We start from the raw sequence: 72,089 nt of genomic DNA, 5'->3' as shown, positions 1-72,089 counted from the left end.
GACAACAAATTTCTTCTGAAATACTTTTTATTACGAAAAGATTGTTAGCCTCTTTGTGTCTGCTGGAATGACTAAGACTGAGCCTTTTTGTGATGTCATACTAATAGCGGGGCGAAGTATACCATAACATCCTCAACATAATTAAAGTAAGAGTGCACCATCATACTACATAAAATTATGTAAGGGGTGGGATTTAGCCCAGTGGTAAAGTGTTTGCTTGATGTGCAGTCAGTCTAGGATCGATCCCTGGTGGTGGGTCCCATTGGGCTATTTCTCGTCCCAGCCAGTGCTCCACAAATAGTGTAACAAAGGCTGTGGTATGTACTATCCTGTCTGTGGGATGGTACATATAAAATATCCCTTGCTGCTAATCGAAAAGAGGAGTACATGAAGTGGCGACAGTGGGTTTCCTCTCTCTGTGTGGTCCTTAAACACATGTCTGACGCCATATAACCGTAAATAAAATGTGATGAGTTTGTCGTTAAATAAAAACAACAACAAAAAACAAACAAAAAACAGAGAGAAAGAGTGACAGAGACACAGAGACAGAGACAGAGACAGAGACAGAGACAGAGAGAGAGAGAGAGAGAGAGAGAGAGAGAGAGAGAGAGAGAGAGAGAGATATATGTATCTACGTTTATCGTGATTCTGTTATATTTCAGTTCACTATAAAATACATGTGGGAGGTCCTAACTTTCCACACACTGTCCCTTCACCCTGTGATGTCTTATTTCCAGCAAGAGATATTTTTGCCCTCAACAGGACATATTTCTTTGAACCTGCATTTGAAAAAAAAAATAACAGGCCACATTTTACTTCTTATTTCAAGCCATATCATGCTTATATCCCATTGAAATAATTTTCAATCGTAATGTTTTAGCTACGAAATGGTAGTGAGTTTAATATCCTATTTATTACCTATAATCGATTTTAATTTATATCACTGAACTCATTGACCAGCGTTCCAGTACGGTCGTGGTGCGCTAATCGTATGGTGTCGGAAGTATTATGTCCCACGTTCTCATGGGAAGTAACACTTTGATAAGGACCAAGATATTTTTAACCACATGGGTAATAAAACCTGTTCTGTGTTTATTGCAGAGCCTCCTACTGATGCTCCATCACCAGACGGATCACCTGAGATTCAGGACACGGCATCGGAAAACAGAGACAAAATATCATTCAGTATTGGAGCCAAAGGTAATTTAGTTACTTTCTCTTAAATATACCAGGGGGCGGGACATAGTCCAGTGGTAAAGCGCTCGCTCGATGCGTGGTTGGTTTGGGATTGATCCCCGTCGGTGGGCCCGTTAGGCTATTTCTCGCTCCAGCCAGTGCACCACAACTGGTACATCAAAGGCCGTGGTATGTGCTATCCTGTCTATGGGATGGTGCATATAAAAGATCCCTTGCTGCTAATCGAAAAGAGTAGCCAATTAAGTGGCGACAGCGGGTTTCCTCTCTCAATATCTGTGTGGTCCGTAACCATATGTCTGACGCCATATAACCGTAAATAAAATGTGTTGAGTGCGTCGTTAAATAAAACATTTCTTTCTTTCTTAAATATACCATCATCGACCTCATTAAGATATAGTGGTTAAGCAGTCATGTTAAAGGCTGGGCTCCATGATAAGCGATCTTGGTTGGATCCTCTGTTGGTGGGCCCATTGGGATATTTATCATGCCAGTCAAAAAATAATTTGAGGGTACGTAATAAAAACAAGACGAATCATAAATGCCCCTACTAGGTGGTTATAGGTTTGAAACTTTTTGAATTGGACATTGTATTCCATGTACTTTGACTATTTCTAAACACCAGTTCTCTTACTATAATATTTCTAAAAAAATAAATAAAATCTATACATTAATTTCCAATATTTTAAGGTACGTAATTTTACCCTTTGTATCCTCTGGCAGAAACCCTGAGTACCCCACAGCTGGTTTAACAAAGGCTAATCAGCAGGTTTACTCTCGCCCACTCATGGGTTCAACTTCCCTGTACTGGCTACGGTTGAGATAATGTTTTTTTAATTGTTCAGTGTGGAAGCGTAAGACACTTCACTAACATTTCTGACTGCCCACTAACAGCTAACCTTTGACCACTGTGTTGCACAGACTGTTGTGCTGTGTCCCGTTCATTGTCTCTGACTCATAATGGGATTCAACCAAAGAAAAAAAAACTAAGCACAAAATTACCTCCAGTATTTTATTAGCTTCTTGCTAATTTTATGCTTTTTAGATATTTGTGTGCTACAATTGATATCAATAATGCACCAAGATTAGCAGGAAAGTTAAAAATTTAGGGTCGGAATTTAAAACTCCTTTTTTTTCTTTTTTCTTGCATGTGTGTAACTACATATATTAAAAAATAAATTCTTAAACATGTGCGTTTAATAAAAACAGGCTTTGTAAATTTGCCCAGAAGGTTTGTTTGTTTTGGTGTTGTGTTGAAAAAAACAGTGACCTTAATAGGAATGAGGGATGAGGGAAATAAATCTGTATTTTATGTTGGTTGTAAGAATGCTCTGTTATTAACAGTAGTGGATACATGGTTAATGCGTTTTGTGTGTTTTGTGTGTTTCAGTTTAATGTTTCATGTGTGTCAGTTTTAATTTTTGTTGTGTTTCAGTTTAATGTTTGTGTCATGTGTTTTAGTTTAATGGGGTTTTTTGTTTTTCAGTTTAAATGTTTGTTTCATGTGTTTCAGTTTAATGTTTGTTTCAATTTAATGTTTGTTTCAATTTAATGTTTGTTTTGTGTGTTTCAGTTTAATGTTTCTTTCAATTTAATGTTTGTGTTATATGTTTAGTTTAATGTTTGTTGCATATGTTTCAGTTTAATGTTTGTTTCAAGTGTTTCAGTTTTATGTTGTTGTTTTTTTATTTCAGTTTAATGTTTCATGCATTTCAGTTTTATGTTTTGTGTGTTTTGGTTTAATGTTTTATGCATTTTAGTTTAATGTTTTCTGCATTTCAGTTTAATGTTTGTTTTGTGTGTTTCAGTTTTGTCTCACAGCCGGAAGGGTAACCAGGAGAGTCTGGAGAGCCGAATCGCCAGCCTGGTCCCGACCTCTGAGCAGCAGGACAACCTGTCGGCGTCGTTCCTCCAGCAGAAACAGAAGGAGGTTCCCGTCTACAACCCGTCGAAGGTCCTTGGTCCCGGCTTCGCTTCCCTGGCCGTCGACGAGGGTAACTCCACCCCCCTGGCTGACGAGAAGGGGGGCAGCACGCCCGTACTTGATGAGGTCCCGGACCTCCTGGGGGACGAGTCGCAGCATAATCAGAGCGATGAAATGCATGACGCTGAATCCTCGGAACCCGTCAAGAAACAGAATCCCATAGACTTTCTCACCACACTCATCTCAAACACCAAGAAGAATGCCCCTGTCTCGTCAGATTTTCTACAGAATCTGACCCTGCTGACGTCGACGGTGAAAACCCACATTGAACAGGAGCACCAGATACAAGATGGTGATTCGTCGGATTCCGCCACGCCCAAGTCGTGGGCAGCCTGGAAGGCAAAAGTCATCCAGACGTCCGATTCGGAGACGTCTGACAATTCTCCTCAACAGATAATGACTCTAAATTCGAAGCCCGTGACGTCGGGGATGGGCGAATCGCCTCCACCTTCCCCCATACAGACTCTGACTTCCCATACCGCAGCAGTCGGAGGATCACCTCCGGCTGAAATGCAGACGTCTGTTTCTGGGCAACCACCAGTGTCCATGCATTCGCTACAGCTGCCACCAACGTCTACCCCCCAGTCAGCAGGGGTGGGGACACCAGTCTTTTCGACTGCTCCCCCACTGCAGGGACAGCCACCCCAGGGACAGTTTACCGTGCCGGGAAACGCACCCCCATTCCCTAACCTGACCATACCACCACCACATACACCAATGCCAAATCAGTTCCTGCAGAGCACTCCTCCAACTCGCCCCCCCATGCAGGGTCCCCCACCACCAACACATTTAGCAAACATGCTTCCTCCACAGGCACCAGGGCAGGGGCCACCCCTTGGTTCTCCATTTCAAGGACCCCAAAATCCACCCCCTTTGCCCCCTCCAGGCAATGCTGTGCCAGGATCAATGCCGAGATTTGGTCTGGATATCCGACCACCCCCGTTTGCCCCTCCACCACACACCTCCTCTGGGTTTAATCCCATGGCATGTCCACCTCCTTCATTCTTCAGCCAGCAGTCTCCCGGACAGAAGGAGAACTGGACTGGTCAGACTAGTCCTCGCATGCTGGGACAAATGGTCAGTCCTCCCGACCAAATGTTTAGCCAAAGACCAAACTTTCCCCAGTTTCCCTCCTCCCAGTCACACATGCCCCACCATCCTCCCAAAGGTATCTTGCGCAACAAACAGCCCATTTTAGGAGAAATGCATCATGTTCCCCCCGATCAGATGATGGATCACGCAATCCTAGGAGGCCCCAAACCTCCTTCAGTGCCTCCTTCCCCCATGATGCATTTATCTGAATCAAATGATGACTTGCAGGAATTCAGGGAAAAGCTCAAACGCAAGACGACAGAATCGCAGCCAGACGGGCCTCCCAAGATGCAGAATAAGGGTGTTTCGAGACAGAATCTGACGACCATTACTTTACAGGATATTTCAGTGATAAACGACACCACTAAGAACGTTGCAGCATTGGCCGATAAAGAAACGCACGACGAAGCTGATGGCGCTAACCCTAAAACAAATCCAGCAGTAGATCGGGAAGCGCCACCTAGTGAATCTTCCAAAGAACACTCCGAGGATGGGACAATGAAAAACAATTCAGAGAAGCTCGAACAGTCCGAGGGACTGCCCATTCAGTTGATCAGTACAGTTGGCTCTTCTATTCAGAGGATCGAAACGATCAACCGGCATAACGAAAGCATCAGTCGGATCGAGTCCGTCGGGTCTAGTCACACTGGATCTCGCCCCGTCAGCCAGATACATTCGGTGAGCAACCAGTACGACCGGAATTCCGACTACCGAGACGACCAGTACAGTCGGAATGGTCGCGACAGAGACAGAGAGCGAGACCACCATCAGTCGTTTAACAGAGACAGATACAGGGATGAGTATTCCCGGGATCCATACAATCGCGATGTTTACGGAGCCCCTCCGGCCAAAAGACGTTACCCCGAAACCCATGACTCGTGGAGTCATTATAACAGATACTAAGTTGAAAAAGCGAAAGAGAGTGCTTATGAATGTTTTCATAATGAAAGGTTTCCATATGTGGGTACCTATCAAGAGTGTTTGGTAGATCATAATCGTGGGCATTTGTAATTGGGCAGATCGTAATTGAAAATCACTTTTAAAATACGTATCAAGTGCTCATACCCTTTTCCTGGACACAGCAAGGCAGCTTGTGATAAAAAAAAAATTCAGTGACTTTTCAATCTTCATACAGATGACGTTTTTTGTGATTTTAAATTCTGAAGAATGGCGGCTTTGTAAAGCTAGGCATTGTAAATATCATGTTTAAAAAAAAAAAGTCGCTGTAGTTATGAGCAGAAATATCTTTTAAAGTGAATGGTTAATATTTCTTGGTTACTAATGTGATGTGCAGGTGTTGTTTCTGAAGTAATGTTGAGCATGTCAGTTTTAAAGACAAATGCTTTCTAGTATTGTTCTTCATTATATTTATGGAGACATAAAATTCAAAGTTTTCTGTGTTCACTTTGTGTGTTTTTATGCTAACTAAAATGAAAATATTTGTAAAGACACTGTTAATAATACCTATTTGAAGTTTGCATTAATGGGACATTTGTACTTCATGGTAGTCATCCTAATGTGTTTCCAGCTGATAGAAACTTGGAAATGATTAAAATTGCTTATTGATTATATATATATATTTTTAGAATATTGGTGTCTAAAATTGTTTTTGCTTCAGCCAGTTTTCAGATATGTAGTATATTTTGTTGAAAATTATACTAAATTTGCAATTGGCTAATTTGGCAAAGCACATTTTGAGCCCTGGTTTGTATATTCATTGTGTTTCTTTGTGTCCTAATGTTTATAGTAGCTCATATGTTTAAGTTGCTGCATAAACTTTCCAGTGGTATGCTTGGTTATTTCACACTTCTGATGTTTTAATTGACAGCCGGTAGTCCAGTGTGACAGCATGAGGATCTATCTGCTGTTAGTCAAAAGCAAGAAAGTGTTCAATAACCATGCATACCGCAAGTAAGTTTATGCAGTCATTGACTTGTACCACATAAAGTGATGCTGCATGATGCAATAAGAAGACTTGGCTTAGTGAGAGAGAGAGAGTGAAAAGTTTGAAGTTGTGCAGATTTATTGCACAGTTTCATCGATATGAAAACAATCTATGTACAAGGGATTTTACTTTTCAATAATTTGATACATGGGTCTGTCTTTCTTTTAAAATGGTACCGGAAAGTGTGACGTAGGTGGTGCATCAACCATGTAACAAAATAAAGTCCTTCCTTCTTGTGCTAAAAGTGGTTACCACTGGTTACATACAGAACCCAGACCTTGATTGCAGATTCAGTCGAACCAACCCAAATGCATCAGGCAAATCAACATAAACATCAATTTTAATATTCATTCTTTATTTATGATATGTTTTGGCAAATTTTATTGTTATATTTAATGATAAATAACATTAAAACAATAGTAATTTTTAATGTCCCAATTTTCGTCATATTTTTTTAATAACTATTTTGAAAATATTGAGAAATTTCTTTTGTTGTCTGTCCAATGATTTTTATTTGATTATTATTTTTGTCCGTTTCACGTGCATCCAGTAAATATTTTAGGAGGGATTGAGACAAAATTACTATCTAATTAATTGTGTATTCATCTGTGAATATGGGTGGGGTGGGGGGGTGGGGGGTCAAAGAGGTACCATTTTCAAAGAAGGATTCACACACATTTTTGAAAATACAGGGTTTCTAAAATAGCTATAAAAATCCACTAAGCATGGGATCAGTGATTTAAAATTTTTACTAGCCATGATTAAAAATTCACTAGCCCTGCTTTAAGTAAATAAATTTTTAATACTAGGAATAACTGGATATGTCACCTAGAGAAGGAGATAGAGCTTAAAAAACCTTGGATTTGAGGGGAGGAAGGGACAAGATATTCACATTTACAAAATAGACTTAAATGCAGCATATGACACTTTTTGTTTTCACTAGCCATTGGACATGGCGATAGTAGTTATTTACTAGCCCAACATTGAATATCACTAGCCATGGGAGTGGGGCTACCATAATCTAGAAGCCCTGGAATAGGAGTTGAAATCCAGTTGGAGCTGCTACAGACATTAGTATGACGCAAGATACATAGAAAATACAAACATTGATATTCCATGTACTGTAAATCAGGAAATGTCAGCAAGGATAAAATTTTAACGAATTTAGCAAGGCCATACAAGATGCTAATATTTCATGACGCTAAATTTAAAGAGCGCAAGAGCAGACTGTTTTGAAAAACCATTTGTGCATTTATTTTGTTGGTGATTAACAGAACACAATAATAGCTGCATGCTATTGATTAAAGCAAAATGATGACAAACAACAATAGTTGTTAGGTAGCATGCATATTATTGCAAACTTCTACTAAATTTAAGTTGTCTTTAAGTCGATAACCAAATTATTTAAATATATTATTTCAGCTGATCCTACAACTTCAGCTTATTCTTTTAGTTTCTGATATGACGAACTCGCTAAATTTTTATGTTGCTAATATGTCACTTATTTGGATTTCGCTAAATTTTAAGATTGCTAATATTTTACAGTGTTTGAGATTAAAATTTTGGGGCAGTATCCCAGTTGGATACTAACATTTCAAAATCTGGTATCCCACCTGAGAATTTAGTATTATATGGTATCCTGGTGGGATACTGGGTTCTTGAAGTCTGGTATCCAAAATTAAATTCTGGTATCCCCGGGATATCGGGATACTGTTAATCTCGAACACTGTTTTATGATTTACAGTAATTAATTTGTAATTGTTATAGAAGCTCTGTTAGCTGGAAACATGTCAGAATCAAACGAGTGGCTACAAAGTTAAAGGGTTAAATACTTGTTGGCTATATTGAACAGGTAATTCCGACAGCTGATGTTAGTAGTAACCTAGATTTTTCCATTAGTAGCAAGGGATCTTTTATATACACTTTCCCAAAGACAGGACAGCATATGCCATGGCCTTTGATATACGTAGCGAGACGTAGCCCAGTGGTACAGCGTTAGCTTGATGCACGGTCAGTGTGGGATCAATCCCCATCGGTGGGCCCATTGGGCTATTTCTCATTCCAACCAGTGCACCACGACTGGCATATCAAAGGACGTGGTATGTACTATCCTGTCTGTGGGATGGTGCATATAAAAGATCCCTTGCTGCTAATTGGAAAGAGTAACCCATGAAGTGGTGACAGCGGGTTTCCTCTCTCAATATCTGTGTGGTCCTTAACCATATGTCTGACGCCATATAACCGTAAATAAAATGTGTTGAGTATGTCGTTAAATAAAACATGTCTTTACCAAAAACATATGCAGCTTTCAACTAGCTCTATCTAATGATATTTTATTGCATAAACAACAAAAAGATTGGGCACAAGTTTGCTGAATTTGTACTGGTTATACAACTAATCACCAAGAATGTTGCCGATAGTCCTCAGTTCCAGTGATAGACATTGCAAACACTGAGCTCAGTGGTGTCTGTTAAGCCATTACATTTTAGGCTTGTAGGTACTGGCTTCAAATCTTGGTAGCGTCTCCCACCCAGATTTAACAGCTCATTGGAGAAATTTAAGGCCACTGCACCTACTTCTCTGTCACTAACCACCATACAGATAAGCAATAATCCATTTCTGGACAGACGGCCCAGATAGCTGATATGTCTGTGTGCCCAGAACAGCACACTGGAACCTTAGTTTGATATAAGGATGAAAATAAATTATGTCGTGCTTTCAGGATAGAATGCTTGAACTTTAATTGGATAAGAAAATAAAAGAAAATATGCCCCATGTATGCCCAGGTCAGCATGCTTGAACCTTAATTGGTTTTAAAGGTGAAAATAAATTATTTCATGTGTGCCCAGGATAACATGCTTGAACCTTAATTGGATATGAAAATAAAATAAAATGTCCCATGTGTGCCCAAGACAGCATGCTTGAACCTTAATTGGATATAAGCATGAAGATAAAATGTGTCCCAGGTTAGCATGCTTGCACCTTAGTTAAATCCAAGTAGGAAAAGAAAATGAAAATGACACACCAAAGACAAAACCAGTCTTATACTTCAGGAATGGGATGTAGCTTGTGTCTTGGAGCACACATGCCCGAGGTGCAATGGAGTGTGGGATCAATACTCATAGGTGTAGCCATTAATTATTTGTCATTTCCACCAATGCTTTAGGCACCACACTACTATTTCCCATGTCATTACATTGTATAGCAGCTTCCAAATCTTTCTTAGACCTCTAATGTTTAAATTAAATAACTTATTGGTTTGAAGTTACTGGTTAGTTTTATTACCAAATGATAACTGCAGGTTATATGCTGCCAAATGCATAACAGCAAAATGAGGTGGTACTTTTGCTTACGGGTAGATAACTCAAAAGGTATATGGTCATCCTGTATTGATTTTTTGCATGGTAGTTACCAAGTGACTACTTTATAAAAATAGTCCCTTGATTTTGCCCGTTTTCTTCCTGGATATATTCTGACATTGAACATGTATTGAAAAAAGTAAAGTTTGTTTTATTTAACGACACCACTAGAGCACATTGATTTGTTATTTTATCATCGGCTATTGGACGTCAAATATATGGTCAATCTGACAGTTTTTTTTTTTAGAGGAAACCCGCTGTTGCCACATAGGCTACTATTTTATGACAGGCAACAAGGAATCTTTTATTTGCACTTCCCACAGGCAAGTTAGCACAAACTGTGGCCTTTGTTGAACCAGTTATGGATCACTGGTCGGTGCAAGTGGTTTACACCTACCCATTGAGCCTTGTGGAGCACTCACTCATGGTTTGGAGTCGGTATCTGGATTAAAAATCCCATGCCTCGACTGGGATCCGAGCCCAGTACCTACCAGCCTGTAGACCGATGGCCTAACCACGATGCCACCGAGGCCGGTTGAACATGTATTGAACTGCATGCCAAGGAAATGGTGGTGTCCTCTTATGGCTGGTACGTCAACAGCTTCTTACATGTGAGAACATTGATATAAAAGCTCTTGCCATTATGTGTTGTAGCCTATGTAATTTGGGGGGGGGGGGGGAGGCAAGGAATATATGATGGTTACAAATGATTATTGGGGGAGGGAGGAAGATTCTCAGGGGTTAATTAACATTTTCAAAAGTTTTATTTTTATTCAGTTTAATTGAAAAGTAAAATTCAGCCATCAATTTTTAATTTTAATGTTAAATGCAGTCTCATTGTCATTTGTTGATGGATGAATTTTTTTGGGGGGGGGGGGGGGGAGTCTAGTCACTATTAACAAAGAAATGTAAGAATCCAATAATTTTGATCAAAGTAAAGTTTGTTTTGTTTAATAACACCACTAGAGCACATTGATTATATTAATCATCGGCCATTGGGTGTCAAACATTTAATAATACTGATACCTTTTTTTTTCATTAGTAGCAGGGGATCTTTTATATGCACTTTCCCACAGGCAGGATCTTTGATGTTCCAGTCATGAGGCCCAATTTGGGCCAGGAAAACTCCCAATCAGTGTTGGTCAAATTAAGTCAGGAAAACTCCCAATCAGAGTGTTGGTCAAATAAAGTCAGGAAAACTCCCAATCAGTGTTGGTCAAATAAAGTCACAATTACACAGAAACAAATGTGTGTGTGGCTGTGTGTGTGTGTGTGTGTGTCGGTGTGTGAGAGCGAGAGAGAAAACCATTATGCAATTTTGCGGGGGGAGTAGTTTCATCATTACAGAACTTTCATCATTACAGAACTTTGCATTGGTGGGGGAGGGGGTATAAAACATTCCAGATTTTTCATTACATAAATTTGAATACTCCCCTAGGAATTTAATAGGGCGGTGCGCTGCTCCTATCCTAGGGTATGCAACATGGTTCTATACCATACTTGTATGCGCTAGGTTTCTAAATTAAAGTGGTGCCAGCGTCTGATGAATGGCATAACGTTCTGTTTCTCCAGGATTATGGAGAGGCGCCCCTGGACTTGGAATCGCCAGGATACGTTTTTATATTGCCAGACTCACCAGACGCTTAATTTTCCCTATTTAAATACTTTTTTTTTTTAATTTATTTTTATTTATTATTATTATTATTATTTTTGGTTTTTTTATTATTATTATTATTATTATTATTATTTTTGGTTTTTTCCTTCTCTGGTAGAATCGTTGGCCCTTGGGCCTAATTTTTGATGGGGGCACCGAGACTGGAGGGCACGACGGTTGGGTTGGCCGGTGGGGGTGCTGGGTGGGTGGGGGATACTCCACCGGAAGATGGTTAGGGCGGTAGGCGTAGGCGGTTTTGGTCGTAAGAGTTGTTAGGTTTGTCCGGGGGACTGCCCCCCCCCCCCCCCCCCCCCCCCCCCCCCCCGGTTTCGGCCACACCGAAGTCCCCAATACGATGGGTGCCCCTAAGGATGGGGGCACCGAGACTGGAGGGCACGACGGTTGGGTTGGCCGGGGGGGTGCTGGGTGGGTGGGGGATACTCCACCGGAAGATGGTTAGGGCGGTAGGCGTAGGCGGTTTTGGCCGTAAGGGGTGTTAGGTTTGTCCGGGGGACTGCCCCTCCCTCCCTCCCCCTCCCTCCCTCCCCCCCCCGGAGCCTTCCCCGGTTTCGGCCACACCGAAGTCCCCAATACGATGGGTGCCCCTAAGTAAAACATATTTTCCTATTAAAAAAAACCTTTTTGTGGCTGAAGCCTAACCTCTTAGTCACCTGCCACCTCTATTTTGAGGGCTAATTAATATATTTAAAAAATTATTTTAAAATATATTTATATTTAGGACTGCCCGATCTAAATTTGCGTTACAAATTGTTAGTTGTTTGCTGTATATTAAATATTGTTTGGGAAAATAATGCACAAAATTATTTATTGTAAAGTCCTTTTTCCCTGTTTGGTTAAATATCAAAATTGCCCCAGTAATTGTTCTGTCCCAGGTTGGACTACTGGCATCCGGTGGTCGAACCTGGGATAGACATGCTCGAAACCTTCGTGGTATAGGAGCATGTAAATATTTTATTGATTGATTGAATACTCCCCACCCCCCTGTTGTAGTTTTCATATGATGTACCCCTCATGGCTGTTAATAATGTTTGATGATGTAGGACAGACATTCTCTTTTTTATATTTAATAATTTATTTTTTAATAAGGGTGGGTCAGTGGTGAAGGGCTAGCCTGATACAAGCTTGATCTAGGATCGATCCCTGTCAGGGGCCAATTGTGTTATTTCAGGCCATGGTATGTACTATCCTGTCTATGGGATGATGCATATAAAAGATCCCTTGTTGCAACTCTGAAATAGTAGCCCATTGTGTGATGGTAGCGGGTTTCCTCTCATTATTTGTTTGGTCCTTAAAACATTCTTCCCTTCTTTCGTTATTTTTAATAACTACTTTCATTTTATATAATATTTTGTTCTGTTGTCTAAACATTCTTAATGATTTTAGTTATTAAATTTTTCTTTTATTACTAGGTTGGTGCCATTAACCAAGCCTAATAAAAAAATTGTAAAAACGTCTTTTAAAAAATGTTTTCAAACTGCAGTCGGAAGTATTTTGTATTATTTTAACCATTCAAAATACATCATCCACCATAATGTTTTGACTACTGCACACCATTTTGTGGTATCCTTTGGTTACGGTATACTCACTAATCATATCACATGAGATGTGCGACATAATGGCTGAAGGAATTGTTTTAGACAGAAGAGAATGTTTAAAATTTTAAAATGGTTAAAAGTGACAATAGGTATTAAAAGAATAACCAACTCACTACAAGGAATTACAAATAACCTGTTCCTCATGATAAAATAAGATAAACTTTATTGCAAATAAACATTCTACATGTGGAACTGGATGCAAAACATGTATGCTATTTACAACGTATATTTGTACAAGCATGGCACAGACAAACATGAATTGAGGCTTGGGTTATCAACATAAATTCACTTGGGACAGATAATCTATAATTCCTTGTCGCTTGTTAGTTGTTCTTTAAATGGCATGTTATCCTTGATTGCAAGGTTAATTTTTATCCAATCCTGATTTATAAATAAAAGTGGTCCTTGACCGTATGTCTGACGCCATATAACCGTAAATAAAATGTGTTGAGTGCGTCGTTAAATAAAACATTTCTTTCTTTATAAATAAAACTTCTGTTCTCTTGAGATATCATGTTTACCACACTACTGTAACCCAAATGTTTTATGGTAGAGGAAAGTCTTTTATGAATACCATGGCAATTTTAAATGGGTTTAAAATTCACACAGAGTGTATATCATATTTTATGTCTTTAGATACCAGCTATTATATAAATAGGAGGTGGGGGTGGGGTGTCGTAAATATAGAATACTAAACGAGTTTACCATTTATATGAAATGAGTAAACAATTTTGGTATTTGAGCGAAAGTGAGTCGGATACCAACACTGTTCACGATTTTCATAAAAATGGTACGACAGGCAAGCTAATTTAGTATTTTATTTATTACAAACCAACTGCAAACAAGCCTCAACACAGAAGTAAGCAGATGTCGAGACCTGTACACGTTATTTTTCTATGAACTGGGTCAGCAAGTGATCTGCGTCACGCCAATATTACACTAGTTGGATATTGAGGGATTGTTATGACATGGGCGATATCTTATACTGGTGTGTAATAAAATTCTAAAGAGGGCAGTTTGAATTTTTTGAAGGCATCGGAACCAAGCTGCTTAAAGGGAACGAGATCTTTAGTGGATTTCAGGGGCATGCTCCCATGGAAATTTTGAAATAAAAATGCACAAAGATGCGTTTTTAGGAAAATTTAGTGTGGATGATGAATTTAAAGAGGGCACTTCAAATGTGGTCATGGAACCTGTGTGACCCCCCCCCCCCCCCACCAATGATAAGTCCTTTTGCAAAGTTTAAACCCTTGTCCTGGACAGATAGCCAAGGTGTGTGCCAAGAACAATGTGCTTGAGCCTTAATTGGATGTAAACACCAAAGGCATCCCATTGGTCCAGGCAAACAAATGTGAGTTGTTTATTGTTTATTTCTTGGTGAATGTAAAAATAACATCGGGGGAGGGGCATGGGGGACGTTGCATCTGTTGACATTATTTTATATTGGTATTTTACACATGTATTACTGAGCTTTATTGTTCAAGAACAAAAAGTGAAAAAAATAAATAAATAAAAATAATTATAATTGTTTGTCTTTTTATTCTCAAGCAGAATGACCAATTTTTATGTCTCTTACCCCAAATTCCTGAATTGATGCCAGATATCCCAAATATAGTTTGGTTTACTGAATTATGACTGGTTGTGTGTTAATTCTTTTAGGTTTGTCTGGGTATAAAAAAACCTTTAAAAAACCCCATTGCAAAGTTTTATGTCCCAATGTGCACATGCCTTCGTTTATTCATACCTCAATGGGGAAGGATTTAGTTCAGTCGGTTGAGTAATCACCTGAGGTTCCTGCGTTGCAAGATCAAACCACTTCTGTGTACCCTATTTTTTTTTTTCCAACCAGTGAACCACAACTGGTCAAAAGCCATGGTATGTGCTTTCCTGTCTAATGAAACACTTTTTAAAATTAAAAATATTCTGGAGATGGCAGCTTTAAAGTTTGGCAATTTACTCAGTATGTCAAGAATGAGCTATTCAGTCTTTTACCCTGAAAGTTCCTTACTCATGGGTGGGTTACTGCCTCCCACCCGTACCCTCTCCACATGAGTCCTCATCCGATACACCTATGTATCCCTATTTATGCACCTATATATCCCTATTTATACTTGGAATAGGAAAATGGTTTATCGTGCACATTCAGAGCAAGCTGTTGTAGCGCACGCCTGTCCTGGGCTTTAATACCGGCCTCCGTCCAGGACAGGACCTATTTTCCCCTATTTATACACTTGTATCCCTATTTATACACCTATGTATCCCTATTTACACACCTATCCCTATTTATACACCTATGTATCCCTATTTATACACATGTATCCCTATTTATTTACCTATGTATCCACCTATATATCCCTATTTATACACCCTATGTATGCCTATTTCTATGGAGGCAGAATATTGTTTAGTGGTGGAGCACTAGTCTGCTGTATGATAGTTCACCCTCCAGACTTTAATAAAAAAAAATTATAACCAGCCACACATCCCCTTACTTCTCCAATGACCATATCAAATAACCATAGTTTAGTGCTGAGATGTCGTTAAACAAATATTCCTTTCCATAACCTTTCATAAGCATTGGAAGTGGGTCCCACCAGTTTGATAGGGAAATCACGTGCTTGCATTCATCATGTCGTTGGTAATATATGACGTCATATTAATGTTAACATATTAACACCTATGCCAGGATTTAGCTCCGTTGGTCGAGTGCTTACACTGCAGGAACGAACCACCTCGGTGGATCTATTCAACTGACTGGTTTTTTTCTTGTTACAACCAGTGCACCACAACTGGTCAAAGACTGTGATAAGTGCTTTCCTGTCTGCATATATTAAGATCCTTTGCTGCCAATAGAAAAATGTAGCAGGTTTCCTCTGATGACTACAAGTCGGAATTACCAAATGTGTGACATCCAACAGCTGATGATCGATTAATGTGGTGTTGATAAACAAAACAAACTTTAACTATAGATTCCATCACCACCTATTTTTCAGGCATACCTCACTGTGCTAAGTATATACAGCTGCTTAATTTTCTTGAAAAACTTTCTACGTTCAAAGATAATTAACATTGTGGTATTATCTATTGCAGTCTTTATTATCAGAAAATCTGTAAAGACATGCCATTTTAGGTGAATATATCAACATATTAGCAATAATGAAAAAAAAAGGTGAAAAACCAAATCCATATGTCACACAAAGATATACTGATATAATATTTAGCATGCATAGCTTTAATGGATGTACACAAACTAAAAGGATTTACACACATTGAAAGAATAGAAGCAGAAGCAAAACCCTTCTTAATATATCTTTTTAAATCAATTTAAATTTCATAAATCAAATCAAATTTCATAGAAATAATATCCAGAAAGTTTATATTAAAGATGAAAAGCTAAAAAAGAAAAGTATAATCAATGAAAAACTAATCAAAGTAGAAAAATACACACAAAACCATTCTCTATTTCCTAATTTTCTTTGTTCGTACTGTATCCGAACTTAAATTTAAGACCACTTGGTGTTTTTGTTACGGTGTAATTACTAAGCCAAAGACCCTCAAAACCCTGCAATGATGTAACAGTTAAAAAGCTAAGGGCCGAATTTACGAAGCCAGTTTTTTCATAAACGCGGGTGTTTAAGCATTGTAAATGTGTGTAGTTACACGTGTGTAGGACATAAACAGGCTTTGTAAATTTGGTCCTAAATATTAAACTTACTTTCCAGATATTTTAAAATATTTTGATAAAAGCCAAGATGTGTTTGCAAAATAAAAAATAACAGTTGTAGTGTAGCACACTCTAAGCTCGCCAGACTTCCATAGTTAAAGTGGGTTAAAAAGTACTACTAAAAACACTTCAATGTGTTGTCGCAGAGATGTTTTATATTAAAACAAAATTTGTGTGTTGATTGCCAAGTTTGTTCATTCACAAACATTGACCTTTTCACAAAACTGATTTTCTCTTTCTTCTTTAATTTTCTTTTTAGTAAAGATATTGATCAATATTGACAACTAAACTGAAGGTAAAAATACTTAACAAGTACTCCTTAGACCACTCACAGTCCAATGGCAAGTTTGTTTAGAAATACCTCCAGCACCTTCATTAGGTGTAAAAAGCCATGGTGTGTGCTGTCCCACTTTCGAAACTGCATATACAAGATCCCTTGCTACTTTATAGATGAAAAAACACCCAGGGCAATACACATTTTATGGATAGAAAGGGAAATTACCCAAATAGGTTGACTGAGGGGTAAACAATCCTGTCCATTTTTGGACAAAAGGTAAAAACAGTACATCAGTTCTACAATGTTCTAAGGTCAAATCTTTTTAATTTTTTAGAGGGGAGTTTTAGACTTAGTTAATAAAAAAATTCCAAAATGGCTGATCAACTCAACATTTTGTTACATCTGCAAGTTTTGTTATGGCAAAAACCTTGTAGGAATAGTTTTTAAACATATAATAGATATAGGACACACAGATGGGGACAACCTGTGAAATCAAGTTAACACAGAAAAACAAGTCAAACAAGTCACCTAAGAATGGTACAACTAAACCACACCTTTAATAAAAATCACAAGTTATCACATACCCAAAACAATTTAAAACAACACTTCTGAAAGGTCAAGTTCAGAAACTGAACTCCAATATAAGATAAACTCAGCAGAAATTGCACTCCAATATAAAGTTAGACTGTTGGCAGAAATTGCAGACGAGCGTGATTTGACAATCTGTCAAGAAGCACTTTTATCAATAACAACCTGCGGTCTCAAAGAATCTAACCATATTTCTTAAATAAACTTTATCCACAGCCCTCTATTATTTGACCTACTTCACAGAAGTTAGAACTCTTCTATTCAAAACCTGAAATTTGTATCATCTAACCACTGAATCACTGTTCTAAGCTTTCAGACCAATACAATTTGACCTGGTTTCACAAAACTTGAATCTCTTGATTCAGAATCTGCAGCCACAAGAAGTGCTATACCAGATGGAGCCCACGATGCAGTGCAATTTAGCATCTATCACACAACACTGCTATCAAATCTAAACATGCAATCCCTGTCAATGTTACATATTTTACACAAACTACCATTCAGAATCTTTAATCTCATACGTTTTGAGCATATTTAAAGTAAGAACTGTACAGAGTTGTCAGTTTGAACGTACAGTCCTACATCATTTGAACATCACATTGGATGTATGTATTCTGATATTCTAAATGAAATTGTATTTAATATGCAATTTTAGTTGTTAGAAAAGGCCATTTGTTAGATACAGTTACAATGGCAAGAAACTCAGGACAGTTAACCTTATATGATATGAATATCTTCCACAATTTGCTCATGAATTCTGATGAGTAAAAACATTTTATTTTTTAAAAAAACCTCCACACATCTATCTAAACTATTATTTGTCTTTGATAAGAACACAGAGGAAATAACTTTAGATACCATACTTCATTTGTTATATATATATATATATATATATATATATATATATATATATGAAGAGTTCATGCGCAAAACGCGATATAAACCATTTTCTTTCTTTTTTTAGTTAAAGCCATTATTGTATGTCATTAAGGGCTAATCATAGGCCCGCTGATTTGCCGCAAAACGCGATTGATCCTTATGAAATTGTATTGGGTAAATCCCGGTTTTTTAAAAATCAAAATGCGATATACGCCAATTAAAAAAATCACTTTTAGTGAAAATTAAAAAAATGGATATATCGCGTTTTGCACCTAAAATCTTGATATATATATTTATTTTAAAAAATCATTATGTATTTTCAAAAATAACACTCAAGAGAATAGGAGAAAAATGTTTTATCTGCATTTTATAGGTGTTTTTATCACTAGAAAAAAAGGGGGAAGAAAAGAAACGAAATGAAAGTCCCCCCCCCCCCCCAAAAAAAACCCCAACCCACCCTCCTCCCACATATCCAAAAAAAATGAAAAAAGAAAAACAGATTTTGAGACAAAAATACCATATTTTGACACATTAGTTTCCTTACTAATTTCACCGATTACAAAATGGCTGTCTCGACAAATACTCATAACTTTAGCTACGTCACTGTCAACATTGACAGCAACAAACACAACTACAAATATACTCATAAATAATGTTCACACAGGTAAAACTCGTACCAAAAACATATATAATAATAATAATAATAATAAGAAAAATAAGAAAAGAAAAGAAAAAGAAGAGTAGACACAAAAATAAGCAACATATAATACTACACAAATGATCTAGTGGACAAGTGATTGCCATTTCCAACAAAAGCGTAATCATCACCAAAACGGATAGCATACATGAACACTTTGAAAGAAATCATCACTCGGTCATCTTAAACATCACTGCTGATAAGAAATCACCTCCAGTGTAGCCACGCATATGTTCTGCATCTTTGTCAAATTGGGACTTGTTTTGAGACAATCTGCTTGCTTCAGTGTGTAAGCTGGCCAATAATGTTTGGATATAAAACAAATATTCCTTTTAAAAAATATATATCTAAAACCAGTTAAGTTCCAGGCTAAAGATTTTCGAAAATATCCAAGAGCTAAAATATCGTAAAACCACTTTGACACACACCACTATCTTTACTAGGCATACAATGATTCTATGATATCATAGTGATAAGATAGCTTCGAAAATATGGCCCCAGTACTGTAAGGCACATATATAAACTTAAAATAGTAATACAAAAAACAAATGTAATAATTAAAAAACAAATTTCAGGTAATACTGTATTCTTCATCTGCTTTAAATTACTTTCTACAATACAGCTTGTTACAACTGTGTACCATAATCAGCTAATTATTATTATTATTATTATTATTTTTTTTTGCTCTTATATAGTGCTCAAAATCACACAAGGCTTAGAGAAGACTTATTTTATTGCATGTCTTTATTCCTCTAATACAGGCATTGAAATATGTTGAGAAGTCAAAAATGGTACTTCATTTTCAAAGAAAAAAATAGTTAAGCACATCACCATCTAAAATTGATTCAATTGTGAGTTATTCAAATATAAGATACACATACAAGTATTAGCACAAACAGAACAGTTGAATGAATGAATAACCAAGTATCGGTGTTTATGCAATTTGCAAACAAATTTTATAGTAATAATAATGGGATTGTAACTTGACAACGGTGTCATAACCTGTAGCGAACCAGGCCTGTATTTTGTGGTAACCTGTACATGGATTACTGTTACCACACATTCTGCTTTATTTCGCTACCTATAAAAATTCAAACACATACCCAATGGCACAAGATCCAATTCCATCCTAGTTTTTTACATGGACGTATCATGATCACGACTTTGATCTAATCAAATAGCAACCTGTGTTGCTTTTAGTTAACACTGGTTTTGTAAGTATCAACCTGCTACACTCTGAAAAGGTGCCGGCCCTATTACATTCAAGTTTAAGTGCAAAAACAAGGCTATAATATAAGTGTTCAGCTCTTGAAATTTGTGTTGTTTAACGACACCACTGGATCACATTGATTTATTAACCATTGGCTATTGGATTGCCAAATTGATCTGCAACAGCATTATTATTATTATTATTTATAGAAAATGTACTGTTATTATATATATAGATTAAATTAATGTTGCAAGATAATCTGAATGTTGGGCTGATCTACTCACAAGATCTGGCGTCACAACCGGACACCCTCCACACATATCAGACTCGGTTTTGTGTTCCTCTCAAGCCAGTTAATGGTGACATGTCTAAGTGATCCACTAGGGCAAAGCACTGTATGTGTTTATATGTATCTTATAATTACAGTGGCAATGACAGGTGTTTAACACATTTTGTGGATTCCACTTCTACTAGCATGACACACATAACTATCGGCTTTACACTGGACTATCATGGTCAACCTGTTCCATTCTTATAGGACTGCAGTTTGCAATTCACATGTTTGTTGGTCTAAAATTAACAAGTAATAATACTTTTATAGTTTCATTGTTCTTAGTATATTTAAAAAGCCATTAAAAAACATGCCATAAAGAACATGCCTTGAAAAATACTTAATAGTTTTATTTAAATTCGTAAAAAAAACAAAAAAACCTAAAATCTAAGATACAGGGTTATTAAATTAGTGTACTTGCACAGATTTCTATTATTTTTTCAAGCTGAAGGCAATTCCAAAAACCACAGAAAAGTGATTCAAACATTACTGACTCCGTTACCATCTTATCAGTCTATTTCAATTACTCACTCATCAAAATAAAAATTTCTCAACATTTGTTAAATATTTGTAGAAATAACAGTCCAAGATATTTGTTTGTATTGGCTACATTATCGACAGATACTTGTGATGTAATGTATAATGCAGCGGCCTCAAAACAACTGTCTCACGCAACAAATGGTGCAACTAACACTGTGTAAAACCGGTATCCTACTTATGATATTGTCGATACTCCCTTGTCTCATCAAAACTACAAGTTATCTGATTCAATAACAATCGCCAGCTTATAGATTGGATATCTAAGATGTACAACCAAATAATTAACTGGAAATCTTCACTTGATGCAAATCCACATTAATTATCGTCAATAAAGAAAGGTACTCAATGTAACCAACTTCCAAGAAATTAAAACCACCATCTAATGCGGCTTTCCTCCAAATGATTTTACAAAAAAACACACAGCCACAATCACTGTTCTCCTTTTTTTGTGCAGCACGAATTCCGCTTTCGCTTTTGATTTGCCATTTGTTGTTTTTGTTTAATTTAATTATTTTTTTGGGTGGCACACAAAATTTGACATATAATAACACAATGTTTCCAGACAGTTGTTTTCCACGTGTTGATGCAGTGTCTGTCCTCCTGCCTTGGTGTCTACACTCTCAACAAGCCCACTACCCCGCGTGGTTCTGGACTGGCCCTAGCACACCTCCTCCTCTGCATCCACCACCAGTGGCCCACGTCCATGTTGACCACACGTCCGGGTAGCCCGCTGCATCACTCCTCCTCTCTCCATGCTGCGTCCTCTTCACTGACACTGCAGATGGTAAGCTCACCGATCAGTCTGTCTGCTGGTCACATTTGATCATGTTGTCGTCGTTGCCGTCATTCTGGCGCTATTGTGCGCTTTGTGTGTGTGTCCCGTTAGTTAAATGGCCCTTGCGAAAGCTGGGAGCCGTAGAAGAAGCGGTCCCCTTGGTACGTGGAGTCCTGCGACAGCATGCCGTCAGCCTGAGACTTGAAGTCATCCGCTAGGAAACTGTCCTGTAAAAAAAACCAAAAACCTCACAACAAAAATAACATAACCATCTTATGGCCTGTCAAGTGTCGAATCTGAGTTTTCAAAGCACATTTACTTCATCCCATTACAATATATTTTAAATGTCTCAATCAAAGAATTTGTGTTTGAAATATAAGATTATGAGACAGAATCCCAAATATCTAAATTACATCATTTTATGATTCAGGCATATTTCGTAAAATAATACTTACCCTTTCACATAGGAACATTAGTTTATGTTATTTATAAAATTTTAAAGTGAAAATATGTGAGTAAAAGCTCAAACGTTTTTGTTAAACATTAATCCAGTAGTCAGAAGGTTAACTTGATTACAACTATCAGGAACTGAAAATAATCTTGGACAAAAAACAATCTGGAAAACTTTTTACTTTTTTTTTCAATCTCTGGGCCCAGTTTTACAGAGCAATCTTATTGCTAAGATCACCTAAATCCACGACTACCTAATGCACTTAAGGTGATCTTAGCATCAAGATCGCTTCGTAAAACGGGGCCCAGCTGGAGTACGAGCGAATACGAACCTGAGAGAGCTCTGCCTGTGAGAGTCCTGACAAGCCAGGTTGACTCATCTGGAATGGCTGGCTCATCGACAGGTGGCCCTGGGTCAGCGGACCTTGTGAGTACGGCTGAGAGGCATCCTGAAATAAACACAAAGACAGATGTGAGCACTGAATCAAACTTGTGTTACATAGAGTGGCTCATTAATACAGCTGTATTTAATACGATATGAACTGGTGGGGAAGCAAACAGCCTCTTTATGACAGGTGGTTTCTAAATACAGGTCAATCTGCAGCATGTAAGATCATCTGAGGAGAACGTTAAGGTGGACTATAAAAGGAGATATTAAAAAAGACATGATGACTTTAAAAGTAGGGGTTATTAAACCCCCCCCCCCAAACAATGACAAGAACCGTTTATTACGGTGAATTAAAATAGGAAATTCTAGAAAAGCCTAAAGGTTAACCATTCCTATTAAAGAAAAATTACTGCTTAGTACAAGACAATTTTGAGGAAAATTCAAATACCTCCTTATGACAAGTAGCTACTTTATGCAAGCTAATTTTATTTACACGATATGATTTGGAAGACAGTAAAAAGCTATGCATCATACAGGTGATTTCCCAGACAGTTAAGCCAAATGTCAGTTTGATAAAGGAGGCAGTCTGGGTGCAACTGTTTACCTACCTGACTGGCTTGACTCTGCGATCCCAGCATACTGACTTGCGCCATGTTGGGCTGCATGTTGCTGTATCGTGGCGGCTTCTTGTGGCGCATTGCGTTGCCTCCCATTCTGCGTGGTGGCGGCGGCACATTCTTGTTTCCTAAAACCAAAAAACAAACAACATGTCAGTGAATATACCGTTGCCAAAACAGTTAATACCAATTCAATGTACATTCAAGGTAAAATTTGATTGGCTAACCAAATCCAGTTGCAGAATGAAAACCAATATTAATGTGTCTGAATTTATGGGAATTCCTCAAGAGCCTATTCACATATTCCTACCCTACCTATCGCTTGTTAGTTGGACAAACGTTCTTTTAAAAATATTCCTACTGGAAGTTTCTCAAGTGCTCATAAAAAAAACCCTACCTAAACGCTGTTTATAAGTGTTTGTGTGATGTTATGTCAGAGGAATGCCAAATTAATTAATGGCAACTATGCGAAAGCAATGCACACACTACATGTTACCAAGTATTTGAGAAAAATGAACACATACATTAAAATACTGATAATAGAAGGTACTTCTTGTTACAAATCGAACATCCAGCAGTCATTTAATATGTCTACGTAAAATTTTGTTTTTGAAATTATAAATAGCAATTCCTATTTAATATTCTAGAACTGAATAGCGATCTTTAAACTTGCTTAAGAATTTTTTTCCTTTAAAAGTTTTTTTCTCCATAAGACTAACCTAGCGGCATGGGTTGAGGCTGGAAGGGCTGCGGTACGGGTGGCAGGAACATGTTGACAGGGACCGGGAGGTTCAGCGCCGCTCCTTGGTAGGCCCGCTCGGGTCCGATGTAGCTCAGCTGGTCGTGTGTTCTAACCACAGGCTCACGGTATGTGACACCTGAATGAAAAATACATTTTGAACAACACTGCTAAAAATAGCAATTACAATGGAATTTTCACCATCAGAGCCTTCTGAATTCAAAATGTTTCTACACAAAAATAGTGAGGAATGAATTTCCAGAGATGAAAGTTAAAAATCATGGCTATCAGATAGGTAAGATATAATTTTTCTTCTTCTTTTTTTCGAAGGGATTTTTGCAAGCTTATCGTGTAATTCAACCAATGACATAATTTTGGGAATCAACGTCATACCAGGAAGTGATTTCCAGAGTCTTAGCTCTGTGTAATTTTCACTAAACTACCTTTGTCAAATGTTTAATTGCTCTTAATTAGTAAAGGTTTTCTTGGGTGACTGGCTGACTGCATCATCAATTTTCAACCCTGATCTACCAATAATGGGAATAAGAAATTATGTTTTTTAAAAAGACATTTTTTTAAATTTGCATTTCACCTCCCAAAATTTCAAATTGTTTTTAGCAAATACTATCAAATATGTATCAAGTTTTATTATAAATCTCACCAGGCTTAATTCTAATCATATGTATCCAACTGTAAATATTAGGTTAACTAGTGTGTTATAAATGTACTTACTCCTGTCGTAGACACTACCTGGAACCAACAGTTCACGAGCGTCAAACATTGTTGTACTCATGAAGCGACCTCCCTGTAACACAAACATGAAACCATCAATTATTGTAATTAAAGTTATTTTACTGAAGCAGTCTATAGCTAATGGTATTATTATATCAAAAAATACTAAATGGTTCGGCTTAAAAACAAATCTACAAAAATAATGCATATTAAAACCACTGGTTCTGGTTTTTGAGCTGTGTGTACCTTTTCTATTTCACATACAATGTATTTCGAGTTACTACAAACTCCAGGATGACCAGAAACACATTAAATTTGCCAAAATTGATAATTTAATCAAGTAATGAGTAATTTAACAGTAAAAAAGCGTCGATAGCTCAAAATATTTGACAGTGACCAATAATTAGGGTCTATGCTTTTAAGCCCAAATTCACAGGTTACACGCATACCAGTGAAGTGACCAACTTACTAGATTAGCTGTGTTGACAAGTCAGTCGGTCGGTCCGTCGGCCCCTCCAACCCTCCCTCTCTCTCTGTCTCTGTCTCTCTCAAATACATGTATTAAATTAACCATGCAGTGGTTGTGACACATGGTCTAGCCAGTAAGACTGTAAGAAATTCACTGCTATCATAGAATCAAGGGGTCTCACAAACACGTGAAGTGACCAACTTACTGGATTAGCCGTGTTGACAAGTTTGCGCGGCTTGCTGAACTGAATGAGGCTCTCCTTGAGATTATTCAGCGGTCCTTCAACTAAACATTTCTGTTCCTTGAAGTACGTCAGCAGATGGTTCCACAATGTTTGCTGCAACAAATGAAATAAACAGAATTTTCAATAAATATTACTCAAAGTCTTCTAAGTCAACACTACACTGAAATTCTAAGTAAAAGATTAATTATTAATAAAAGGTCAAGAAAACTCTTTTATTAACCAGAATGAATGTCATATAATGAATAGAGAAAATATAAATCGATCCACATAACTCTAGGTAGAGAACATTTGTCCAACACCATATATGTATTCACAATTCTGTTCTGGTTCAGGGAACATGTTCCAGAACATTTCTAAGAGGAAAGAATGTGTTCCTGTTCTCCAATCCCACACTGCCTTGGCTGGTGATGTGACGACAACGCGTTCTCTGGCATTTGTGAACAGTTTCAAATACAGGGAAAATTCCTTTAATATTTTATAATACATTCAATAACTCCATTTCATTTAGAGTATATTGCATAATTACAATATTTTTTGAAGTAGCTTAAAACTTTTTAAAACATTCAAACAATCATGTTCCTTTATCTCGACTTTGCTCTTATCACATTCTGTTGATTTGCATTCAAGCACATACAAAGACAGACACATACAGACAGACACACACACACATACACACACACACACACACACACAGACACAGACACAAACAATATACACAAAACACACTTTGGGAAACAAAAACTTTAATATCTAACTACGAACAAAATGTAAAACAATACTGATTACCTTTGACAAAACTTTAGGATTGCCCACAATAATAACACCATACCTAAAAAGAAAACAAACACTCAAAATGTTAAACTTAAAATAAGATAGAGCTTCATCTTGAGAGTTTCTCAAGCTAACTAACAGAGCTAAATGCAGATGTTCTTTGCAACCAAGATAACAAGAACGACTTCAAATCATCCAGATTATTTTAACAAGGTTAACCTACAGATTAAAAGGATAACCAAATATTCTCATAGTATTACCTATTTCAATAAACAGAAATGCACAAGTAAATTCACTGCATGATCCCTCATTGTCTGATTCAATATATTAAAAACCCCTCATAAAGCTCTTAAACATATTGATTAGAATAGCATAGAAACAATCTTGTATGGGTGTTTGTTTTGTTTTATGACACCACTAGAGTAAATTGATTTATTAATCATTGGCTATTAGATGTCAAACATTTGGTAATTTTAACATATAGTCTTAAAAAGGCAACCCGCTACAATTTTCAATTAGTAGCAAGGGATCTTGTATATGCACCATCCCAGACAGGATAGCACATACCAGGGCCTTTGATACACCAGTTGTGGTGCATTGGCTAGAATGAGAAATAGCCCAAGGGCTCCACAGATGGGGATCGATCCCACACTGACCATGCATCAGGCGGATCACTTTACCACTGGGCTACAACCCTCCCTTGTGTGTGTGTGTGTCAACTCACTTGGCTCGGGTGAGGGCAACGTTGAGACGTCTCGGGTCGTTAAGAAAACCAATCCCCTGGTGCTCGTTGGAGCGAACGCACGAGAGCACGATGAAATCCTTCTCTCTTCCTTGAAATGCATCAACACTGGCTACCTCAATTTCCTTTTATAAAATAAAGCAGACAAAAATATAAAACATTGATTACTATAATGCTTAGTCAACAACAAATCACCCACCATACATTTTTAAAATAAGATTTTTATTTCAAAAGTTAGTTACCTAACCAAATTAGAAACTTGTAGTAGGATAATTAATTATAAACTTTCTGTCCCATCAAGTGATTAAACAATAAATCCATGCACGCAAATTTATAGCTTTAATGATTCCAGTAAAAAAAAGAGAAGTTTGTTTTGTTTGATTTAATTCTGACATGTAGTTTTAAGACGATTCCAGCCAGTGCACCACATCTGGTATATCAAAGGCCGTGGTATGTGCTATCCTTTCTGTGAGATGGAGCATATAAAAGATCTCTTGCTACTAATTGAAAAATGTAGAGGGTTTCCTCTCTAAGTCAATATGTCAAAATTATAAAATGTTTGACATCCAATAGCCGATGATTAATATATCAATATGTTCTCTAATGGTGGTGTTAAAGAAAACAAACTTATTTTTTCATCAGAGGAAACCCACTACATATTTCCACTAGCAGCAAGGAATTTTTTAGATACATTTTCCCACAGACAGGAAAGCACATACCACACCCTTTGACCACGTGTGGTGCACTGGATTGGAATAACAAAACACCCAATCAGTTAAATGGATCCACCGAGGTGGTTCGAGATCCTGTGATGCAAGCACCTCAGGTGAGCATTCAATCGACAGAGCTAACTCCTGCGCCTCCATTAAATAAAAAAATGTACACACATGCCACACTATTCCGTGGGAGTACGAACCTGGTAGAGCTTCTTGTTGAGTGACCCGCTGTACTGCATGTACTGTACGAGGTACGCCCGCTGACCCTCGTATGGAGTAATGATTCCAATCTGTTCGGGCTTCACGGCCGCACGCAGGAAACGAGTTGTCAACTTCTCCACATTGGCAGCTTCAGTCCTATAAAGTAATATAAAACAAGTCTCAAAAGTGATCTCCAACGTGTGTTTTTTGATAATAATGATCATCTCTTAACCAGGTGTATATCAAAGTTAAAGTTTGTTTTGTTTAATAACACGACTAGAGCACATTGATTTATTAATCATCAGCTATTGGATGTCAAACATATGGTAATTCTGAGTCATAGAGAGGAAACCCACAACGTTTTTCCTTTAGTAGCATGGGATCTTTTATAAGCACCATCCTACAGATAGGATAGCATACACCACGACCGTTAATATACCAGTCGTGGTGCACTGGCAGGAATGAGAGTCCAATGGGACCACCGATGGGGATCGATCTTAGACCAACTGCGCACCAGGAAAGCACTTTACCACTGGGATACGTCCCGCCCCAGGTGTATATTAAAGGCTGTGGTATGTACTATCCTATCAGTGGGATGATGTATATGAAAGATCCCTTGTTACTAATGGAAAAATGTAACGGGATTCCTATCAAAGACTCCCTATCAGAATTACCAAATGTTTGCTGATAATTAATAAAACAATGTGCTCTAGTGGTGTCGTTAAACACAACAAACTTTTAACCTTTACACCGGGGTGTAACAAACATTTGTGAGACCTCATATATGTCACCGCAAGTACTACAATCGTGTATTTGTAACTACAAAATCTATATTTAGTCACTTTTATTTTCACTAACCTATTGAGATAGGAAGTTCCAGAGCTGGATATCTCCTCTTGGCCGGATGTGCAGTAGAAAAACATTGGCTTGTCAGCTTGTGGCCATGGAAAGTCCATGTTCTTGCGAGTTCTTTCAGCTGAAAAGAATAAACAAATTACATGTAAACCAGCACACAGGGAGAGGGAAAACACCACTAACAATTTCCAGCAACAGGAAAGCATTAACTGGAACAACAATTTTGAAATCCAATTCACCTCAAGCAAATATCTTCACTTATGCTGTGTTTATTCCTATTGCATTAAACATTATAATATCCTTTCTTTTTCTCTCATATTCAGGTATACAGGACAGAGCTACCTCATGAAAGAAAGCCATGTAAAACATTTCTATCTTACATGGGATATCATAAGCTTGCATTTAACATGATGTAGTTGGTAATATATGACGTCATATTAATGTGATATGGTGACATGATGTCATTAAACAGTTTTAAATTAATATTTTGTTATTAAAACCTTCATTTTAAAAGATATCTAGTTAATTTGTACTGTTAAATTTTATTTAACACATGAAACAAACACGGCAAATACGATAGTGTAGTTTATTTATGATAAAATGATCAAAGAAAAAAGTTCAGCCATCTTCTTCTGTTTGTGTAAAATAATTGTTTATTTACCGAATGAATGAGAGAAAAAAGAGACTCCATTATATGCGGTCATGTGGGATAGAAAAAGTACACCACTGGTGGTGAAACTTTTGACCATGTTTCTCAGCAAGGCTCGTCCCAGGTCAAAATTTCCACCACCTCGGACATACTTTTTCTATCCCACATGATGACATATGATGGAGTCTTATATATTCCTTTTCATTTGTTGTAAAGCTGATCTTACATCCAAAAGATCTTCATTCCTCGGAGGTGGCAAATTAAAAATATAAATGAAACAAATATTTTTTATTAGTAAAATACCAAGATTAAGAAAATAATTAAATGTTTTTAAAAAATAATTTTAGTCCTAAAAGTAGTATAAAAACATATGAATGCAGGACACACAATGTTGACTGTGTTACTGAAAAAAGTATAATTCTCACCAGCAGTCACTCCATTTTGTAGAGACCCCTCGTAAAATATGTTTGACGGGAAAGCGCTGAGTGACGGGTGCATTCGATACTGCACCTGTAGTCTGATTGGTCGAATTCCGAGCACGACCAGTCTTTCGAAGAGCGACTGGGAAAGTCCTGCACGCGCGGCCTTCTTACACATGACAACAGGACCAAGCTGGCAGTGATCACCAACAAGAACCAGCTATAAAGATAAAATAGGAATAATAAGTACTTAAAAAAGCAACAAAAACCCCCCACCCACAAACACCAAACAAATCAAATATTACTTATAAAAATAATATAAGGACAGAACTAGAATGGCTGTTGTGAACTGAAAAAAGAAATATAACGGAGCGAGGCCATTTCAAAACATCACATGAATTTCATTTTCAACTACCATAGGTTCGACAAAAAATACGAGACTCAACATTACCAACAGACAAGTCTAGAAACCGTTCACAAATCATGATGCTAGTAAATAAACAAGACCACCACTTGATATTTCCCCCAAACTGCACTGACACTAAATATGACAGCTATTCGTGGTAGAATTTAAGAGTTACATGCATTTTAAGAGACTTGATCCAACTTCAATCAAATTCCAAACGATCGTATTACCCTCGATGTGATATACTGTACAAATTAAAGTCTATCAAAATATAGTGATGTTGAACACGCACCTGGCGGCATCCCAGAATGACGGGAATCATACATTCGGGTTCTGTGGCCTGTGTGCTCTCGTCAATGAGCACCGAGCGGAACTGCATCTTGGCCAGACGAGGGTCGCCGGCTCCCACACAGGTACAGCATATCACATCAGCAGCCTGAAAACATGAATCAATTTTTTTTAAATTAAATTATAATACCCCCTCCTTTAAAAAAAAAAAAACCCCACCCATGCCCGAAGTGTATTTTCTTTACTTTAATATATTTTTCAGGGAAACATGACTCTACACTCCCAAGAAACTTCAGTCACCAATCTAGACTTCCACTTGCATAAATTCCTGCACACATGCCTGCTTTATTACTATCAAGTGTAAGCTATTAGAAAGCAAATTACTTTTATAACCTTTAGTTAGACAATAGAGAAAATAATAATAGCATTTATGTTGCTAAATGCGATCAAAGGAAATGTTAGTCAATATTTACTTTAGGCCCAAACTTACTTTAGGTAATACAACGTAAATAAATTGACTAATAACCTGTAAGAGCTCTCTCTCACACTGTTTCTTCAGGGCACGGTATCGCTTCTCATCCTGAGATGACAGTTCACCAGTCACATCCTTCAACTGCTGTAATTTCTGCAACTCCGGAACACTGAAGAAAAAACCCACAACACACTTAATTGACTTTTCCTGTCAACAATGACTAAATTCACTTTCCCAGTTCTGAACTGAATATAGCTCTTTGCAGAAATGAAAAAAAAACAAAAACCCATCAGCTGCTACAGTTTCAAGTCTACCCAATTTTGACCAAAAAAAAAGGCAACAGTAAAGAACAAGTGGAAAATGGGCTTAATCTTATTCAGTTTAAGAAAGAATTAATGAAAAGTAACATACGTCAAATTCCTTAAAAATCGAAGGGTGCCTTGCTTTTATTTCATTTTTGTTTGTTAAGGACAGCAGTGTTCTCGCTGGGTGAAAATTAAAGGAGGGCGGCCGGTCGGCAACACACCCTTAAAAAACCCCACCAATAAATGAAAAGCAAAAAAAAAAGAAAAAGAAAAAGAAAAAAAAGGGGGGGGGGGGGGGGGGGGGGTGGTGGTGGAAGAGAGTAGTTTGGTTATCATATTGTTGTGTGTTGGTAGACTTTGAGAAGAGGCATACTCATTTTGCCAATAAAAAAAGTGCAAAGGGGTTTATTAAAAAAACCTCGATGATATCGGTCTGACATTCACGGGCAGTTCCAGTTTTGCTGGACTGATCAAAGTTTTAATATTCTTATTTTTAATAAAGATTTCAAGATATACGAAAAACAATAAAGATGTTTGTAAAGTGATCTCCTAATGTCAGATACATTTTTGTTATTTCCATCTTCATCGAATGAATCGATCGCTGTGATAAAATATTATCGCCAGCTTTTTGTAAAGGCGGTGTATATATTATTTGGCACTCAAGATAAATGATTTTAATGATACACTACCACTTCCTTTGTTTTTATAAGCATTCATATCCCCTCAAAATGAAAAGTTTACAATATTTTATAAAGAACTGCTGAATAAACAAAATAACAGAAAGTAAAAATCATCAGTTTCAACCAATTATATCTGCAACTGAGGACAAAATATCAAACGATAATTAGTGGAAACAAAAGACAGAATGACCCGTTCTGATTACGTGACAAAGTTGGCGCCAAATAAGAGGGGTTTTTTCAATCGGAGATTGCCGAATCCGTAAAAAATATAATATTTTCATTGCTTACATAAAATATAACTTTTATTGTGTCTATCAAACATACAAATGGATACAGATATTGGACAAAATAGAGGCTGTTAAAAATACTGTTAAATTACGTTACGGTAACTGTCGTAAATGTTTCGTCAATTGCTTTTTCGTACACAATGCGGCTTGTTTCCTATGATGTCCAGTGTGCAGACTGATCGTTGTTTTTTGTGTGGAAAAAAGTGCATTTGGAAATAGCGGAGATAGGTGCTGGAACATAAAGAGGGGCGCTCAAAAATAAAGGAGGGCGCTCAAAAATAAAGGAGGGCGGGGAACGTGAAAGGAGGGCAGCAAAATGGAATAGCGGGGCGGGGCGCCCCGCTTAAATGGAGCAGCGAGAACACTGGACAGATGCAAGCAAGATGTCTTGTTGCATACTCCAGAGCTTGAAACTTGCCAAAAAATATGGTCGCCCAAAACAAAATATCTGGGCAACTAAAATTTCATTTTCAGTGGCCCAAACATACTTTAGGTAGCCCAAACACAAAATATTCATATTTCAGGTTTTAAGCAAAATTTTGAAGTAAGTATAAAACAATTGCTTCAATAAAATAATATTGATTTACAGAACCACTTCTAGATAGCAAAGATACCAACATGCATGATATTTTGAGCTCTGAAATCTGCATTTGACGATAACTGAACCTTTTTTGCATGTTTACATAAAGAGAGCAATTTTGAATCTACTGTTGAAATCACAAACTACATACAGTATTAAAAAACCCTCAATTAACAGCAAAACAAAGTCAGATGACAGCAAATCACTCATAACTTATAGAATGTAGTTACAGAAAACTGTAATTTAACATCAAATGACTCGACAAAAGCCAACCTTTCGAGATTCCTGATTTGGTTGTGTAGAGCCAGGAAGGATACAGGGGAATCGATGGCCTCTCGACTCTTGGCACACAAACGTACGACCTATATGGAGAAGAAAAAAACCATGTTAAATACGCTGAAATTATATCAATGTTTATATGTAGTTTGTACTAGGAACATATTAATAATATACCTAAAAACTACAATTGTATAAACCCCGTAATAATACACACCTTGTTGAGGAACATTCAAGAAATTAAATTATGAATAATAACACAATAAAATGAAATGAGTTTGATCAGAGTGAACAAAATATTAACATAACATATTAATCAAACCTGATGACAAAAATAGGCACACGTATATCACTTTTATGGCATAATATTTATCAAAGTATACCTTTAGTCCCGTTCGGTGTATTTTCTCTGTCAGTTGGTCAACAGCGATGTTAGACGGAGCACAGACAAGCACTGATCCGTTGCTCTGCTTCACAAGATGGTAGACTACCGTTGCCGACGTTACCGTTTTCCCTGTGCCTGGCGGACCCTAAACAAACCAAGGTTTAAAACATCAATCTCTGTAAACCATATGCTTATTACAATGCTAAATTATAAATAAGGTAAAATCCGTAAAACGTCAGGACTTAATATTCTCAATACAAAGAATGAATGAATGCATTTAGAATTACATCTCAACATAAATGAAAATCAGCTACAGGGTGTGAGACAAAAGTATATGAATGAATTAAGTCTTATTTTACTGATCATACTTTTTGGCATAATCCAAATGAAAACTTATAGGCAAGTTCAGAACAATGAAATAAAAAATTTGAAAACAACTTCAAACTTCCCCAAAGTTTAATTTTAACAAACATAAAGATAAAAAAAAACCCACCCAAATCCTGCACCAATCATACTTGATGAAACAGAACAATGCAGGACTTTACATTCATCGAGGTATGAACAAAACAAATCATCTGCAAACTGCGTGAATCGGCAAAGCTGTTCTAACATAATTTTGTGGATGATTTTTCTTGTTCATACCCAGATGAAAGTAAAAGAAATAACAGACAATACTTATAATTAACTTTGAAACATACTTACTAATAACAACATTCAACGTTCCTATTTTATTTTGAATAATTTTTTGGGTTAAAAGCAATATCACTCAATAAGACAAATTACCAATATAAAATGACGTCATCAGAGATGACGTTTCCCCGACGATGTAATTTCTACATTCATCGATAAATGAACAAACCCCTGTTGCTATAGCTGGACCGATGGGATGACATTATATTGTAATGAATTTAACGGAAATTTAATTATTAAAACATATGCAGGACAAATCCAAATGTCAATATATTTGAACAATAATGAAATACTTAAAGAGACAAGGAAACAAGTATCATCTTACAATAGATATCTATACTGCCAATGAGAACGAGACCAAATGTAAATATATTTAAACAATACCAAAATACTGAAAAAGATTGGGAAACAAATATCACGTTAAAGAAATGTATTGCCTGACAGTGATGAGTGCACAACAAGTGCGGGTGGGTGCACAACAAACCTGGATGAGACTGAGTGGTCGCTGGAGGACAGTCTTGACGGCGTACACCTGTGAGTGGTTGAGTTCGGGGAGCCCTGGGGCGCTGAACCTCTTGGGGAGGGAGCACTTGAGAACGACGTCCTCCACCTCATGACCCAGCAGCTTGTGGTAGATGTAGCCCCACACGGACATCTCGTCCACAGCAAACGTCTTCAGGGCCGCCTGCATTCTAAAACACACAAACAACAATGGTAAAAAAAACACCTGACATCTCGTCCACGGCAAACGTCTTCAGGGCCGCCTGCATTCTAAAACACACAAACAATGGTAAAAAAACACCTGACATCTCGTCCACGGCAAACGTCTTCAGGGCCGCCTGCATTCTAAAACACACAAACAACAATGGTAAAAAAACCCTGACATCTCGTCCACTGCAAACGTCTTCAGGGCCGCTTGCATTCTAAAACACACATATAACAATGGTAAAAAAAAAACCTGATAAATATACGATATTGGAGGAAACTTGGTGTTTTCTCTTTTATAGATATATCACCTGTCCTCTCAACTAGTGTACCCTTGAGGACAGGTGATGTTGAAAAGAAAAAGAATCATGGTAAATAAAATGTCTCCCGGGTGGTCTGCATTCTAAAACACACAAACAACAATGACAAAACATAACATATACAATACAAAAATCATGGCAAATAAGATGCTTTAATGGAAAGAAAAGAATATTTGTTTAACAAGCATTCTGAGAGTACTGCTGAAACAGCCAGTCGTAAGTCTTAAAACTGTTAACACACGTACATGTGTTAACAACCATGTGTCACCAAAAATAATACATGGTGTTCTCATCAACAGGTGTGTAAGAAAACAAAGTTAGTGGCAAGTTCCATTCTACAAGTAATGGCTACGGCACTGGAATTTTTTTTATTTCATTAACAGGTAAACACTGCAATTTTATAAATAAGCCTTGAAAAATAATTCATGTTTGTATGTGTTGGCATTTTAGGCTTAAAACAATACTTTGAAATACTGAATGTTTGTTACCTGTCAAATGAGGTTGACTTCCACACAAAGTCCACCACAAAGTTGTGTGTGCACTCTGATGGCACTCCGGCATTGCTCTTCAATTCAATGGCCACTTCATCACTATAATCTGTTGGAATTATGTAAGGAACAAAAGGTGGGGAAATTCCAATAAAGAAACCATCTTTTTCTAAACCCGTACATACAAATTAGTAATTATTTACTAAGATAAGTAAACGTCCATGAGATGGCAGGTCTTGAACTAGTTACTCAAAGAACTATTTCATGTAGGATTAAAACTTTCTAAAAGTTGGGATTTATGATGAGGTATTACAAGCCCTAACTGCCAGTTCTAAAAAAGAAAAAAAGAATCAATCCATTTCTTCTAAACATCAACTTCAAAATCTTTTAGACATCTTTGATTACAGTCTATTGATAAAATAATAAGTAGTATGTAGTTAGTCAAATGGTATAGACTTATTCCAAGTAATTAGTCTGAATGTCAAATTTTTAAACCTGTATTCGTTATCAATTATCAAGGCTCACCCTCTCCATCGTCAAATTAGCCAATTACTAATTTCTATACAAAGTGGCTATGACATTTAGGGCCGAATTTATGAAGCCTTGTTTTTTTCTTCTTAAATGTGTGTGTTTAAACATTGTAAATGTATGTAGTACTCGCATGTACAACATAAACAAGCTTTCTAAATTTGGCCCTTAGTCTTCGGCTATCTGAAAACTGGCTAAAGGTTAATTATTCCATGCAGTTCAATACAATTTTAGGTCAGAATATATTCTGTGAAAAAAATCTACATTATCGAGAGGGTCATGTGACTACTACAGGCGCGTGCGCAGGGGGGGATGGGGGGGGGGGTGGTGGTGGTTGAAAACCCATACCCCCCATCAAGGCGAAAACATTTTTCATATCCCCCCCGCCACGGGCTTCGCGCCTGCGGCACTCGCGGTGTCGGGCTTCGCCAGACACCTCGACACCCCCCTGCAAAATGTTTACACCTTGATCCACCACTGCAAAATTTCCTGCACACGAGCCTGTACTAATTTTAGGGAGTGCTCTCACCTGATAAGTACTGTGTAAAAAAAAAACATGGGTCTAACACACATTTTTTTAGTCAGCCACCCTCATGTCAGAGTACCGCCCTGTGTTGCTGTTATACAAGTGGCACTATACCACTTGCACAGTTGTTATCAGTTAGTACTACATTATAACAAGTAATTTCAAACCAGTGGGTTATTTAAATACTACAGAGGTCAACCTACTTGTAATCATCAAAGAAAAATTTCAAAATGAATTTTGTAGTATTTTTTTATTTTTATGAGGAACTATTTCCTAAACCAGACTATATTAAGTAGAGGCACTGATTTTCCGCGATCGCGGAATCCCGATTTTTTTCCAAAACATTATTTAACTTTAATTAGCGCATTTGATTAATTAAAATTTATTTTTCGAACTAAAAACTATGGACACCGACATCTGCCTGTGCTACGCTACAACACTAGTACCTTTGTATGTTACGCCAAATGTTTAATGTAGAGTATCTAGATTTTTTACCAGTCGTGTTTTCTTCACTTATTCCCGGCAATTTAACGGGAAAAAACGAACATTGTGAGCTAAAATTGTCTGATATTTACTCAAGTGAAAGATATATTATGTTATGTTTGCTTATTAATTTTTAACATTTGCAGCATTGCCATATTTCCGATCTCACAAAGGAATGCAGTAATTGCATATTATATGCCGGGCTTTGTTAAAAATAAATTATACAAGGGAAGTGGTTTATAGTGACACTAGTGTGATCGTTTGTAATTATTTTTCCCCCCCGAAAATGTCCAAAGTCTGTGTCGTGGCGTATTCGTGTTTAAATTTAAACCAAAAATAAATACAAACTACTGACATGTTTTGCCTCATTGCATATTTATTTTATACCAGCAATTAATTGCGGTGTGTGTGTCACTGTGTGTGTGTGTGTGTGTGTGTGTGTGAAACAAAAACAGAATTTGTTTAATACTGAAACGGAAAAAAACTGAATTTGTAATATTATGAAACGGAAAAATCTGAAACAGAAAATCAGTGCCTCTAATTAAGCTGCTACAGCAAGTAACGCCATGACAAATGGTGGTGTGTTGCGTAGACCAATATTTTCTCCAGTGAAGCCCTGTAATACTACTACTAAGGATACTGTCAGGAATCTTGATGACGTGCCCCACTCCAGACCAGGGTTTGTGGAGCTCTCCAATGTAGCGCAATCGCAGCTCATCACCGTGCATCAACTTCATCTCTAGACCACGAGAAATATCAAATCATGTATTATTTCAGTCACACAGTTTTCTTCAGGACACACACCGATACAGCACCAGTTCCAACATTATCATAGATCAAATACTGTATTTGACCAGAAATAAGACCAGGGGGCCAAGACAACTCATTGTGAGCTTAGCATGGGGTGGGCTTATTCCCAGACAAGGGGCCAGTTTTGTTGGAAAAAAAAAAAAAAAAAAAAAATAAATTAAAATAAATAATAATAATTAAATGAACTAGGAAGAAAACAAAAAACATTCAGTAACACATCTGTTAATTAGTGTTCCATTTGTTATTAATAAATAATAATAGTTTATTAATTAAATTAATTGGGTTTTTCTGCTAGTATCTAATTATCAGAAACACACCTTCTATGTTACAATTACTTACCAGTGTTGTTTGTTTACATCCAAAATTTAATGCTGAGAAGACTTAAAACAGCAATTAACAACAAACTTAATAGCGTATACACACGTTTCTGACACATGCAGCCAGCTTACATTACAAAGAATTGTCAATCTAGGTCATTGTTCTTAGCCAATCAGAATACGGTATTTGCCCAATTAGCATTAACTGCGGACCCAGGGTGGTGGTAAAAATAGACATTGGTTTTAGTTCAGACTTGAGCTTGGGTACTTCAAAGAAATACCTGCAGGCATGAAATTGAAAACAATGTTATACACTGTTACACAGCTAAATCTCACTGGTGGTAAAATATTGTGTTACATTTGTTTAATTATCTGCAGGAGGTATGACCATTTAAATGAACTTTGAACAAACTTGCAGTTTCGTGTTATGTATAAGGTGACGAAGTTGGGGGTGGGCTTATTTACGAATGAGGGCCTAATTTCTTAAATGCTATCAAAACGGAGAGGGGCTTATTCAAAGACATGGGCTAATTTCCGGTCAAATACGGTATCAGCCCAATTATTTTTCTTGATAGCAAACAAACGACCATTACATATTTCATTTCTAAATGACCAAACAAAATGGACAACAACATGATAATATCTTAAAAGACTCCCGATAATCTAAGTTAGGGTAGAAATTAATCACTCCCCACAATGTATTTCCACAGCAAGGTCTACAGATGACAAAAGATGTACTGTAATCTAGTGACGTGAAAGCATTTTGAGTTACAATAAAAACATTTGCATTTGCAAAATGAATATCTATTACATACCATTGTCTACATTAGCCTCGACAGCATGAAGAGAGTATTTTGTTTTCAACTGGTCAGTATTACCTTTCAAAATCTTGACATACACACCATATATATATAACAAAGTGCATTATTGAGGAATGCGTGCGCTACAACAGCTTGCTCTGAATGTACACGTAAATCCATATGGCCTGACCTGATTGAGGAACAATTTACAGAGCAAGATATGACAAACTAAACTCAGGCTTTAATTTAATAAATTTGAGACCCAATAACTCTTTTGTAACTCACCATCGTTGGCCTTGGGGAGGTGGAAATAGGCGATGCGTTTCTTGTTAAGTCCAAAGTCCCAGCGTACGACGATGTTGTCTTGAGTCTGTGACTCTTTCAGCTTCTTGTCGTAGTCAGCCTCGAGCTTCACTAGCGGGCCAAAAATATTCTGGTACTGATACGCATCATCATACCTACACGCAGAGAACAATTAGTAATCTTTTCCACTTGAAATATACTTCATATGACATAGGTAATCCACGATTTAAGTTGGACAAAACTGCTGTTAATTGCCAAACATTATGGAAAAAGATAAAGCCAAATTTCATTTATTCAAGCCAAACTAAACAACAAAATAAGGCATCATTAAACAAGCAAAATTTATTACTAAATACAGTTGCCCAATTTAATTTTGTATTTGATGATTTGGCAAATGATAGCTTAAATCATGGTTATGGATAACAAAAACCAAAAACAGTGCAAGTTCCACAGAACACAATGAACCCGTGACCCCCAACCCCAACCCTTTTTGGCTTTTGGGATGAATCCAGTGGAATAAGGACAAATGCAATAACGGAGAGGCCAATATGAAACAACAAGCTCTGATAAATGTTTAAAAAACAAAAAAACAAAAAAACAAACCCCAAACAAATCACATTCAAATGTAAACCACCCATCAGTGTGAATATTGCTTTTAGTAGACACAAACCTGAGCAAAACTTGCTGTGGTTCCTCGTCCACACCTGGCTTCTCCAAGTCCTCCAGTGTAGCATCGGGATTCTCCTTCAAAACCAAAAATTTTGTTTTTAGGATTCTATCATGATCTCATGATCTTACGCTACCGACCCAAATTTCGTGGGATTACAGAATTGAGCTAACTTCACAGTCTGCATTAAATTATGGTTAATTTATGACAGGATTTGTCATAAAATGAGATTATGTTCATCAACTGGTCTCATCTTGTAGCCAAACTCTTTATTTGGTAATTTGAGTCCCCAATCATGTTCATAGTGATTACACTTATGACCAGTTAGATGTTTTACAAGACAGTATTAAATCACTAAATTCAATGCATGTAATGTGTAATGCAAATATTTCTATGATTTGTCTATTGACCTTCATTACCCCCCAAATCCTGCATCATCTATTGCCGAAATAAATATATGGTAATGAAGTCGTACCTTCCATAGTTCTTCCAGCTTATTGATTTGCTGTGCTGAGATCTGGCGAGCCCGTAACTGGTCTTGATCTGATGGAACCTTCACGAGCCACGCTAGGAACTGACGATCCTGGATCAATGGCTGCCACTGGTTTGGATCCCTGTTGAAACAAATAATATTTTAAATTAGTATATGAAATGTATCCAGGCCCTAGTCTTGTCGGCGAAATGAGTGTTTTCCTCACCAAAAGTTGACGCAAGTCACCATAGTATAGCTAAGACCACAACTTGTTTATTGTCATAGCTCACTTGGCACTGTGTCTCCGTGTCTCCGTAAGTTGGTCCATGTTTTTATTTTGGCGCCAGACTATACATTGACGCATGTTGAGCCGGTTGCAGTGACCAGTCGTGTTGTTAAAATTTTCTCGGCAACATTCATTTCAATAATGCCACAAAATACTAATTATGACTTTCATTTTAACATAGTGACAGATACAATTGGGTTTTTTAAATTTATTACTAGAAAAAGTAGTATTTTATATCTAAATATTATGTTTAGAACTGATTGTATAATTCGAACATGGTGAAACATTATGAAAACATATTAAAACAGTAACTGCACCATATTACTAAATAGATGAATCTTAGCTCCATATGGCATGAAGAAAAATGCATGTAAATTACCAGCATTAAGCTAGTTCTAAATAGGTCATTGAACTCTGTTGACTGTTCATAACATGTGCCATGCATTGGACCACTTGATTGCAGAGGGGTGACAGGTTATACATTGTTGCACCGTGTTTTATTCTCAGTAAAATATTCAGCATTCACTCCTATAAGTCACCTGAAGTGTTATGGTCAGCCTGATGAGATATTTGTAGATAAACATATATAGAGAGATTGTTCCGATAGTTTAATAAACTTGTTCTTCATCATTTATATTAAAAAAATACATTACCCTTTTCTGGTGTTGAGTGGTATAATCGAAAAAACCCCAAAATAAACTATACCGATATACTTAGGTTTGAAAGCAGGGCATTCAGTCTTGGTGACAGATTTCATAAATATATTCAGACACTTTAATGTAACAGAATTTAAAAATAAAGATTGAACTGGCACGCCACTGCGGACTGACTATGCTATATACCTATAAATTGCCATTCCCTTTCAACCCCATTATTCTTTATCATACACGTTATTCGCGTGTTAACTGTTACGTAATTTTTAGTCAACGAATGTTGCCACTGATATCACTGAATCTTACAGCATAATGGCAAACAAAACAAATAAACTTATCATTCATATTAACATGTTAACGGTAAAATTGCAGTGGAAAATGGCGTGGACACTATTTTTCCACGGCATTTTGTTTTTGCAAGGGGTTGGAAATATACTATTAAATGTTCACTTCGCCTATTTTTACTTAACTTCTCCCCTTTCTTCTGAGAAAAAAGTCACTTCTCCTACTTTTTCAATTCTAAATTAGAGCCTGGCCTGCGTATTTGAAGATTTTGTTACGACTTGTCGATGTTTGTGAAAAGTGTTTTTAACACTATTGTTCATTTACGTAATACATACAGCACTATTTCCGGGGAAAAAAATCTGTACCAGTTCATTTCCATGAAAAGTGTTATTACACAATTGCTCATTTACTTAATACATCCACTACTATTTGCAATAAAAACAAACTCCCTACCAGTTCATGTCCTTGAGGTTGCTTAGAGTGGCGCATGGATGTCGACAAAGCAGCACAACAACCGAGTCGGCCTTGGCAGGAATAAAACCGAGCAGAAAGACGTTGCGACAGCCGCAGTTGTAACACTCGAGAATCGTCTCTCCCAGTGGGCCGTCCTTGTGCAGAGTCACCTCCTTGGCCTTGGCGCGGACCAAGTGGTTGATAATGTGACTGAAATAATACACAAGCATATATATATATATACATGTATGTACAACCACACACAACGTAGCCATTTTGTTTATCATTCAATATTAATAGACCACTGCCATCTATGGAATCCAATTCAAATTTAACAACAACCCCAGAAGAATGAATGAATGTTTAATGATACACCAGCACAAAAATACACATCAGCTATTAGGTGTCAGAAAAGGTAAGACAAAAGTTTGATAAAATATAAGTACATTTTTGAACGATTGTCACCAATGTTCCGCATTTCATTTGGAAAAGTTCTGAGTTATACACTGTCCAAAATGTAATACTCTCAGCCTTCAATGTTAACTTTTCCATCTAGGAGCCAGTTGGCACCTTTTTAAATTTTGATATAGATAGTATGAAATGTTTTAGTCGCCCTACAAATAAAAAAACTACCACTTAAATTATTGTACTTTCCAATGTTTACTATTTTAGCAATATAACTTACTATGAAACAGCAATCAAATTCTTTCTTAGGAAATCAATACATGGATTGAAGGGAATCCCCATTCTGTGCTTTGACTTTTTCCATTAGTTAAAGTAGTGCAAAACAGAGCTTCCTGAAGTTATTTACATCAAATGATATTATTTGGACAGTTCCAAGCATTTAAAACAAGAGTAATAAAAGACTGGAATTATATATTCATGATAAATATTAGATGAAGTGTTTTCTTACCTGCCAGATGTGTTTCCACGGCCATTGCAAAACCACTTTTTTGTAGTATTGCAGAAAACCACACACGATGGATCATGAATCCCACAATATCTAGAATATCAATTCAAACTGATTAGATTCAATGATACACAGCAATATTTCAATTTTCTGAATGTTTTTTTCAGTGTCCTAGAAAATTACTTTAAAAAAAAAACAATATTTAAAAAAACTGGACATGGAAGAGATATTCAATTTATAATCAAGAAATAATTAAACAAATGCATCTTGACGTAACTCACTTAATTAAAGTGACTGTCCTGAACCTGCTACCATTGTAAGACGGAATGGTAAGATGTTGCCAACAAATTATAGAATTTTTTAACACCTAAAATTACATGTTACATATAGTTTCATGTTTAGAATATCTATATCTGTACATGCAAATTTCTGGTGTTCCCAATATTTGTAAACAGCACACCTTGGATTTAGTCTCCTAAAATTTGAACTGTTTGAAGTATCAAAAACACATTTAATATGCAGCCACTGATATTTTATGCAAGACAAAGTACATATTTAATATGAATTTTAGTCATTAAAATGTCTATTAGCAGGCAACATTTTAATGATAGGAATTGTTTTTGGATAGTCCCTTTAAAACAGTGATAAGCACAATATCAATTGTTCATCAGTTACCGAGTTAGTGAAAACAGACAATCATCAAAGAATTCCAACTGATTCCCATTCTATGCCAACCAAAACTATAAAAGACATTCAATATTGAGACAAGCTACATTGTAAACTTGTACAAGTTTAGTAACACTAACAGTACAGGACATCAGGATTTAAAGTCAAGAATTTGTCATTCAAGACACTTTGTGGAGAATTAAAAACTCCACAGCATTACAGATTGCTGTGAGCAATTGCAGGGGTTGAATCTACCATCCCCAGCAATTCATATAGCACTATGCTGTCGTTAAGTTAAAACCCTGCATATGGAATCAAACTGTGATAAAGACAAACTCAACACATACAAGTAGGCATATTTGGGCAAGTCTTTCATATAAAACTGTGATAAAGACAAACTCAACACATACGAGCAGGCATATTTGGGCAAGTCTTTCATATAAAACTGTGATAAAGACAAACTCAACACATACGAGCAGGCATATTTGGGCAAGTCTTTCATATAAAACTGCTCTTCTTCATCCTCCTCAAAGTTGAGTTCGGCCACTCCTTGAGTGACCGAGTTGACAATGCCATCCAAGCCATTCTGTACAGGACGATCTAATCCATTTACCTGAAGAGATAAAAATATGCAGAAATTTAAAAATAAAATTGAGTATACAGTTGAGCACCATTGTGTTGATATCGTGGGGACCACCAAAAAATGTTGAGTTAACCGAATATCGACTCAAATGTTAAGTGAAAGATGTCAATTTTTTTTTTTTACAAACAAGACAAAACATATTAATTTGAAGATCAAAGGAAACAAGATGCAGTGTGTACAGAAATGCATAGCTTACGACAGTTACCAATACGTAATTTAAAAGTATTTTTTTAGGTCTCTATTGTGTCCCATACCAGTATGCTTGATATAAACAATTATGTCTTATTTAAGCAATGAAAACATTTTATTTTTATAGTTTCGACAATCTCAAACTAAAAAAACACTTATCTGGCACAAAATTTGTCATATGATCAGAACGGTCATTCTGTCTTTTGTGTGTCTACTGACTACTGTCTGATATTTTGCTCTCAACTGCAGATTCATTAAAATAATTTATCTTGGGTGCTAAATAATATATTCACTGCCTTTACAGAAACTAAAATACTTTTATCAATTAGCAATATCAATGGCGAAGAGGATAGAAATAAAAAGAACAGAAAAATGTTATCCCACATTAGGGGACTATTTTTTTTTAAATCTTTATTATTTTTTTAGATATGGGCCATTCCATGGTAATAATTTAAGCCAGGACGTGACATTCTCACTCTTATGATCTCCTTCACTAAAAATCCTTTTTAAATGGAAATGCAGTTTTATCATTTATAGACTCTTCACATATAGTACAGGGGACAATATTTCGAAATCTGAGGTAACCGGAAGTCGGTTCACGTGGTTTTTACCTAGGTAATCAATTGTTCAGTTACGTGAATTATAGTTGCGTACCCCGTGGGTTACCTGATTGGTTACCTCAAAATTATATTTTAAATACATAGTTTTTAGCTCAAACACAAAGTTAAAACAAATACAAAAGAAAACATTTTACCAAAAAAATATGTCTTTAATGCTTGCTAAAGTTAACAATATTATAAAAGAACTGAATATCAGCCCCAGTACTGAAACAAAATACAGGGGCATAACCAGACATTTTTTTAGCATTTCGCACGCCAAAGGTGTGCCCAAGCCGGGGGATTCGGGAGGTCTCCCCCGTGAAAAATGTTTAAACTCAGAACCGCTGTAGATGCATTCTGAACCTTTTTTCGAAGGCATTTTTTTTTCTCTTTTTTCGAGTCAATTTTAAAGGGACACACCCTAGTTACGGCTAGTTGTTAACCATTACGGCGTTGTTTTTCCCTATTAAACCAATTTTTTTCACAAATAAAATTGCACTTGACTTACCGTTTATTATTTAGAATATCATTTCCATTCACCTGAAGTGTTTTTTGGTAATCTTGGTTTTTGTAATACCACAAAATGCATTTTTCGTATTTCTTAAAAACGCACGTTTGAGAAAAAAACGTTGAGCAGACAAGGTCTAATCTATTTTTAGACGGGATATTTCCATTTCAATGTCACAGACGTTGGTATACCACGTGACCGTTATCATTTTGGTTCGGTTTGTTTTCTCGTGCACGGTTCGTGAAATCAACATCCGATTTGTTGTTGTTCATTTGTGAGATTTTTCTTCACAGTTCGTGAACATTTTCAGTAACAATAAAGTTCAGACAAGTAAGTGTCTCAATACAAAACGTTACAAACCCTTAAAACCAATAATTTTGCTAAGTCTTACGATATCTGGAGAGGGGATACAACCAGGACAGAACAGTTGGAACATGTCCAGGAGAGGTGAAAAGAACGCACCCCAAGTCTGTGCGCACTCTGTGAAATCCGCCGTGACGTAGGCATTGATGTGCTTCGAGTGACATCTACCGGTGACATCAGAATATTAACTTTCAAAATTATTTCAAGCAATTGGGACATGGGGATTCCCATGGTATTTATCGATATAAAACCTGCTTTTTCACTCTATTTGATAAAAACGTGATCTAAGTGTGTTACAGGTTTGTAGATTAACCAAATTATAATTTATTTTCGCTGGATGGAACTAGGGTGTGCGGCTTTAAGAGGATATTTTATAGAACAATTACATAAGCCTCGACCTATTCCCGGATTAGGTTTTTGCATTACGCACATGAAATAGATACATAATTATTTGAAGGGATTCCATTTTTCGTTATGCGCTGGTTATGTTACTTTCACATTATCGATGGTACTTCTATACTACAGTGACGTTCCAAATGTTAGTTTTTTTAAAGCTCGTTATGCGATGTTAGTATTTTTCAATTTTTGTGACACTTTTGGATTCCTGTTTACGTTAAAACTGTTTTTAACATATGTAAAATTATAGGCAATCCAATATTATGTCTACATATATTCCTTTAGAGATAAAATAGCAGCAGATACTTTAGCCGTCCCTAGAGGTCCGAGCACATTTCTTTAAAACTTTTTTAAAAGTTTAGACTTGTTGCAATATAACGTTGTCTACTGGTTTGCTGCGCATCAAGTATCTAAAATTCAGCCTAAAACATTTGTCGGAATACTAGTAGTATGTCTGCGTGAATAAACTTCCTGTAATCATGAAGTTTGCAAGTTTTAATTTTTGAATATTTACAGGTCATGACGTAACCAATTTGCGGTTCGCGTAAATTTAGTTTTGCGTAACCGACACGCTAACAGAACGGCGGTTCGCGTGAAATATTGTGCCCTGTAGTAGTATAAGCATGTCAGGCCTAATTTTGTGTTTGTAAAAAAAAAAGACTTATAAAGTAAAAAGTAAAATGTGCCAGGACGTGACGAAAATGGACATAATTTTTTTAACACTGCAGTAAATTCCAAAACTCTGTTTTCCTGATAGAATGTTTGCTTATTGAAATACACTGTTTAACACAATATCCAGTCTATTTCTAAATGCTGTATAGCAATTTACAAAAAAAAATATTCTTTATGATGTAACTTGTAAGATTTACTTTTACAAATTTCAGTACAAGCCAGGACGTGACTTTTTGTCCAGTTCACTTATACAACTAATAAATGATATGTATATCAAATACTACTAAGGAAATACTGTTAATTTATGAAATCAATGATATTTACTTGTTTTAAGTGTTTTTATCATCAAAATAAGTGCATAAAATCGTAATTAATTGAACTGTCATTGTGGAAAAAAAAAAAAAAAGTTTCTCATACAATATATTCATATAATACACTGTTATAACCAGTGACAACATTGTTTATCCTGATGCAGGGCATAAAATTTGATTTTTTCAGGCAACGATATGTCGTTCGTGGGGTTTTAGTGTTTGCACGAACGATTTTCTCCAGTGGAAAGGTTAACCGGCAACGGTAATCAAATGAGAATCTAAGATGGCGATTTTCTTAGTTTTTCTCAAAATTTTATTCATAAATACTAAATTATTATTATTATTTGGTATGCTGGGACTAACTTGAAAGCTGCCATTTACATTTCAGCACACTACCCCATCAGTTCTGTTACATCTGTTATATTTCAATGTAACCACACAGGTGTCAAAAAGTAAATAAATATACAGAACTTCACATACGTTTTTTTCGCTTCCTATTTATTGCACGAGTTTATTGTGTGCAAGAATATTTACCACGAGACTGCGTATCGGTCGAGTGGTATGTTCTTGCTCAAATTAAACGTGTGCAATAAATAGGAAGCGAAAATAACGTATGTGAGGTTCTGTATTTATTATATACCTTTAAAAAATATATATATATATTAGCCAAAACACGTCTGTTTACATTTTCTGATGAGCGATTATAGTTTTTGCATGAACGAAGTTACGCCCTACTGATGTTAGTCTTACCTTTACATTACAATACATGTACAAACTAAAAAGATGAAGTATAGGTATAACTTTTTTGTTGGCTGCGGCATCAACTTTTGCATTTAGCTCAACATTGATTGTACAAATGTAGCAACATTTCTCATAAATTACATGTCCTGCATCAGTAAAGCTTCATTTATAGTTCTATCTATGAAAGTTCACCTTAGTGCATGTCAAAATTTGTTTTTCAACTTTATTATTTAAAATTTTAATTTAATTTTTTGAAGTTTAATTTTTTTAATGTTTTAAAAACATTTGTAACATGCATTGAGATAGATATCTACAGATGCACTATCAATGACACTGAATAGTTTATGGTAAGCCAGACATTTAATTCTGTTGAATTCTTGTTTGCAATTTACGATATATTTTAGAATTAATATATATTTTGCCTTTTGTTGGTATTTTTTATGCTCATCTGATTTAATTGGAATTCAAAATATGAACCCCAGTCAGTACAGAAATTATTGTTTTTGGACAGTTTCTTCTTTCTGTTCATCATTATCTGATAGACCAAACTATCAACAATGTATATTAATATAAACTGTTGATGGATGACAATAGCAAAAATCTCAACGACACAATTGATTTGAATTCTCCCAACCCAAGTTTTATCTTCCACATGTATATATCTTTATCAATTACATCCTTCACTGGAGAAATGTTGCTTTATATATTCCAATTCATGTTTAGATATCTGTATCTGCCAAGGAATAAACGTAAGATTTTAGTATCACATTGTATTTGATCAATTCTTTGACACAATATTTATTGTATGTGTACACCAGTTTGGATTCACAAAATGGAACATTTGGTATGAATACAATATTCTTTAAATTGGTGGGATTATTAATAATTCATTGTTTGATCAAAACACAGAAGCATAGAATTAATTGATAATAGTATTTTTGTATCTACATAAATCCATATTAAACATGCTCCCCGAACGTCCAGTTTCTCTGTTTCCGATTCTTGATGGTGAGAGCAAAAATATTGAAAATAAAAGTAATTTCTTTTAGGTACATGTGCATTATTTAGTCAGTTTTGCCAATGTTTCTATATAGAGAGATTTAATTTATTTTTAATCTTTACTCAATTTAACATGCCGTCTTGAATGTCACGTCCTGGCTCAATGTCACTTCCTGGCTCAAAGTTTGAGGTGGTTATTTTAATCATTTAATACAACCAGTCATCATTATACCTTTTATTTATACTTGGAACAATGAGGAGGAGGAGAATTAAAAAGGATTTTTATTTCTGAAAAATTGTTTTTAAATAAAACTAACTTTTATATATGTCAAATCAGCCAGGACGTGACATTATATATTTAGAAAAATAATTTAATATACTAATTATGGTATGAAAGAAGGGAAAGCAGTATTTTCATATGCAGTATATTTTAGATATGATGTCCTGATACCTAACTTTTAAATCTGACATAACAGTATTGAAATATTACCAAAAAACAAATGTCACGTCCTGGCGTACAAAATTATTTGCCGTGTTGCATGGAACAGGACTGGTTCTATTCTGTGTCACATGATGCCTGTGACCGTGCCACAGTCAAGCAACTTTTTGTGGCGTGGCTTAGGTCTTACACATGAGACCACACCACAAAATCTAGTTACTCTGCTGTTGTGTGGCCTGCTGCTGTGGGCGTGTCACGTATATGTGTAACAACTTTAAGTATTAAATCGTCCAACAATATTGTACGTTACAACAATGCATAATAATTTTTCAGTGACAAATTATGATTTATAATTCCCCGGTTATGAATGCCTGCTGGGGTATAAATAAAATGTCTTCTGTCGTGATTTAGTCATTTACAGCCTGGAGATAAAGCATTATTTTTCAAAGAAATATTTTGTTTACTATTTTCTTCACAAGCTCAGGGCCAGGTTGCCAAATGCGATCAAAGTCCTGTTTGGGCGACTTAAATATTAAAAAAGTAACGGTGTTAATTGCCCAAATATTATTATTTGGGCAATCTTTTTTCTATAACACATGAGCTACTATTATTAATTGTATTACACATTTAATATGCTGACTTAAAACTTTCGCTTAACACATGAAATACACATTATGAATATTTTGTGTTTAGGCTACCTAAATCAAGTCTGGGCCACTGAAAATTAAATGTTAGTGGCCCAGATATTTTGTTTTGGGCCACCATATAATATGTTTTGGCGAGTTTCGAGCCCTGCAAGCTACAAGCGAAATTAATTCCTGGTAGGCACATTTGTCCCCAGGAAAACCCCGGCTACCATCTGGTAAATAGGCTGAACAGATAATGCAAAAAAAAAAAAGGAAAAAAAAGGAAACAAACCAAAAAAAAAAATAGAACTTTAAAAATAAGACATTTTTCAATGATGTAAGTTAAAAATTTTAAACAAAATATTTTGAATACCTGACTCTGACTTTGACCAGCGTCTAACTGGGAAGCCTGAGTTTGTGACTGGGTTTGAGAAGGAAGAGTAAAGTCGGTAAAATCAAAGTCGGACCCTTGGGTGTCGGCACCAATGAGGTCAGTTTCTTCGGTATCCAGGAAAGTTAAAGTTTGTGAGCTCGGTCCGTAAGCATCTACACTCATTGTTGAAAATCAATACCACTTTTGGCTTCCTAACTACATATAAAAACTATTAACTGGTATAATGAACTATATCAATTAGTATTACTTCATCAATAAAGTTAATTTTTTTCATGAACTCCTAGTTCACCGTTATTTGCCACACGCCATTCTGTTTGGTGGGTGACGTCAGGAACTACGCACATTCTAGTGACGAATATCACACAAGTACCGACTAGTGACGTTCGCACAAAATTAAGAAAGATAACTCTATTCACCTCCTGTCTATTCACCTGTGAAGAGCTGTCGAAAGAAGGTTGTGGTATATTTATTACCACGGTTTTATTTGATCTGACGATTTTTCACCTAAAAGTAAATTATAATAATGTAGTTTTGCCGACTGCCTTACAATTAAAATACATTACAAGTAGTAGATCGTTCTAATTTAAAAAAATGATTGAATGCCTAGCCCGTGCGTGGTTCTCAGTTAAAAAAACCCCACAAAACAAGAAGTTTTTTTAAGCTTAAAACTACCATATCAGATGTTTGACATCCAATAGCCAATGATTAATAAATCAATGTGCTCAAGTACTGTCTTTAAACAAAACAAACTTTAACTTTCTTAACTACCAGTATACAGATGTCTTCAAAGTCTAGTGCTTCACAGTTCACACTGGGTGACAGTCACACTGCCATTAACCAGTTGTGGTGTACTGGTTGGAATGAGAAAACACCCAATCAGTTGAATGGATATACAGAGGCGGTTTGATGCAAGCACCTCAGGTATAATATCCGCCCGGTCCCCTCCATTATTATTTTTAGTTAGGGTTGGGGTTAAGGTTAGGGTTGGGGTTAGGGTTAGGGGAGGGGGGGACCGGGCGGATATTTTTCCGCACCTCAAGTGAGCACTCAACTGACTGAGCTAAATCCCGCCCCTGGGTGTAACGAAATGCCTGACAGTCTCCCCAAAACAAAATGTCTGTTCAACCCCCCTCCCCCCTTTTGCAATGTGAGTTCATTTTCAAATTTATAGGTCACCCCATCCTGTGTTAGTTCATCACATTTATTATTATTATTATTATTTAAGAAAGAAAAAGAGCATTTGTTGGGTGCCTATGGAGGTGTTTAATTGCCAGACAGTTGGCCTAAATCATTCTGGGCTTTAGATTTCACTAATTTGGGCACCGCGGGGACTTTGTCTTTTCTGAGTCCAAGAAGGTTGGTTTAGTTCAGGACTGTCATTAACAGCTGCTTTAGAGTTGTCAGTATATTCAGAAATGCATTTACAAGTTATTTTAATTTAATTAAACATAACATTTTAATGGTTTTGAGGTGAAATATTTTGAGGTCAGCATGTTTTCACGTAATTTGTGCATGATTATTTTGGGCATAAGTATTTTGGTCACATTTGTCGCCTCAACTTTGATGCAATCTTAAGCCTTGGTCATTAATCCCTATATAAGAAGGGTGAAAAGTGACATTAACTTACACAAATGAAAAGGGACCAAGTTGTCTTGTGGTTGTAGGAACTCTTAGGTGTTAGCTGAAATCACATTATCAGAGCATCAGTCTACATGCAATTACACCCCGTAGAGCTAATTTTAATCAACTTGATATATTTAAATCTTTAGACAAAATTTAAATACTATTTTATTCAAGTTTGACAGAGCCCTGTCAAAAGAGTTGATATTGCTGAACCCAAATTATAGTATGTTGATCTTGCAGTACAGTTTTAATATATGTATGTAGTGAATATATTCAGGCATGTATCTTTTCCCCATGTTTGGGGCAGGACATATCCCAGTGGTAAAATGCTCACTTGATGCATTGTTGGTTTGGGATCGATCCCCGTCGGTGAGCCCATTGGGCTATTTCTCATTCCAGCTGGTGCACCAAGACTGGTATATCAAAGGCCATGGTATGTGTTATCCTGCCTGTGGGATGGTGCATATAGAATATATCTTTCTACTAATGGAAAAATGTAGCGAGTTTCCTCTCTAAGACTATACGTCAAAATTACCAAATGTTTGACATCCAGTAGCCAATGATTAATAAATCAATGTGCTCTTGTGGTATTGTTAAAATAAACAAACATTTTCCCTGGTCTATTCACTAAGATTAGGTAAGATCACTTGATAGTGTTTTCTTCTGGGTTTTTCCTTTCCTGTTATTCAACCTTCCTGGAGCAGATAGCCTGTGCTATTGTAATTCTAAGCATTATCATTACACCCTTTACAACTGGAATTAAATGAAATTGACGAGCTAAAATCTGACAGGGATGATATTATTGAAAAATACGGGATTCAGTATGCATGTGCAGGAATTGTAACAGTGGGGTCTAGACTATGGCAGCCAAAGTTTATATGGGGATTGAGTCATGCTCCCTTGGAAAATATATTGGCAAAAAACTAAAATTTGCTTTGTTGACCCCCAAAACCCTCCCCTGCACACATATCTGAGCTGAGCTGAACTCATTTTATGTGTGCATACGATATACCACAGTTGTTGCACATGCCTGTCACAGGCTTAACCTCTGACATTGCCATCGACTAAATCTGGAGGGGGGGGGGGGGGTAAACACATGCCTGAGTCACTAGTCGTGCATTCTCTCACTATTTAACGTTTAGTGTCTTAACTTCTTCTATTTCAGTTGTTGCATGAATGCCTCAGCTGCTGTGTCATTTTGTGCATAAATCAAGAACTGCTTCGTTTCTCTCTGCTTTTCACTGCATTTACCTGCTGAATTTCCATCTACAAGAGTGTATTGAGCAGCTTAATGTTCTGCGGTTGTTGGGAAATAAACTTCTTGGAATGTTTCCAAACCGTTTGTGCTTGAACCCTGGCCTGATTGACCATGTTCGAAATGCTAACGTCGGTCCACGACATCCGTCATTTCTCACTCAAGCCAGCACTTCAGGTCTTGTTCCCAAGCCACCCACCCACAGTCCAGTGTATTTTCCCGTTCAGAGTTACGTGCCGTACTCCATCCCACATAGTGTTTTGATGCAGTCTACTCAACAACATTCCCCAGTGAAACCTGTAACATCTGCACTTTCTGATGTAAGGGAAGATATTCGTGCGGATATCCTGAAGAAAATTAATCATTTCAGCCAGTCGGACTCTCCTCCTGTGGAAAAGTCTGTTTCTCCAAGCAGAGCATCTCCCAATTCCAACAGACTTTCTCCAACAGTGCTTTCGAAACCTGCATCTCCGAGCACGAGCTTAAAACCTGATGACAAAATGTACACATCAAAACTTGGAAAGTAAGAACCCTTCGTTTCTTACAAATGTGTAGTGGCCAAAAAAAAATAGAAGAAGAAACATTGTCAAAAGTGTAGCAAATAACAAACTTAAAATCTGTTTAGATAGTTGTAAAATACAGTAAAAATTGTCTAAACTGGACCCTGATTAAACCAGAATCCTGTCAAAACTGGCCAAGTTTCATGGTCCCAAATTTTCTAAATGCTAAAATGCGACCCTCTAAACACTGCATTCTTTCTCAATTGGATAAATATCAGGTCCCTGGTGTGATCCGGTTTAGACTGGTTTCACTGTATTTTGAAATTTAAAATATTATTTTCAAAAGTATATTTAAATACAGAACATTTTTGTTTCATTTGCTTTAAGACAAGATTCCATATATGTAATAAACATTTTTCTTATATGTACTTTATATGCGTTTTACAGCATGGAAGACTGATATTATCATGTAGTGAAATGAAATTTAATTTTCTTCAAACTTGTTTGTGCAGGAGAAGTCATCAGTCCAGTCCAAAACCATCTCCGAAGAAGGCAAGATGGGAAGAAAATAAAAAGAGACAAAAAAGTCCAATTCCAGACAACACATTACCCAGTACACCCACTTGCACAAAGACTGACAAGGTACATAGAGATTAGTATACGAGCTTGTGTGTCGTACTGATTTTACAAAATGAGTGTCGTGATTTTTGTATTGCTCAATCGAGAACGAGGGTAATACATGAATCCTGACACAAGTTTTGTAATAATCAGTACAACTCGCACACAAGTGTAGTAATTTCTTTATTATCCATATTATTATTGTTCTTTGTTTCAATGAATATTGAAATAATGTCATATTTCACTTGCAGGGACTAAGCTAGGACTGGGGAAGCAGCGTCATATTATGATATCACTTCCCAAAATCACTTCCCAAAACACATCATTACTACATGTGTGCTTCATATGGCTTCTATTAACTCTGTTATGTTGAACTATGTGGATAATAAATGTTTTTGCATTAATGCAGTCCATATACAGGGAAGAATTTTCTTTTTAGAATATTTTCTTGAGAATGACTTAAAAATGGCTAGTTTAAACAGTTTTATCAGTCAAATGCAACATATTATAGCAACTGTGTATAAAAATGAGCAATTGGCTAATTTGGCAATGAACAAAGTGAACCCTGAAAGTAAAATATGTGTTTCCCCTTGTTGCTAGTATAAAAGAATAGCCTATGTGGTAACAGCATGTTAGGTGAAACTCCGTAACTCATTAAAGTCACTGATCCTAGTTCTGAGGTGTGTACGTTTTGTGTTTTATAACAAATACATGTTGAGTGCTGCAAACACCATAGTCCTAACCCTATTCTGCATAAATACAGTCGAACACTGTTGTGTCGATATTGTGGGGACCACAAACAAATACTGAGTTAACCAGATATTCAGTTAAGTGAAATATGTAAGCTAATAAAAAAAATATATTCTATGAAAAATAAATTAATCAATCTATTGTACCACTGTGCACGTTCTGAACAAAGTTGATCATGTTTTAAAATTTCTATAAATTGTAAAATTAAAATCACTGTGGACGTTAGAACAATCTAATTTTGTTTTTAATAAACATGAATTTATAAGAACGTTATAACAAAATACAGTTACACCAAATGTTTTGTAGAAGAACAAATACAAAATTCCACGCCTAATTCATGGAATAATGTTTGTCGCATCAAAGCTGCAGAGCTAAAACATTTGCACATCGATGTCTCATCGTTTTCCGTGACAATCCTTGCATCAATTTCAGGGCCATGGGCAGTTAACACCTCTTTAACAACGCCGTCATTTGGCATTGGAGCCTGAGTGGTAAAGCTCCAGGCTGTCGTCGACACATGTATATTCCTCCTCATATACAAATATCTCGACATAAGAAAGTCAGCATAGTGGAAACAGTGGCATCACTGAATAAACACCGAGATTGCTGCCTTCTATGTCAATTAACAACTAGTTAACCAATCAAGACAAATTAATCCTACTTTTACCAGTCCACAATTTCTCAAAGCCATAAGTCACATTACTAGTTGCATTCTGTAACAATCGTCATCTGCTAGAGTTTTCTTTTAAGCTATTAGATAATTTTATTTGTTCATCTTACACGTGACTGTTACAATAACTACATGTACAAATCATGTGTTTACAGTCAAATGTGAGCAACACTTTTGATGGTTGGTTACATGCTCACAATACCGGTACGGCATTGATTTCAGATAGCACAATTCATATCTGCCTTTTTAAATCTTTTATTTATTTTAACATAATATAAATGTCAACACATTGAGACATTTTTCCATATAAAAGTCTACGTTGGGACCCAAAAATGTATCGACACAAATCTAATATTGACTCAAGCGTATTGACTCAACCGAGATAAAAACCTCATCTAAACTGGAGGAACAGATATAATTGATATTTTCTCACAGAATCAATTTTTGATTGTAATTGATCATTGAAACATCACTACCCTAATCAATACAAACTATTATTGATTCATTGCTGATAAGTGTAAAATCATGTTGATTGTAATGATGGATTTCATAGATCATGCTTTTGACACAATTAGTATATGATACTGATAGCTTTGTATATTTCAGATAAGTGAAGCGATATGGTGTTACTACGTTCAGCAACGTCAGACAGAGGAGTTGTACCAGAAGAAGATCCAACTGCGCAATGCATTGTATGCTGTTTTAAAGGGAGTGTTTCCATGTACGTGAATTCACCATGTGTATACATTTAGAACAAACAGTTCAGCTTACTGAGATTTTAGACATGAAAGAGAAATTGTTTTGTTGTGTCAGTATATGTCCAGTCTGAAAAGGACAGCAATTGAATTTAAGATCCGCACAGTTAACCGTTACATGTATCAGTATGTACAGACTGAAAAGGACAGCAATTGAATTTAAGATCCGCACAGTTAACCGTTACATGTACACATGTATGTACAAATGTGTAATGGATTCTGCTCTGAGATATATTCATAAAAATGCAATTGAATTTAAGATCCGCACAGTTAACCGTTACATGTACACATGTATGTACAAATGTGTAATGGATTCTGCTCTGAGATATATTCATAAAAATGCAATTGAATTTAAGATCCGCACAGTTAACCGTTACATGTACACATGTATGTACAAATGTGTAATGGATTCTGCTCTGAGATATATTCATAAAAATGCAATTGAATTTAAGATCCGCACAGTTAACCGTTACATGTACACATGTATGTACAAATGTGTAATGGATTCTGCTCTGAGATATATTCATAAAAATTCCTTATGTACATGTATAGACAATGACGTACTCTTGTCATCTTTCTAGAATTTAGCTTGATTTATTAAAGATTATTTCCCACTTCACGAAATAAATTTTCGAGCCATGATATATTGGGCTGATAGCAACTGCAGAAGGCTAAGACAGTAATGAGACTATAGTCTGTCACATGGATCCTACTACTTGTGTCCTGAATGTGCATGTTAAATACTCTGACCTGACCTGATCCTCCTACAAAATGTTTTATTTCTTTTCCACATTACCTGTCCTCAAACAAGTGCACTCCAAGGGGAGTGCACTTGTTTGAGGACAGGTAATGTATCTATAAAAGAGAAAACACCTCAAGTTTCTCCAATTTCTTAAATGATTTTCATGAATCTTCAAATAGAGGAACAGTATTATTCAATGGCAAGGGATTTGCAGCTTTTCCGATTCCTTGTTTGATTTTATAATTTGTTCTTGTTTTTTAATGTTTGTTCAGATTGTGGTCTGTATATTGTGGGGTCATCAATGAGTGGATTTGGTACGAAGACATCTGATATGGATCTTTGCCTCATGTTATCACCAGCACAGGTACTATTCACTATACCAGTAAACAGATCATTATCCAAGTGTTAAAATGTTTTATAATAAAGTTCTAAAATTTGTTAAATGCTTAGAAGTAAGTTTATGTTTATACTTATTATCCAAATTGCCTGGTTTGATGCAAATACAATGGCATCATAGTAAACATTACAAGATTTGTGTTCTAATGTGATTTCTTTTGTTTGTTGCCATTGTTTATTAAATTTGGGCATCACTGGATATACATATTTATTGGCATGGGGCTTAAGGATTCTAAGATTAAATATTTTGAAGACGAGTTTGAATTCTATTTGATTTCAGATTGACCAGAAGAAAGAAGCTACAGAAATACTATTTATGATTCACAGAGCAATACGCAAATGTTGTGAGTATTCAGTTGTACTGATGTTCATAATAGAAGTCTATCTTAATAATTTTTCATCCATTTTTCTGATGTTTGACATCCATTAACTTTTGTTTTTTTGTGCTGGGATGTTAAAGATCCATTGATACCATTTTCAAAATTTCCTTAGTTTGGTCAGAGATGTTTATTTCACAGAGCTGGGATATCATTAAGCTCTTCGTTCATTTCTTTTTATCACTTAGATAAATGCCCTCGAATTCAATGTTAATATATTATAGTAAACAGTGTTGCTAACATTTCAGTTGAGTGTGCTGCAATATGGAGGTAAAGCCCTTTAAATGTATTTTGCATGTTTAAAAAATATATATTTAAAGACTGATCATTGTATTTATCTACAATGTTTTTACTTCTGTACAGATAATATTGGAATATTACAAATTGAAGTTTTGTAAACTGGTGATGATTTTTAATGAAAGGTTATTTACAAAACATGTACTTTAATGAAAATGTTGAGTCAGTTTATTTGTTAATTTAATTGTCTTTTCTATTGTAATTGTTATGTTTTTTGTCTGTTTTTTTTTTTTTTTTAGCTTTTATTAAAAGTCCTACTGTCATACGAGCAAAGGTTCCTATTATGAAATTCTTTGATCGAATAAGGTAGGTTGACTGTTACTGTTATGCCTTTTTCCCTTCAAACTCTGTTGTATATGTTATAAACATGAAGCTAAATGTTTTTGAGAACTCAATCTTGTAAGGTGACCCCTGTATGTTTTTATTAATTAAAAAAATATCATTTAATTTATCGTGCATGTTTTATCTTGTATCTTAGCTATACTATTACTAATATTTATATGTATATTTTTGGGTTAGTTTATTAATAAAGGAACAGATATCTTTCTAATATCTTGGATGTATATATACTGTTTGGCATCTTTGAACTTCCTTCATCAAAATGTGCACTCATTTCCCTTTGGCTTAATCCTACGGGATATTCCAAATTACATAGCACCATACCACCCCCACCTGTTACCAACTACAGTTGGACTGCTGGTGCTCCCTTGCACCTGCCAGTGCAGGCGATCCCTCCTTCACCCACCCCAACCCTTTCCTGTCCTGGACGGAGGAACCGGCTGAGGCCGGTACTTGTGCCCAGGACAGCTGTGCGCTAGAACAGCTTGCTCTGAATGTGCATGTTAAACAATTTCCCAATTCCCAATTGAAAACTGTCACTTGATTATGACTGAAATTTAAAATTTTAACTGTTGAATGTTTATCTTGTTCCTAGTGGAGTGGAGTGTGACCTAAATGTGAACAATTCAGTTGGAATTCGAAACACGCATCTACTCAGGTACTACGCTTCCAGTGAGTATTAATCACCGTACAGTGATATTGGTCAGGTTTCTACTGTCTTCTTATGTTTGCTAATAGTATCAGTTTTCTATTCAACTTAGCCTGACCTCCAACAAATGGCATTTTACTCCTAGGGCGGGACGTAGCCCAATGGTAAAACACTTGCTTGATGCGTGGTCGGTTTGGGATCGATCTCCATCGGTGGGCCCTATTGGGTTATTTTTCGTTCCAGCCAGTGCACCACGACTGGTACATCAAAGGCTGTGGTATGTGCTATCCTGTCTGTGAGATAGTGCATATAAAAGATCCCTTGTTGCCAGTTGAAAAGAGTAACCCATGAAGTGGTGGCAGCGGGTTTCCTCCCTCAATATCTGTGTGCTCCGTAACCATATGTCTGACGCCATATAACCGTATATAACGTGTTGAGTACGTTGTTAAATAAACCATTTCCTTTCTTTTACTCCTAAGTAAGTAGACTGGTCTGAACGTCCCAACAGCTAACTGTTTGAGGTCATTCACGAAAAGAGAAAATTATTAAAGTTTTTTACAGTTTAGACTTTTAAAAAAGAAGATCCACATACATCACCTCAAAAATAATTTAATCGTTATTGTTTTAAAAATAAAGGGTGTGTTTGAAGGTTTTATTTTGTGTGTTTACTACTGTGTTAGAAAAGCAGGGAATTTTGAAAGAGAATGAGGTGTGTATATCTTTGTATTTTGGTGAAAAGTTGTATATAGGCTTACATATTTTATTTTCATTTAATGCTATGAACTGTCCATTTACCCATTTTATTATTTTAAATATAGATTGTTTATGTTGCATGTAATAAAGTCTTCTGTTGTTTCTTGTGATTCAGTGGACTGGAGAGTGCGGCCATTGATGTTGTTTATCAAACACTGGGCCCGGTTTCACGACATCAACGATGCCCGCAAGATGACCCTGTCGAGTTACTCACTAGCTCTGATGCTCATCCATTATTTACAAGGTGATTTCAGTATAACTTTGTCACATTTGTTTTTCTATAAAGTGTGGATTGTAGACATGTATGATTTATTTCTGTTTGTTAATAATCCACTATTTACAAGTTGATTTCAGTATAACTATGTCACATTTGTTTTTTTATAAAGTGTGGATTGTAGACATGTATGATTTATTTCTGTTTGTTAATAATCCACTATTTACAAGATGATTTCAGTATAACTATGTCACATTTGTTTTTCTATAAAGTGTGGATTGTAGACATGTATGATTTATTTCTGTTTGTTAATAATCCACTATTTACAAGATGATTTCAGTATAACTATGTCACATTTGTTTTTCTATAAAGTGTGGATTGTAGACATGTATGATTTATTTCTGTTTGTTAATAATCCACTATTTACAAGATGATTTCAGTATAACTATGTCACATTTGTTTTTCTATAAAGTGTGGATTGTAGACATGTATGATTTATTTCTGTTCGTTAATAATCCACTACATTACTTAAGTTCTAGACATGTGGGATGTAATTTTGTTCTGTAATAATTTAGTTTTGTCTGACTGCTTTTATTAGTTTCTATAGTTCCTGCAAAATGACTCCATATGTAATAACACCATGCATTATTTATGATCTCACTCAGCAATAACATGAATATGTGTTATTGATTTAAAAACATAACTCTGGCACTTGCCAAATTTGCCATTTGTGAATTTTGAAAATAATTGGCGAATTTCATTTTAATTTGGTGAAATAATTCCATGTAATAACTGACATTTTTTTTAGAAAATAACTGTTGATTTTTGCAATTTTTGAAGTTGAATAAAGAATTTGGCGAAACGTTTTGCTTTTAGGTGAAAATTATATAATCTGGTCGCCACATCTATACCATCCAATAAAATAAGCACCATCAAAATTGATTGCTCTGTGATGTATAAGTTAACCTGAAACTGATTGCTCTGTGATGTATAAGTTAACCTGAAACTGATTGCTCTGTGATGTACATTGATGTTAATTGAAAGTTCAAGGGCTCTAAATAAGTTTGATTGGAAAAGTCATTTGAATTTGTTTTAAACCTGTTTTTTTGACGATATGTGTAAGAAATGAATACCACATTAAGTTTGTGTCATATCCAACTCACTTTTGCTTGTTAAATGTTTTAAAACAATTCGTAGGATAAATAGTATGTATCGGCCTCTTGTGTAGTATTCCCCATATAATCAATGTTCCTGTCAATGTTTTTAACTTTAACTGTTTTATTTGAAGTTTATGCTTGTATTGTTTCCCATTAATTTAATACAATCTCATTTTATTCAAGATGGCTGCAAGCCTCCTGTTCTACCTTGTTTGCAGAAAGTGTATCCTGTAAGTATTTATATTTCTTTTATCAAATATACATTTATTTCAGCAAAACTTTATCATCCATCATCTATTCTGGAAGAACAATTACAGATAATATTTTCCCACACAATTGATTAAGGATTTTCACTATAATCAATCAACACATCCAGGCCTTCTAGAATTTTTATAAAATCCACTAGCCATGGGATCAGTGATTTTTAAAATTTACTAGCCACAATTAAAAATTCACTAGCCCTACTTTACTTTAAGTTAATACAATTTTACTAAATAATAGTAATAATCAGATATGTCACCTAAAGAGGGAGATAGAGCTTAAAAACACTAACATTGGGGGTTTGGGGTGGGGGCAGGATATTCATATTTACAAAATAGACTTAACTGCAACATTTGACAAAAAAAATTCATTAGCCGTGGCGCATGACAGTAGTAGTTATTTACTAGCCCAACATTGAATATCACTAGACATGGGAGTGGGGCTACCATAATCTAGAAGCCATGACATCAGTTCATGATAATTGATCATGGATTGGAGCATCTTTAAATAATATGGAATTGTTGTTGTTAATGCCAACTGTAGTGTAGGCATATGGGCCATATACATCTGTGTTTTGTTGCCATACAGGTTACCATATGGAGCAGAGAATGACTTTCTTACAAATAGACTAAGGGGGCATGATCATTTTATATATTTAAGTTTCCATAACAAACATTCGCATGGCAAAAATTCATCAGCTTCATAACTTTAGTATTAGTGCCAAAGGAAAACCAAAATCTTTGTTAACTTTTAAACTGCTTGTACTGGTTTCATACTGGAACAGATTTTGGTTAAGCCCATTTTTAGAAATGTAGAGTACTTCCTTGAAATTTATTTTATTAGCCAAAGACTAAGTTTTGTAGCTATTTTATATAAAAAAAATTAACAATTGACTAATTTGGCAATGTACAGGCTGAGCCCAGCATATATACGTGTATAACAGAAAAGGGAAATAATCCACATTTTTCTGAAAGGTTGAAGCCTTAAAACGCCACATCATGTGACATGAATGGATAGCCATTAAAAATCTTTCTAACTGTTTTAAGCTGTGGGACATGTTTCAAGATTTAATAAAATGTTTTTCGTAGGGCCACTTCAACCCGAACACTGACATCCGTGATTTGAAGCTGAGTGCACCGTTGTCGATGCAGAAAATGAATAACAGTGAGTCGATGGGGGACCTCTTTCTAGGATTCCTCAAGTACTACACACATGAATTTGAGTAAGACTTATTGTTATATTATTATTTACTAAATGTAATGGGGGACCTCTTTCTGGGCTTCCTCAAGTACTACACATACGAATTTGAGTAAGGCTTATTGTTATACTATTATATATTATTATTTACTATACGTAATGGGGGACCTCTTTCTGGGCTTCCTCAAGTACTACACATACGAATTTGAGTAAGGCTTATTGTTATACTATTATATATTATTATTTACTATACGTAATGGGGGACCTCTTTCTGGGCTTCCTCAAGTACTACACATACGAATTTGAGTAAGACTTATTGTTATACTATTATATATTATTATTTACTATACTTAATGGGGGACCTCTTTCTGTGATTCCTCAAGTACTACACATACAAATTTGAGTAAGACTTATTGTTATACTATTATATATTATTATTTACTATACTTAATGGGGGACCTCTTTCTGGGATTCCTAAAGTACTACACATACGAATTTGAGTAAGACTTATTGTTATACTATTATATATTATTATTTACTATACGTAATGGGGGACCTCTTTCTGGGATTCCTCAAGTACTACACATACGAATTTGAGTAAGGCTTATTGTTATACTATTATATATTATTATTTACTATACTTAATGGGGGACCTCTTTCTGGGCTTCCTCAAATACTACACATACGAATTTGAGTAAGGCTTATTGTTATACTATTATATATTATTATTTACTATACGTAATGGGGGACCTCTTTCTGGGCTTCCTCAAGTACTACACATACGAATTTGAGTAAGACTTATTGTTATACTATTATATATTATTATTTACTATACTTAATGGGGGACCTCTTTCTGGGATTCCTCAAGTACTACACATACAAATTTGAGTAAGGCTTATTGTTATATTATTATATATTATTATTTACTATACGTAATGGGGGACCTCTTTCTGGGATTCCTCAAGTACTACACATACGAATTTGAGTGAAACGTATTGTTATAATACCATTAATATTGTTTATTATTATTATTACAATCTAAGTATCGACTATTCTTTTCAACATCAACTGCCCTCAAACTAGTACCCTTGAGGACAGGTGATGTATCTATAAAAGTTTTTCTTCATTGTAGATTATGTGTCATCTTCATATGCAACAATACTGTCCCCATGTTATAGCTCTATAAACATGTTATAGAGCTATAAACATATTGAACTGGCCCCATGTTATAGCTCTATAAACATGTTATAGAGCTATAAACATATTGAACTGGCCCCATGTTATAGCTCTATAAACAGAGCTATAAACATATTGAACTGGCCCCATGTTATAGCTCTATAAACAGAGCTATAAACATATTGAACTGGCCCCATGTTATAGCTCTATAAACATGTTATAGAGCTATAAACATATTGAACTGGCCCCATGTTATAGCTCTATAAACATGTTATAGAGCTATAAACATATTGAACTGGCCCCATGTTATAGCTCTATAAATAGTTATAGAGCTATAAACATATTGAACTGGCCCCATGTTATAGCTCTATAAACAGAGCTATAAACATATTGAACTGGCCCCATGTTATAGCTCTATAAACATGTTATAGAGCTATAAACATATTGAACTGGCCCCATGTTATAGCTCTATAAACATGTTATAGAGCTATAAACATATTGAACTGGCCCCATGTTATAGCTCTATAAACAGAGCTATAAACATATTGAACTGGCCCCATGTTATAGCTCTATAAACAGAGCTATAAACATATTGAACTGGCCCCATGTTATGGCTCTATAAACATGTTTTGGTTTTTTTAAGGGCGCAGCCAAAATTTATTAGCATCCATCCCCCCATTATTTTATTTTGGCTCTAGTTTTCCAAATTGTCTTTAATAGTTAGGAAGTTCCTGTCCTGAGTCAGACCCCCCCCCGATCTTATTGGAGGCTAGACTAGGCGTGTTAGAAACCCCAGAGGTATATGGACACGATAAACCAGTTAATAATAATAATAACAGGGCTTCTAGAATTTTGTTAAAATCCACTAGCCATGGGATCAGTGATTTAAAAAGTTTACTAGCCACAATTAAAAATTCACTAGTGCTACTTTACTTTAAAGTTAATACAATTGTACTAAATAATAGTAATAATCAGATATGTCACCTAAAGAGGGAGATGGAGCTTAAAACACTAACATTGGGGGGTAGGGTGGGGGGGGGGGAGGCAGGCTATAATTCATATTTACAAAATTGACTTAACTACAACATTTGATTCTTTTTTTTCACTAGCCGTCGGGCATGGCAATATTAGTTATTTACTAGCCCAACATAGAATATCACTAGCCATGGGAGTGGGGCTACCATAATCTAGAAGCCCTGAATAATAATAATAATAATAATAATATAAACATGGACTAAAGATGTGACTAGATCTTGAGTCTGTAACGCCATGACAACACATACATATTGCAGGTGCATAACATGATTACGGATTTGAGTCCAGACTCTAGTTTTACAAGCGTAGGTTCTAAGAATTGTGTTTTGTTTTGTTTATTTTCAGCTATAAAAAACAAGCCATCAGTGTTCGAAAGGGCTGCACGTTGCAGCGTCATCAGATGAGTTCTCTCGACAATCCAAACCAGTGGAAGTGTTTTTGCATTGAAGGTAATACGCGTTCTTGTTGAAATGCAGGTACTGCATTTGGTCTAGGCACATCTGAACGTTGTGAAGCTAATATTATGCAGTTGTTTTTTTCTTTTATAGGCAGATGGAAAGAAATAAGGGAACATTTTGTAATAAGAATGAAAATTTAATTAATTACTAGTGTAGTAATATCTGTATAGAGTCCAGGCTCCGTATTCATAAATGTACTTAAGTCAATGTATGATATTTATTGACATACTAAATGTATGTATGTAAGTATCATACTTTGACTTAAAGTACGTTTATGAATATGGAGCCAGAGACATAATGTGTGTCCATTTACAAGGGTTTCACTGTACACTGTACATGTATCTGTACTGTACATCAGCCATGACATAAAACTATCACATTAGTAGGATATATAGGGATAATTATACAAGCTTGTGTGTCGTACTGATTTTACGAAACGAGAGTCAGGATTTTTGTATTATATAAATCCTAACACAAGTTTCGTAAAATTAGTAAGATTCACACACGAGTGTAATAATTTCTTTATTATCCATTATATTATTTATATGAATAACAAGCTAGGACCATGTCAAAACATTTCAAACTTAACTAGAAGGAAACCACGAAACAATGCCGTTTTCCGACATTTTGGTAACTGTTTACACAGAGCTAAGACTGGGGAAGCTGCATTAAGTTATGATGTCACTTCCCAAAATTTGTTGTGTACATGAAATCATTATAATACGTGTGTCACACTGGGTATATTTCCCTGAATATCTTGCACTATGTGGATAATAAAACTTATTAAACAGACAATAGTGAACTCATCTTTGTGGTGAAATTTTAGTTTTTCTTCTAAAATTGATCGTCACTTGACGGACCACCATAGTAATGATTGCAAAATGCTCTCGGCTAATAAACATTGTCTCGAGCTATCAGGCGACTGTTAATTTTCTATCCTGAGTTTTACACTGAGATCGGAAGAGGTCAGGTTAAATAATTATGCAGATAAAAAAACCCCGATCAATTTGTTTTTCATATTTCAGATTTTATATATTTTATATGATGCAGGGATAGTTTTGCCACTCGCTAGATTTGCCAATTTTATTTTAATTTGGCGAACAAATTTCATCTAATAATTGGTATTTTGTTGGAAAATAACTGTGAATGAGCATTTTTAAAGATAATTTGGTGAAATGTTTTGCTTATCCAGAGCTAGCCCTGTGATGTATGCTACTAAAAACTGCAAAGTCATGAAAATAATGAATGTTTTCGTTATTGTTTGTTCCAGAGCCGTTTGACTGTTCTAACACTGCCAGAGCTGTTTATGATGACTACACTTTCACGAGAATCTACCGAGTTATACGCAACAGTTACCAAACGCTTGATCAGACCAAAGATGTGGAAGAAATTCTAAAATTTCCATTTTGATCTGTTATTCCTGGATATATCAATAACATTTGTGACTATTTTCATGCCGTGATAGTGACAGTGCCGAATCGTTAAACTAATGTGAATATATGTTTTCTATTTTTATAGAAATCAAACTGTGGACTCCTTTCCCCCACCACTCTTTCTTTCATCAGCCAAAACTACACTCACTATACTTGTGCAGCAGCTACATGGTATGATTTATGAATACCAGTTTTCTGTTTGTATAGGAAAACGTTCCCAAGCCCCAATAAAACTCTCATTAATTTCTTGTGAATTCTGTTAAATCCTTGACTTTGTTTATCTAAGAGTTATCTCCCTTGCGTTTTTTGTTGTATTGTGTTGCACATTTGAACCAGTTAGTGCTATTCTTGGTCGGTTTTGTGTTAGTTACATTCATTTTAAATTTTGTTTTATAAAGATTGGCACGGTTATTTATTCCCGTCATGATGAACATTTGTGTTTTGTTTTTGACATTAAACACGGACTATTGGACATACTGAAGGTTTCTTCATAAATGTGAGGATGGACAATTTTGTATAGTTCTTCATTCAGACAGACGTGAGGTTGTATGGAGTGACTTTGTAAACAAGACTTTCTTTGGAGTGTGTACACAATTGTTTACTTAATTGTAAACACTTTATGTGATTTTTGATAAACGTTATTAATATTGTATATGGCAGGAACAGTGTTTCACAAAGTTCGACACAATTAAGTGGAATTAAGTTGGATGTAATTAAGGAGCAATTTCCTTTGGATTTTTCATCGACTGTTTTTGTTCACACTTGATTTTAGTTGATAAGGATTTTGCAATTCTCATGGTAGGTAATATTTCAGGACTTCCCATTTAGTCCAGCCTGGACATTAATGAGTGCCGGAAACAACATGCCATTTCTGTAAATAGTGTAAAATTGATTAGAAAGAGGTGTTCGTATGTTACAAGTTTTGTAGTAACAACCTCTGGTGGAATCAAATTGTAATGTGTTAAACCCAAAATTATGATGAAGTTTGCAGGTACGTTCTATACTTTACTACAAATTGCAAATTCTAGTTTATTCAAATCTCATTAAAGCAAACCCATCAAGAGTTCAGTCCCTTTGAATTTTGTTTGTTTACAAATATGCCAAAATGTTTAGATTTCTTATGTCCATAAAACCTAATATTGCCCACAATGTGGTCAATAAGTATTTTTATTATTTACATGGTTCAATATAACCGATTTAATAAAAAAAACCCATATGAAGCACACGTGTAATAACAAGTGTAATCACCTGACCAACCAATGACGTACATTTTTGGGAAGAGACATCATAACATGACAAGGCTTGCCCAGTCTTAACTCTGGGAGTGTTAAATATTCTAATTATATTTCGTACTTCTCAAGCTTGTATAATAATCTCTATTGCATAATAACATCAGTAAGTTTTGAACCTATATATATTTTCTCTATTTCAATGGCGGTGGAGTCATGGTTAGGCCATTGGTCTGCAGGCTGGTAGGTACTGGGTTCGGATCCCTGTCGAGGCATGGGATTTTTAATCCAGATACCGACTCCAAACCCTGAGAGTGCTCCACAAGGCTAAATGGGCAGGTGTAAACCACTTGCACTGACCAGTGATCCATAACTGGTTCAACAAAGGCCATGGTTTGTGCTATCCTGCCTGTGGGAAGCGCAAATAAAAAATCCCTTGCTGCCTGTCATAAAAGAGTAGCCTATGTGGCGACAGCGGGTTTCCTCTCAAAATCTGTGTGGTCCTTAACCATATGTCTGACGCCATATAACTGTAAATAAAATGTGTTGAGTGCGTCGTTAAAACATTTCTTTCTTTTTATTTCAATGGAAAAGTGTATGTGCTTTTGAGTTCCTTCAAAATATATAAACAGATAACTTGTGTTTTGACATCAGAGAATTTTATGACATAACATCTTCCTATATGTTATGATTCGAGTCCCATGACTACAACATTTGTATTGTAAGAACTGTATGATTGGATTGGGATTATTAGTGCGAGTAAATCATACTTGGAATATTTTTTAAGCCACTGAATGATGCAGTACACCACTGTTAAATTAATTTATTAGAACAGTCATAATTAAAAATATTTATAGTCAGACCTCAATACAATGACTGTCGTTACTATGACATTTACACCATCTGACCACAAATTGTCGGGGAACAAACGTTATTCAGTGTTATTCAGTTCATTGCACTGGAATTCACACCTTCTGACACTGACAGAGCAAATTAGGAACAAATGTGCAAATGACGTCTGAAAACAACTCTTTACCATGACATTTTATAATCACAGATGCTGCAGCACTTTGGCAGTACACACAGCTGTTTGGCATCCCTGATTTAATTGAGAGCCGTTAGTGTCGCATGATGTCCGAGTTAACTGTCGGCTAAATCTGCAGATGTGTATTGCTTTTGAAAATAAGCCTTTAGTCATTCAATTAAAGGATTGACTTTGAACAATCAAGTCTACTAGTTTTATTTTGTAAATGAAATAGGTATTTAACCAAGGAGTTATTAGATTGACAGTGAATGCGCCTTGATTAATGAGTTATTTAACAATGATCTGTGATCAATCCCCATAGGTGGTCCCATTGGGATATTTCTCATTCCAGCCAGTGCACCAAAACTGGTATTTCAAATACCGTGGTATGTGCTATCCTGTCTGTGGGAATGTGCATATAAAAGATCCTTTGCTACTAATGGAAAAATGTAGCAGGTTTCCTCTCTAAGACTTTATCAAAATTACAAAATGTTTGACACCCAATAGCCGATGATTAATAAATCAATGTTGTCTAGTGTTGTCATTAAACAAAACAAATGTTTATAATGGCAATTTCGATATCACGACAATTTCTATATAACGATAATTTCGATATCACGACAATTTCGTTATCACGACAAAGTTTCCCAGGGACGTTGTAACAAGGTCGGACTGTGTTGGGAATTTTTAGTACAGAAATTGTGAATTTTCAGTGCCACTTTGTTATGGAAAGGGGCCTATGTTCGGACCCTACAGACCAAGTGGTGATCACTGGCATGATTGGGAGCAGTGATGCTAGTCGGAGCTTTACAGACCAAGTGGTGATCACTGGCATGATTTGGAGCAGTGATGCTAATCAGAGCTTTACAGTCTTGTTTGGTTTGACCAGTGCCATCATTTTCATTTCATTTCAACTTAGTTTCGTGCTTATATCCAGTTACGGTTCAAGCACGCTGGCCTAGGAGCATACCTCAACTATCTGGGCTGTCTGTCCAGGACAGTAGGTTAGTTGTTAGTTGGTTAGTAGTTAGTGAGAGAGAAGAGGGTGTAGTGGCCTTACACCTACCCATTGAGCTCTGAAGAACGTGCTCTGGGTTAGAGCTGGGCTGTGAACCCTGTACCTACCAGCCTGTAGTCCGATGGCTTAACCGCTGAGGCCGGCCCAGTGCCATCCATCATGAGCAGAACTTTACTCATAACCTGTGCTTTATGCTTTTGATGCTTCAGTCCTTAGACATGAACAATGCAATTAAACATACTGGACACAAAAGGAAATGTATTTTAACATATTCAGATTCAGACGAATTACCAATTGATATACATTTATCAATTCACAGGACTTAGTGTTTGTAATCAAATAAACCCTATTCAAATTACAAACCAACCAGAGGCTTAATTTGCATGTCTTTTGGCACTCAGTATAATATAAGTACATGTGGTGCTACTAAATACTGAAATGTGTCGGGATTAGTGAATCAAAGTAGTGGACAGTTGTCAACAGGATGCCGGTGTAATAGCCCAGAATATACCCCCAGCCAAACTATACCCGGGGTTTATGTGGGCTAGCCTGTTTTATACCCCGGGGTATAAACTGGACTATCCCAGAATACACCCCGAGGTATAAAACAAGCTAGCCCAGAATATACCTCTGCCCAGGACAGGCGTGTACTACAACAGCTTGCTCTGAATGCGCACGTTAAACACTTTGGACGTGGACTTGGATATACCTCTCTAGTCCAGATTATTTATTTATTTTGTATACAGGTTAGTAATAAAAAATGAGGGTTAGGGTTAGGGGTATTAAAACAGGCTAGCCCACTTTAACCTCGGGTATAGTTTGGCGGGGGTTGGGGGTGTGTGTATATTTTGGGCTGTTACACCGAGTGAGTAGTGTATAATTTGTTTCACTGACATTTAGTACCTGATGTTGAAGTGATCCATGGGTTTACGTTTGTTGATATGCATGCACAAGTGATGCACTTAAGTAGCATAACAAACGTTCATAATTAACTGTTACATTTGTGTATTATATCATTGTTTTGGTTTTCTTTCACTTTTTGGACCAGATATACTGATTTTGATTTTGTGATCGTTCGACAAGCACAATATCTGATGTATGAATAGAAGTAAACACTAATATTCTGAAATTATAGTTTGCTTTACATATCGCAACCCAGGCATGTATCCAAGGAGTGGTGCGGAGTCTGTTCACCTCTTCTTCAATCTAATTAAAATTAGCTCCACTATTACATGTGGATCTAACAACAACCCATTGGAGCTCATGTCCAGTTGACCTTTCATTCAACCAATCAAAACCTTACTTGCAAAATCATGCCAGTGATTTGAAAAGAATTTGAAAACATTCGGGATTATGCCGAGGGTGTATGAAATGACTTGGGTGAA

General features: G+C 36.0%; 3 protein-coding genes across 5 annotated transcripts in view; 2 read left to right on the top strand and 1 right to left on the bottom strand.

The window, feature by feature from the left end:
* LOC121384196 (regulation of nuclear pre-mRNA domain-containing protein 2-like) overlaps positions 1–5,666 on the top strand; it is a 17,971-nt gene extending 12,305 nt beyond the window's left edge. The window contains exons 8-9 of the mRNA XM_041514474.1: positions 1,102–1,200; positions 3,003–5,666. Coding sequence (XP_041370408.1) covers positions 1,102–1,200; positions 3,003–5,173 — 2,270 coding nt within the window. The 3' untranslated portion in view covers positions 5,174–5,666. The remainder of the gene's footprint in view (positions 1–1,101; positions 1,201–3,002) is intronic.
* A 13,912-nt stretch (positions 5,667–19,578) lies between these two features.
* On the bottom strand, positions 19,579–51,077 carry LOC121384182 (regulator of nonsense transcripts 1-like). Of its 2 annotated transcripts, XM_041514453.1 has the most exons (25): positions 50,758–51,077; positions 44,372–44,511; positions 43,236–43,325; positions 42,323–42,532; positions 40,649–40,787; positions 40,177–40,250; positions 39,489–39,661; positions 37,917–38,015; positions 35,740–35,848; positions 34,711–34,918; positions 33,535–33,681; positions 33,149–33,237; positions 31,078–31,192; positions 30,556–30,699; positions 29,864–30,077; positions 28,793–28,910; positions 27,934–28,090; positions 27,000–27,142; positions 26,291–26,333; positions 25,466–25,597; positions 24,792–24,864; positions 24,040–24,198; positions 23,312–23,448; positions 22,648–22,764; positions 19,579–22,092 (listed from the first exon to the last, which is right to left on the bottom strand). In XM_041514453.1, the coding sequence occupies exons 1-25, from the start codon at positions 50,938–50,940 to the stop codon at positions 21,973–21,975; spliced, it is 3,333 nt and encodes a 1,110-aa protein (XP_041370387.1). In that variant the 5' UTR covers positions 50,941–51,077; the 3' UTR covers positions 19,579–21,972. The 2 variants fall into 2 exon arrangements, with proteins under 2 accessions (XP_041370387.1, XP_041370395.1); XM_041514461.1 differs by lacking the exons at positions 44,372–44,511; positions 50,758–51,077 and adding an exon at positions 44,309–44,340.
* A 142-nt stretch (positions 51,078–51,219) lies between these two features.
* On the top strand, positions 51,220–67,864 carry LOC121384168 (poly(A) RNA polymerase GLD2-like). 2 transcript variants are annotated; one of them, XM_041514434.1, is made up of 13 exons: positions 51,220–51,288; positions 53,567–54,179; positions 54,669–54,798; positions 56,801–56,915; positions 57,964–58,055; positions 58,368–58,431; positions 59,001–59,067; positions 59,696–59,772; positions 60,618–60,746; positions 62,057–62,103; positions 63,223–63,356; positions 65,888–65,991; positions 67,271–67,864. In XM_041514434.1, exons 2-13 carry the CDS (start codon positions 53,578–53,580, stop codon positions 67,408–67,410), a joined length of 1,701 nt encoding a protein of 566 aa, XP_041370368.1. In that variant the 5' UTR covers positions 51,220–51,288; positions 53,567–53,577; the 3' UTR covers positions 67,411–67,864. The 2 variants fall into 2 exon arrangements, with proteins under 2 accessions (XP_041370368.1, XP_041370377.1); XM_041514443.1 differs by lacking the exon at positions 51,220–51,288 and adding an exon at positions 51,324–51,699.
* Positions 67,865–72,089: the final 4,225 nt, after the last annotated feature.

Source organism: Gigantopelta aegis, chromosome 2 (genome assembly GCF_016097555.1).
Source record: "Gigantopelta aegis isolate Gae_Host chromosome 2, Gae_host_genome, whole genome shotgun sequence".
Taxonomy (NCBI): domain Eukaryota; kingdom Metazoa; phylum Mollusca; class Gastropoda; order Neomphalida; family Peltospiridae; genus Gigantopelta; species Gigantopelta aegis.
The sequence above is the reverse complement of the archived record's forward strand: the minus strand, read 5'-3'. Positions and strand labels throughout refer to the sequence as shown.

Coding starts and splice junctions, on each gene's coding strand:
- LOC121384168 (XM_041514434.1), top strand. CDS start 53,578: ATGCCTCAGCTGCTGTGTCATTTTGTGCATAAATCAAGAACTGCTTCG. Junction 54,799..56,800: donor CTTGCACAAAGACTGACAAG/GTACATAGAGAT, acceptor TGTATATTTCAG/ATAAGTGAAGCGATATGGTG. Junction 58,056..58,367: donor TCATGTTATCACCAGCACAG/GTACTATTCACT, acceptor ATTTGATTTCAG/ATTGACCAGAAGAAAGAAGC.
- LOC121384182 (XM_041514453.1), bottom strand. CDS start 50,940: ATGAGTGTAGATGCTTACGGACCGAGCTCACAAACTTTAACTTTCCTG. Junction 23,449..24,039: donor GCCTCAACCCATGCCGCTAG/GTTAGTCTTATG, acceptor TTTTGGTTTTAG/GAAACAAGAATGTGCCGCCG. Junction 22,093..22,647: donor CACAGGCAGAGCTCTCTCAG/GTTCGTATTCGC, acceptor TTTTTTTTACAG/GACAGTTTCCTAGCGGATGA.